General features: G+C 29.8%; 2 protein-coding genes and 2 long non-coding RNA genes across 10 annotated transcripts; 3 read left to right on the top strand and 1 right to left on the bottom strand.

Moving 5' to 3' along the window:
• Positions 1–11,370: 11,370 nt before the first annotated feature.
• On the top strand, positions 11,371–17,813 carry AGL6 (AGAMOUS-like 6). Its single transcript, XM_020359246.3, has 8 exons — positions 11,371–11,803; positions 14,957–15,032; positions 15,454–15,515; positions 15,714–15,813; positions 16,520–16,561; positions 16,790–16,831; positions 16,975–17,114; positions 17,536–17,813. The coding sequence occupies exons 1-8, from the start codon at positions 11,622–11,624 to the stop codon at positions 17,621–17,623; spliced, it is 732 nt and encodes a 243-aa protein (XP_020214835.1). The 5' UTR covers positions 11,371–11,621; the 3' UTR covers positions 17,624–17,813.
• A 5,505-nt stretch (positions 17,814–23,318) lies between these two features.
• Positions 23,319–26,052, top strand: LOC114916031 (uncharacterized). Its single transcript, XR_003804337.2, has 2 exons — positions 23,319–23,714; positions 25,506–26,052. It is a non-coding gene; the product is annotated as an uncharacterized LOC114916031 (long non-coding RNA).
• A 1,183-nt stretch (positions 26,053–27,235) lies between these two features.
• LOC109803553 (MADS-box protein SOC1) lies at positions 27,236–62,831 on the bottom strand. Of its 7 annotated transcripts, none has more exons than XM_029271810.2 (10): positions 62,739–62,831; positions 62,123–62,266; positions 61,755–61,841; positions 61,492–61,685; positions 38,030–38,114; positions 29,160–29,221; positions 28,951–29,050; positions 28,831–28,872; positions 28,509–28,550; positions 27,236–27,781 (listed from the first exon to the last, which is right to left on the bottom strand). In XM_029271810.2, the coding sequence occupies exons 4-10, from the start codon at positions 61,671–61,673 to the stop codon at positions 27,632–27,634; spliced, it is 663 nt and encodes a 220-aa protein (XP_029127643.1). In that variant the 5' UTR covers positions 61,674–61,685; positions 61,755–61,841; positions 62,123–62,266; positions 62,739–62,831; the 3' UTR covers positions 27,236–27,631. The 7 variants fall into 7 exon arrangements, with proteins under 7 accessions (XP_029127643.1, XP_029127634.1, XP_020220768.1 ...); XM_029271801.2 differs by lacking the exon at positions 62,739–62,831 and adding an exon at positions 62,563–62,710; XM_020365179.3 differs by lacking the exon at positions 62,739–62,831 and adding an exon at positions 62,450–62,604.
• Positions 30,260–42,811, top strand: LOC109803562 (uncharacterized). The gene is made up of 3 exons (XR_002240187.3): positions 30,260–30,370; positions 30,665–30,698; positions 42,312–42,811. It is a non-coding gene; the product is annotated as an uncharacterized LOC109803562 (long non-coding RNA).
• Positions 62,832–72,089: the final 9,258 nt, after the last annotated feature.

The raw sequence follows: 72,089 nt of genomic DNA, 5'->3' as shown, positions 1-72,089 counted from the left end.
ATTCTCTTTGATCTTTCCCTCCATTCCTTTTTTTACTTTCTCGCGCTCTCATCTAAAGTCTCCAGCTTCTCATTCTCAAGGTAACATTCTCATGCTCTCCTTGTGTCTCTAGTTTCTTTGTTGGTTTATTCTGCAAGGAGAACAAGCCGTTCTGCAAGGAGAACGGGCCATTCTGCAAGGAGAACGGGCCGTTCTGAAAGGAGAACGGGTCGTAAGAACGGCCCGTTCTCCTTGCAGAACGACCTTTCTAGATTAGTTTGAACTCATGACAAACTATTCTGGAACGACCTGTTCCAAACGACATTTTTAGGCCATTTTAACAACCTGGAACGGCCCATTCCAGTTTTAATTTTTACAAAACCAAGACTTTTAAGATCGATTGTAAAACAACCGATCTTAAAAGTTAACTTTTAAAACCGGTTAAATAACCGATTTTAAAAGTCTAACTTTTAAAGTCAGCTCTTTTAAAATCAGTTAGAGAACCGATTTTTAAAATTAGAATAACCGATTTTAAAAGCTTTTTTTCCACTAGTGAGAGAATGATTTGATCTCAACCATACGATTATTTAATAATACTTCTTATAATAAAAAAAGTTAATCACCTATATACTGTCAGTATAAAATTTTTTTACACTAGTAACCAATTATATTTTTTAATTGTGTCATGTCACTGTTAAAAGTAAATGTGTTTTCAATGACATGACACAATTAAAAGATATAATTAGTTATCAGTGTAAAAAAACTTTACACTGACAGTGTATAAATAATTAACTCTAAAAAAAATAACTCCACATGAGGTGGATTTTTTGACCCCCACCTTAGAATACACCCCCAAAGTATACACACTACAACATTTCCCATTTTGAAGGTTTCATTTATACAAGTTAACTCCCACTAAAACTAAGAAAAGAAAAGACATAAATTCGACGGTACGCACTTAAAAAGGCAAAAATTAATTAAACTTCCAAGGTTATTTCATTCACAAATACATGAGTAGGGTAGAATGAAGTTAATCGCAATATTGCACGTACAATCGGAAATATGTGCAAGCAAGGGATCACAGAACATTATTAGGTATACAAAAATTGCTGAGAGTAAATTTGAATTTATTTTCATCAAAACACATTTTTTTTATTGAATGTAATTTTAAATTAATATCCAAACATACAATAAAGTATTTATAATTTTAATCTATTAAAAATAATCATAAAAATTATGATTTAAGATAATGTAATAATTTGTAAACAGGAACAGGAAGGGGTAGTAGCTAGGTAGGTAGCCCGACGGTGCACATGAGATGCAGTGGTATGAAAGTGGCCTCTTTTAAAGTTCAACGCTGGATGCTGGCAAAGCTGTAGTGTCAATGTCATGTCTCTCAACTATTATATAGCATCATGCATTATTCCCACAACCACTCAGGTTGCAAAGTTAGGGAAAATCAAATGAAATGAATTTAATTTGGGAGTAAGAGACAAAGCACAATTCCAAAAAACTGCGTACCCTTTGTTCCCTATTCACTGCAATGCAAGGAGTGACTTATTGAAAGCTCAACTGGATAGATAGAGAGAGAGAGAGAGAGAGGGGCCACATACCCTAAAATGGAAACTGGCATTAATGTCCTTTTTACACCCATGAAACCTTTCTCCATCTAGAAACCCCAAACTGCCCCACTTGCCATCGTCTTGCGTTTTAGACCCCTAACCCTATGGTGATAAAGTTAGTGTCATTTGGGGGGGGTGTTGGACCCACTCTCTTATCACTCACTTTAATGTCATGTGACTTCTCACTTTGTTTCATTTCACCCCCTTTTATCTTTTTCATCTCTCTTCCTATTCTCACACCCTTTGTGGTAATTCCTCCTTCTTGGAGCTTGTTGCTTTATGGCCTTCTCGTCGGATTGGAAAAGATTGTGCTTATGTTATGCTCATACCAATTTTGCAACTCACAGCAATTGTGTCCAACCATGTGACACCCTATAAAGTAGTGCTATAATAATTCATCCAACTAGGATTAACCTTGGAATTCAAATGACCACAAGAGAGAAAGAGTTTTTCTTTGACAGCTCTTCTGTATTGTTATTTACAACAGGATCGATGTAGTACTTCTGTGAATTTTGGCTCGAGAATTTGCATATATGGTAAAAAAAAATAAGGAAAAGGAAAAAGGATATACATAGTGATAGTGATCCCTAGGATATAAACTATATAAAACGCCAAACCTATGATGCAATAATCTACTAAATGAGACCATCGCTGCGTCTGAATGTTTTTAGATAGATCTTATGCCAAATTTATGTTGGGTTTCTAATTTAATTTATTGATTTTTTTTCCTTCTATCTTAATTTTTGAGTCATGATCATTTAAGATCAAATAATTGCAATATTTATTTTTTAATAAATTTTTTTATAATCATAATATTGATATGAAAATATTTATCGTTAAAAATAATAATATTTAATTCTTAATAAATAATGTAATTCATTTAATCAATCTAATAATAATATAGTTGATGAGTGAAAACTCAACTTTTTTAAGTATGTTATGAGTCTATATTATATAAAAAAAAAAGTGATTTGAAAGATAAATCTTATTAAAGTTAATTAATTATTTTTTTTAATAAAAATTAATCATTGATAATAAAATTAAATAGATAAAAGATATTTCGTACTAATAATATAATTATCTAACAACTTTTGTTAATTATTAATAATATTTAGAAACAACTTACATTTTACAAATATTAACATGGCATATGTTACTTTTTTATAGTCTTGTTAACATTTTATAGACATGTATCTTTATATCTTATAAGAATTGGCCAAAGTTACAACTCTGTAATTGTATATCAAACTTGTTTAATCTTATCGTCATTAATAAATATATTTTTTATTTATTGAATAATATGTTTAATAATGACTTCATGTCCAAAATAAAAACAAATCCTGAATTTTTATTTAAATCATAAATATTAAACCACTTGAATTAAAGACTTATAGTAATAAATTGATATTTCAATTATTTCAAAAGAAGAATACTTGAATTAAAGACTTATAGTAATAAATTGATATTTCAATTATTTCAAAAGAAGAATTAGTTTTAACATATAAATTTTGTCTACTTATAAGTAATCGGTGTGAGTGAAAAATTGAAGAACTCTAAATTAAAAATTGACAAGTAGTTAAGGAATGTTTGGAAATTCTTTCATGAAACTTATTTGAACTGATTATTTATAATTTTCATATATTTTTCAAACTTTTTCCAATAATTTTATAATTGGAATTTATTAAAATAAAATTTTAATTCTTTTGAATTTACTTTAATATAAAATTTATAATATAATATATCATTTAGTAAGCATTTATAGAGTAAGCATTTATTTAAGTTTACTCAAATGCATTTTTATTAAATATAACTTCTGATATACTTTACCGTTAATTTCCAAAAAAAAAGACTTTAAAGTTGAGATAAATTTAAAATTATTGATATAATTTACATGTCACCTAATGATTACAAAAAAATAGAAAAGAAGTCACCGACTAACAGTATAATCATACGTAACTCAAATCAAATAATGAAAAATATCCTTCATCATGGGTCAAATTATTTTACCAATATCATGGGAAATTGGTGGCCAATATTCTTACAAAAGGCTGCAAGATGGATACTAATTAATCGATATGATATGAAGTACGTCGTGGTCGTCCTAAGCAAAGCTAAAACTATTGATTCTTGGATTATGATTTGATTTTAATGTAGCCCCTTTTTAAAGTTTTTAAGGTTGCTACGGAATGGGACACTTGTTAATTAAGTTCCTAATAACATGTTGAAAATTTGAGGGTCCTTAACCTTTTTATGGAAAACTCCAATAGGAACAAAATCTTTAGCAACCTAGAAATTACTGGTCCTCTTTATATGATAAGATTGCCCTATTATTCGTCAATAGTCATGCGACCTTTTTAAGAATATGGAAGATGTCCTACAAAAACTTAATTAGAGTAATTAACGGGGAGAAAAAATTTCAACTTATTTGCTTCTAATTAATTGAAGTTGAATATCATGCTCCCAAAATCAACATTTTCACTTCTCACTTTTTACCAATTACCCAAACACAAAATTAAAATAAACCATATAACTAATAAACAAAAAAAAAACATTTTGAACTAAAATGTACACCCATTTTTTCTCCAATGCTTATTTAAATTACAACATATATTTTTAAAATAAAATTATTAAAATAGTAATGCGAGAAAATAATTCTAAAAAATTATAGAGACTAAAAACAAAAAATAATATTTTATGAGTCAAAAGTTAAACAAAAAAATTTAAGAATAAAAAAAAATAAGTATATTTCAAAAATTATCAAAAATTAAAAATATATCTAAACCTACATATAATGACTAAAGTCAGAGCCAATGCTATGTACTTATTTTTTTGTAAATTTTTTTAAAACGACAACTTTTTTTTTGAAAAATATAATTTAAAATATGTAAAATTATGCATCATTATCAATACAAAGTCAACTAGAAAACAAAACGCTGAAAAAGAAAAAAAAAAAAAAACTTGGGCATAAGTGAACATTTCAAACCCATGAGGGATTGATATATTAAATGTAGAATCCTATTCGCAGTAGCGTTCATTGTATAACCGTAAATGTGTTTAACTTCAACATAGTTTCAGACATCTAGACATTTCAAAGTTACACGATAGCTTCTTTTTAATTATATATTTATTTTTTTATTTATTATATGTTGTTTGCAGAATAATAAACAGTACACATAATAATGTGAAATTTTTTGTCAGTAGATTTTTTTTAATATTAATTATCTTAAATAAAACAAAAAAACAATAATAATGATTATAGTAACAACAATAAGGGTGCTAAGTAGTTATAGAAAGAAAGTTTAGGACAAATTTAACTTTATAAAAATGACTTATAAATTGAGAGTTATTTTTTAATTTATATACACTATTAAAGTTATATTATTAGTCAATGTAAGATCTCCAACATATTCCTCGTATCGAGAATTGAACATTTCGAATGTAAAGCTTACAAGATTAGACATCTTTGAGTAGTTCAATAATGACTCAATAGCAAGTAGTTTGATAAATCTAACAACAATGAATAATTGTTACAATATATAAGCTCTAATGCTATTTTAGAAAGTGTGTTTAAGATTAACTCAACTCTATAAAACTAGTTTGTAAACTGAACTTATTAATTTGGAATCTTCGTTTAAGCACATGTTGATTTGTGTTGTTGGAGTCTCTAGACCTAATTAATTAGGATCCAAAGTATTGCAATTGATACTCCAACATGAGATGAAACTATGCTTAAGTGAAGATTCCAAACTAAGTTCACCTCCAAGATCTAAATACTCTAATCACTAAGGGGTTTCCTTAGCATAGGATTCATAACATGTACACCATACAAAAGCACAGTTCAAATGCATATGATGCATTAAATATCATAATGCTCAACAACAATACTCAACTTCAATCTTATTAATTATTCTCAAGTTCTCAAAACTCACATGATATTGCTGGTGTCCTCAAATTCTCTTTTTGGATCCTATTACACTAGAATAAGTCCTCTCAAAGTTGAGTTTCACATGGTGAATCACATTCCTCTAGAATGGTTCATCTTAGGTTGCACCTCAAGTGTCTCAAGGTTTTTAATGAATTACTCAATCAAAGCCTGTTCTCAATACATTGTATTAAAAGTATCATTCACTTATCAAAGGTATTATGCTTAGTGTGAAAATTCTCATGTTCAACGCCTTAATTAAGCACAAAGAGCAACATTAGATGTATGCGACTCATTTGCTTAACACAATCTAAAACCCACTTAGTGACAAATTCACTAGATCTTGTCGTTGTCCTCATGATTAGTGTGGTAACTTCCATGCTTAGCACCTAAGTTACGTAAAAATCACCATCAAGTGGTGCTTAGAACGTGCTAGCTACTTAGCATCCAGATAGAAGACACATAATCTCTGATTCCAACAGTTAACGTGGATATTGCCATTCTTAGCACCTGAGGCTTGTTACTTTAATTGGTTGTACACATAGTGAGACCCTTTTCTCACATAAATTAGAAGAATAAAGTTAGATTTTGTTACTCTAGGAGTCTAGCGTTTAGTGTGGAGACATCCACACTTAGCATGGACCCTCGTAGAAACATGAGTTGGAGTTCTATATGAACCCTTCTCAAACTTGCCATTTTAGCCCAATTCTCTTTAGCTTTTACACAAATGTATGTGTTACATTTCAATAGATTATTCAGCGGCATAAAAGAACCAACAACAAGATCAAAACAACAACACCAATTCCCAAAAACTTATCCTCCACATTTCATAACCAATCCAATATCAATAACTCTAAAACCAAACATCTAATGACAACATTTCTCAACAAGACTAGCATACTAAAGGCATCAAGACACAACATAGAAAAGCTTTAAGATGTTTTTAAAACTTCTTCCAAAATTCATGTCACAAAGGAAAATCATAAAAACCTATAGAATTAGGGGCAACCCTGCTACCCACACCCTAAACTATATAACTCACTCCCCCTTGCTTGGAAAGATGTTCTCCTCCAAGGCAAAGGTGCGACAATAAAGATCCTCAAACTTCCTTCTTCTCAAACGATAGTTTTACACTAGAAACATTTTTGAGAGCTTATTTACTTAAAAATGCACTTTATTTTTAGTAGAGATGTTTCCAAAAGCACTGCTAACTTGTATTTAAACAAACTTTAGTCAAACATTAGTAGTCACACTTAACACAATATGTTAATAGGACATCACAAAGGATTCACCTAAAAAACTATTAGGATGAAAATAAGGTCTCACATAATTAAAAAAGAAGAAAAAAAATAATTTATAAATCACACATATTCTATTGGTTAGAGACATTTAAGATAATAATCAAAAATAAAATTATGAAAGCTTAAATTCAAAGTAAATAATATTTATTATTATGAAATTATGTATATAAATAACCAATAAAATAATAATAAAAAAAGAGTTAATCATCTATACACTGCTAGTGTAAAATTTTTTACACTGACAACCAATCATATCTTTTAAAATTATTTATTTTATTATTATTTCATTAAATAAGCAACTGACATGACACTATTAAAAGATATGATTGGTTGCCAATATAAAAAAACTTTACACTGACAATGTATAGGTGATTAACTCATAAAAAAATAATCATTCCCTCTTAATAAAATATATCCCTATTAACAAATACTATAACATAACCCTAAAAATCTCATGCCTCATCACGCACAATAAATACTGCTCTAATTTTAACAAGAGTCCTACAAGTAAGCTTAAAAAGTATAAGGTAAACAACTTTCATCTTCTTTTGCAAGACATAGTCATTGCAAATTGGAACTTGGCTCATAGAAGATCATCTCCCATTCCAGAATCTGCGTCGAATATCTTTTATCTTGAACTAGTACCGATCATTATATATAAATAAAAGAATCATAGTATTTACTACACAAATTACCATAAGATCCCTTGATGTGTAATGTCTCCCTTTCTCTTGAAATATGCACACATGGAAAAAAATATATAAAAAACCTTCCTATAAAAGCCGTAGTTCTCTATACAGTTTATGGTCCTAAATCGGGTACGATTGTGACATGGAACCATAAGCTTGATTTTATGCTTAAAAAACGAAAACAGTCAATTTAGACTCGTGATATGCCTTTGACACGCTAAAGCAGCATCACTTGTTAGCCGCCTTTGGTTCTCTTTCCATTTTGTTTGCTGCAAATAGTAATTAAGCATATTAATCCACCTTTATGTACGCGTGTTAAAAAAAGTTAGTAACATGATTTTAAATATATCACTTGGTTTAGATTAGTTGTTTGAATAAAATGCACAAATTGTTATACATTTGTTATACCGATCGAGTTTGATTTTGATAAAATTAAAAAATTTATATTTCTAAATACATTATTTTTATATTTTATTATTGAAAAAAAAGTTAATTTTGTCTTAGTGAAAAGAAAGGTGTCAATGTTTTCCGGCGAAGTCCGCGTAAAATGCACCCAATAATAATATGTTAAAAAATGTGCACTAGATGGGTACAATTAAATTCATTCTTGGGTATCAACATTATTTTGATACGACTTATGATGATTTTTAGATGTAAAATAAATTTTGTGAAAAAAGTTTTTTTTTTTTTGTGTGTACTAACATTTTTTATTTATTTATAGAAATTAGTTATTTTTTTTGACAGTCGATATTCGTACTAATTCTAAGGTTATAAAAGAAAAAAGGTCATTCTTGAGTCCTAATATTGAAATAATCCCTTATTTTTGTTTTTATTTTATGGAACAAAAAAAACCACACAATTTTATTATTATTTAATATATATATATATATATATATATATATATAAATTTTTATACATTCAAAATAATTACTTTTTACTAACAAGTAGTCGGTTCGAGTGATACTAGACTCGATTTTTTTAAATAAGATCTCGAATTCGAGAATTACGTATGAAAACACGTGATTGAAAAGAAAAGCCTTATTAGAGATGATCGGTATGATTTCTCGACAGAGATTAATCATCAACAAAATCAATTTATACTTCATATCAATAATATGGTTAAAAATAAAAATAATCACATTTTGTATACACTATAAAGAAACACACATACAAACACATGACACGTCATTTTAATTTAACTTAAAAATGACTTAAACATTATAAATTTCTATTTTTTTTCCTGCAATTGATGTGTATCAATTACTTTTTTTTTACACACAGACATGACATGCCATTTTAATTCACTATAAAACGATAGTTATTCTCCGTTAAAGATCGTAAATGCAGATAAAATAAATATTTTTTAATATAATTTATTTTATATTCAATATCACGAAAACATGCTACTATATATTTTATACAAACTTTTCAAATAGTGTTTTGACACCGCTGATCTTAACATGGTAATGATGACATATTATCGGTACACCATTATCACACTTGGAGATGATTGTTTTTTCTGTGTGTGTGTGTGTGAATTTGCTCAGTGATTCTCCCAAGCAGATTGTGGGTACCACTTTTCCCCACCGATGATGTATGCATACTACTTTTCCATCTTCAAATTTGTTGACACTTTTCACCATCTTATACATGTATTGTTCAAATTGAATGCCCCTTCCTACCCAAATGCATTTCTTTTATCCATGGTGAAATGTAACACTAACAACAATAATACCAACGTATAGATGGTAATTCACATTTACCAAATCCGTTACATCTTGAGGGTGCGTGATAGCTTGTATAGTGTACCCATCAGGTTAATGTTATTAAGACAAAGTGATTCTAAAGGATAGGGGCAAAAGGAAGTGGCCTTAAATGGGATTCATTGCACACGCGATTCCTTAGAAGTCTCACACACTCGCACATATTATGAATGCAAAGATATGTTGTCAGTGTGAATATAGGGCTATGTTGTGTATGAGTAGCTAGCATGTCTAGTGTGATGCTTTTGAAGCCAGATCAACATCTTTCAATGCCTTGATGTAAGGGTTTGGTGGGGTTGAAGTGATTATCAATTTATCATCAACGATGCCAACAAATTCCCTTGTCTATGCCTGAAAGAGACCTCATTTCTACTCGTATAACGCGTTTTGTTTCATCTGTACGTTGACGTTGTGTAACATTATTTTACTTGCAACTTTTAGCCAAAGTACAAATATTACTTGATGTAATTACCGGGTGAGTCATATAAGCTTATATATCACTAGAGATTAATATTTAATAACCTAAGTATCCCACTTTGATTTTTCTATTATGCTAGAAAGAGTTTCTTTTCTAGGCACACATATATACTATACACACGCGTTTTACTATTTTTGTTGTTGAAGGTTAGAATATGTTTTAGCTTTTTTGTTTATCATTATGCTTTTTCGTCTAAGGGCAAAGTTAAGAAATCTAAGACAAAAACATTAAATACTATTGCTTAGGTTTTTTTTTGTTTTCCTTTCTTAATAAATATAATTTTAGTGTATCATATGCAATTATATGTTTGATATGGGGTGGCCTCATTTCAAAAGTTGTAATATATTGAATGTTGATTCTTTAGTGACCACTATATATTGGTCTATGGTAGATGGTCATGTCCGTGTATCCTAAAGTGGAGAAGACAGACTTGAGGAACATGAAATTCGGATTCGATTTTAGCTTGGTTAATTTACTCTGAGGAAAACGTGCACAAAATTATTGGTAATAGAATTTGTATTCTAGCTAATACATATATAATGGCATCGATCAACATCTTGGCTCTTTATCTATGGATAAAGCATAAAGTTTGTGTCTCCCATAACTTTTCCAAAAGCTTTTAAAATCTGCTTTCAGAACAATTTTTATCTGATTAAGTACACCAACAACATCACACTTAAAACAACATCATTACAAGAAAAAAAGGTTGATGTATTTCATTAAGAACAACTTGAATCGAATAACTTGATTAAATACGTACATTAACATGTAAATCATTTTTTTTATTGATGTATGGATCCTTAGCCTGTATTTTTTATTTATTTATTTTTTTTTTATCTCTTTGAGCCTCCTAAAATTTTTGTATTCAGATTTGATGAGTATTCATTAATTATACTCTCCAATGTTAATAAAATTTTACTTAAAAAATAAAAATATAAAATATGCTTACAAGTAATATAATTTTTCCTTATCATCTGATTACAGTCCACTATTTAAGTTAAATTTAATAATTTTTATAATCATATCTTAAAAATCGTAATAATAATTAAACTAAAATAATAATATTATCAAGAATAAATAATTACCATTTTAATGATAATTGACTTATGTGGGACTCTTTTTCATTTTTGTGTTCAAAATACAAAACCAATTTACACAATCATGTTTAGGGAGGAAGGGACATGGACATATAATAATTATAAACTAAACAAATTTATGATTTTGGTGAATTTGAATTTATTTAAGTGTAGAAACCATGAGTATGAAATCCCACTGATTTTTGTACAAGTAATTGGTCAACCTGCAAAGGTTTGATGATGATAACCAGTTTTGGGGTAAACAGAGTTAGCAGGTAGTGGTTAGTGCATTTCCACAAATGCTGGTATCAGTTGTAAAGTGTGAGGAGGGTTCACATGGGAGCGTGGCAGGCACTGGCGCGTGAAATTGGAACCCTTGCCCTAAACTGCAGCAAATTATTATTTAAAAGTATGCAGCAAGAGAGAAAGCTAGGGAAGGGACCATATTTACTAAAATTAAATTGGGAAAAAGAGAATGAGATAAAAATAAGAATAACTGGGGTTTCCATTTTTTTGTAAAAGAAGATCAAGTGTGCCCCTTTCTGTGTTCATTGTCTATTTCTATATAGCACACTAACTTCCACTTCTCTGAAACACAGCATTATCTATCTCACAAGTCACAACTACTACTACTCTCTCTCTTTTATTATCACCCCTTTTGCACTAAATCTCACTCTCTCTTCTATATCAAGGGCTGATCACAGAACCTCAATATATTTCTAATAATAATTTGTAAAGTTTGAGTTATTGTTTCGAGACACACAGAAAAAGAGAGAGAGAGAGAGAAAGAAATGGGAAGAGGGAGGGTTGAGCTGAAGAGGATAGAGAACAAAATCAACCGCCAAGTTACTTTCTCAAAAAGAAGGAACGGTTTGCTCAAGAAAGCCTATGAGCTCTCAGTTCTCTGCGATGCTGAGGTTGCCCTCATCATTTTCTCAAGCCGTGGAAAGCTCTATGAATTTGGAAATGTTGGGTATTGTTTTTCTCTCTCTCTCAACTGCTAAAAATCTCACCTTTGCAATTGGTTTCCACTTGTTTAATTTAATTGGCTTTAATTACTCAAAGTTTTTATTTCATGTCCATTTTTGTGAGGTGCAAATCCCAATAGGTATTAAAATTTTAGATTTTGATCATATTGTGTGTGTGTGGTGGTGCTGAGGTAGATAGATAGATACCTTCTTCTTCTTCTCTCTGAGCAAACACACTTTCTTCCTTGCATCAGCTTCTTTCACCAAAATGGTCACTGGTTTCTGCTTCTTGCTTCCTTTATTTTGCCACGACTGAATTTGATGTTTTTAAGATTCAACAAACACACCCTTTGATCACTCACTTTCCACCCATTATTTTTTATTTTCTTTTGTCCCTTGTGTTCTTGTTCTTTCTATCAGTCACCGTTCTTGGTTATAACTTCTTTCTCAAACACATGCACCTGACACCTTCCTCCTGGCCTCTTCTCTCTCTCTCTCTCCCATAGGTTATCCTTTTCTGGATCTTGTGCCCTCTTTGATATCTTCCTCTCTTTTCCTTCTTTTCATTAATTTTTTTGCAATTGTGGGGTTCCAAATACATTAGGAGATTCATGGCATGGGTTTGAGAGGAAAAATATCATGAGTTTTGCTTTCCAATCACAGATCGACACGTTTCACCGTCCTTCCACCTGATATCTCTCTATTGTGAGGTAAAGGTTTCAGCTTTGCGCACTGATCTACTGATGAAACAGTACAATCTATCTCCTTCTTTCTCAGAAGGAAAAGAAGTAACAATAAAAACAGAAAAGGAAGAAAGCAATCATATGTACCCAGTTTTGTAACACAGTGCAATTAAATGGACGTGGTGTGTGGTGAGGTCAAATCCAAGGGTGTCGATAAGTCTCTTGTACCGTTGTGCAAGATCTAGGGCTTTCACATCATCTTCCAATTAAGAAAAATAGTATTGCTTGAAGGCCCTACTTTTCAACACCTCAAGAATCTGGTTCTTAACCTTTGTCTATATATATTCTTTTTAACCCTTCGATCTTTCGGTGCTATCATTGTATCTTCTCAGACACAATTGCTGTCTCTATTTCTTGAGGGGATCGATCATCAAGGGGTGTTTTTTTGAGTTTGGACTTTGCAATCAAAGATAGTTGCTGCTTTTTTTGTTGTCTTTTACTCTTAGGTCTTTTAGATGATCAAGTTATTCTCTCTCTCACACAGACAACCACACTCTCTCTCTTCCAAGGAATCTCCTTAATTAACCTGCACTGTTGTGTGCATATTTTTCATGTTTATGAAGGAATGATGGCTTATCCAGTACTGCAGAGTAGTTAGTTTAATTAGGTTTTATGTTTTCATCTTGCATGATGATAAATGATAATGTTTTACCAATAATTGGTCAACTACGAAGACGTGAAACAGTTTTTTCATTTTTTCATTTTTTTTTTGCTTGAGCCCTAATACGTATATCTGAGTCCGGTCAAGGCATGGGTTGTTGAAAACATGAAAAGGGAAAATAAAGGAAAATATAATAAAAATACTAAATACTCTATTTTGCTTTTAGATTAAACCTAACATTAGAATTTCTGAATTCTGATGTGCTATAATACTCTGAATCCTGGGACATCCGTGGCAAAATTTCGCATGTGGCTGAAAGTTTGAGTTTATAGAAAGAGAAATTGTCCTTTTATTTACTTCTTTTTTCCGGATTGTGTTTTATGTTCTCTCCTATTCCAGCATTTAATTTTCTCCGAAAACAATTATCTAGGTGTTCTTTGGATATGTCTCAGAAATGATGCTTACGTTCAGATTTTTCTTTTTCGGTCGGCTTTAGTTTTTTACCCCTACCTTTGTCTTCATTAGAAATTAGCGTAATGATATATGTATTGTTTTTTCAATCAACAATTTTTGTTTTCAGAGAAACTCTTTCTGAATCTATGAGCGCCATTTCAAAATTTGTAGATTATTTTGTAATGTTAACTTTGTTTGTCATGGAATAAGATTTATTCAAAGTATATAAAATTATTCATGAATTTGTGGAAACTGGAAAAGGTGTATTCGTACTTGATTTGAAACACTTGCCGTAATTTCTCCATTTATTTTTTTTTTGTCAAAATATATATAAGCATTGGATCTTCTTCACTCGTTGCTTCAAACAAATCTATAAGCATTGTAAGTTCAATTGTTCATAATAAACCAAAAGGATGAAAGGTAATCTGTTTTTATTTATTTATTTATTTTTTGAGAACGAAAGGTAATCTGTTAAAAAGCAACTTAGCTAAATTTCATTAAAAATTTTAGAAAACTTAATTTATTTGTTGACATTGGTTTTGTACGGGATATTTGGTTAATTTGATATGGAACATTTCTGCAGGCTATGAGCATATCTGGTTTGTCTGCAATCAGTTTTGTGTACAATGTATAATTACATACTGTAAAATAGTAACTTTTAAAGATTTTTTTTTTTTTTTTTGTATATGTCACATAAAAGTGAATGTATAAGAATAAGATTATACGCAGTTGTTTAAATAGTTTTTTTTGGTGTGAACCAAAATAAAAATAAAAATTAGTGTTTTGTGTACATTTATTAAATTTCTAGTGAAGAATATTAATTAATTGGTAAATTATGCACAAAATTAATTTACGTAATGAGTTTAAAAAAAACTTAAAAAATGCTTTCCACACATTAATTTAGCCCCAAATTATTTTGTGATTCATAATATATTCTGCAAAATGATGCATTATCGATCTTGTGCAAACCCTATATATGCCCTATATTTTAGAACTTGAACTTTATAATTCACGTATGTCCTCCGTTTGAAACTTTAATTACTAATCACTTCAGCCAACGGAGTCTTTCAAAGCTAAACCTAAACGTAAAAAAAAATGAAGTCTTTAACTTCCAACGAATAATAATTGAATTTCAAAACACATGTAGTTTTGTTTACATACAAATTTCAATGAATCAAAAAACTTTAAAATGTTCACCATCGCCCACAATTCCTAGTTTTATTATTTTTTGTTGTGTCTCCTTAATTTAATTATTTTAATATCCTATATAAAACATCAAGTGTCAATGTTTACACAACTACGTACACTGCATTTTATTACATATTACAAATACTGACCAATCAGTTTCCTTAAATTCGCAGCATTACCAAAACTATTGAGCGATACCAACGTTGCTCTTTTACTCCTCAAGATGAACACGTTGAATGTGAAACTCAGGTATGTGTTCACCAACTCTTTCTGTCCAAATTTTCTACCTACTTGCAACTTCCAAGGTATATCATTTCACTTAAATTTTTTGCCTTGTGTCTTCTAAAAATATTTTTCTGCTACTGCTACTTAAGCTTTTCTAAATTTCTTTCATGAGATTTTTTTACAGCTACCGGTTAATAATTAGGTCTTTGGCCCTTTAAAGCAAAAGGGTGACAAAGGACAATAATCAATATTAAGCACACTTTCCTTCTTTCCATTCATTAATAATATATTTTTTAAAAAAATGCAAAAATATAGTCCTATATATCTGCAATGACATAGTATATATTCTAAGTTCTTATTAATGATACGATACATCTCTATATATAATAGCAGATATTAGATCTTGTCAGTGAAAATATTTAGGAATTTTTGTTTTGGTAATCAGAGCTGGTACCAAGAGGTGTCAAAGCTAAAGGCAAAGTATGAGTCTCTTCAAAGGACTCAGAGGTAATCACTTATGCCTCTTCTAAAGTACAATAGAATTTTATTATACCTTCTGATGAATATATTATAATGTTTTCAACAGTCACATGCAAATGTATGTATGTTAATCACCAACAAAAAGGAGTTAATATTGGTAGCAGAGGTTAGAAAATCCTAACCACCACATGTGAAAAACTAAATTAATTTTCCAATATGTACTAGGCATTTACTCGGGGAAGACCTTGGACCATTGAACATAAAGGAGCTGCAGAATCTTGAGAAACAACTTGAAGGGGCTTTAGCACAAACTAGGCAAAGGAAGGTGCGGACACATATATAGAATTTCTCTTTATTGCTCTCTGGATTTCATGTTGGTACTTTACCTTAATTAGGTTGTAAAGCATGTGCTTGTTTGCAAGAACTGACAACAATTATTCCAGTAGTTGAAGTAGACTATACATCATACTCTCTGTGATATGTATGTATATGCGTACGTATAACCACATGTTAAACCAGCTATTTTTTATTTTCTTGTCAAAACCCTAATTTGTACTTCTACAGTAAGTTAATATAACGATTTATGAAGATAAAACAAACCATATACTTCCTTCAAAGTATTTTCCCCCTTCTTTTTTTACTAAGGATTCTATAGATTCTTTACATATATATTTCAGTATTTTTTTTTACTGAAATCCAAACTTCAAAATAGAGGAAATTTTGAGATTAATGGCTAGTATTCAAGAAATATTCCTTGATTTAGATGTGCCATATTAAACTTCTAATTGTGAGACTCGAGAGAAAATAATATTAACTAAATGGGATCGAAAGCAATCTTGGTAATGACAAAGTTTCTAAACAAATTTATTGTTCGAAGCTTTAAATGGAAATCTTGATAAAGGTTTTGCGTATTTCATAAAGAGTTGGTTTCAATCTGATTTGCACACTATAAGTTTGTACCACCAGCTGACCTTAATTAGAAAGAAATATTGATTTTGTATGACATTATTTAAATTTTATTTTAATTGCAGACACAAATTATGATTGAACAAATGGAAGAGCTTCGCATAAGGGTAAGAAATGTTACACATGCACACTTATTTTGGTCTTAAAATTTTATTTTTCTTATCTATTGTCAAAAAAATTTCTTTTAACAAAAGTCAATTATTGTCCAAAGTGTGCATTTGAAAGCAATTCGAAAACTTAATTTACACTTTAAATCAGTATACTCGTTCATACTATTTTTATTAAGCTCGAAAATTTTCTCAATTTTATAATATATATTTTCATCCATCTTGCAGGAACGCCAACTTGGAGACATGAACAAGCAACTTAGACTTAAGGTTTTGCACTTTAACAACCTAACAATTTCAGTGTAGATGTGCAACATTCTAGGGCAGGATACATGTCTTGCAAAATTTTTCTCAATTAATTATCACATTATATATATATATATATATTTTTTATCAATTAAATCTGTTTTCAGCTTGAAGCTCAGGGGTTTAATCTTAAAGCTATGGAAAGCTTGTGGAGCTCCACTTCAGCTGCTGGAAATAGTGGCTTTCCCTTTCAGCCTCCTCAAAACAGCCCTATGGATTACCAGGCAGAACCCTTTTTGCAAATAGGGTAATGAAAATCTGCTTTATGCATAAGATATTACACCAACAGTTAAATACACAAACATGTATAATATGGTCTCTTGTGTTCATAAATTTTTAGCAAAGGTAATTAATGTGAAATAAAATTAACATTACAAGAACAGACGTGCTTCTTAGGCTGGTTATTGTCCAACAATTACTAACTCGATCACACTTCAAACCCTTAAACAAACTTTTGTAAATAAGTAAATTTAAAATATGAACATTTATACACGTTTATGCTAACATATTACAAATGTATGAGGTACATTGATTGACAGAATTTTTTGATCAACTTTATCCATGTTAAGTTTCAAATTGGTGTAGGTGGTTTTTGAAAATAGAAATTTATGTTATATACACTTTCAATGGTCAAAATTTTAATTTAACCTCTTAATTACTTTGAACAGGTATCATCAATATGTTCAAGCTGAGGCATCTAATGTTTCAAAGAGCATGGCTTGTGAAACTAACTTCATGCAAGGATGGATCCTTTGATCAATCATACTTAATAATTAAGTATATGATTTACCCTATTGTTTATATGCTTTTTAGATTTGTGTTTTGGATGTACCTTTGTGGCCAGCAAGTTGCAGACTTCTTTAGTGCTTTCTGAAATTGGATACAAGTACAGACAATGGTTTTACTATATGTTAAAGCAATGCTATTGTTTTGAACTTTAAATCTATATACGTGTATGTGTGTCTCTCTCCTTATCTCATCAGGAAAACCTTTCTCTATATACAGTAAGACAATGAAAAATCAAAGGAGAAAAAGACAAACAAAGTGAGAGAGGCAAAGCAAGGAACGAGTTGCTTTTGTTAAGAGAGTTTTTCATCAATTATCTTTCTTATTTGAATATTTGAAATCTTTTAACATTATCAAAATTTGAAAGAAAAAAACACATATTAACAAAAATAACAATGTAGGATTTTGAGGATTATATGTGATGATTCCTTTTCCACTGTCGCTAAATTAACTTTATCGATTAGAACAAGCAAATTTTATTCAAAACCTTTTTTTCCCTTTTTATTTTTAGCTACTCAAATATTTTGTGACTATTAGAACAACTCCATGCTTCTTAATTTTAATAATTGGTTCTTATAAGAATTTTTCATTAGAGCATGCTTAGTTGGTAATCTTAAAAATAAGAACTAGCTCTTATATATATAAGCAATTAGTCTTATTCTTAAAATACTACTTTTCTTCCTAACTCTTCCTTTGATCAAGAAATCACTATCATTGGAGTAAATAAAAAAATTATAAAAGTAGTTGTTTATAAAAAAATCACCATTGGAGTAAATCTTATAAAAAATTTAAAGTGGTATTAAGAAACTTAAGTGAGTTACTTATAGAAATCTTCCAGTAGGATGCTCTAACATGTCTGAGAGAGACGAATATTATCATTTAGAGCAAAGAAGCTAAAATTAATATACATTGTTATATTATTCTAAAATTCATAAAATGTTAAATAAATTATTGAAAGTGTAATTATAACTTGTGACTTGAATGTTAGCTAATATTATACATATATACCAGTAGAGTCAAGACATTTTATATTTCTATGTAATAAAAAATAAAAATAATAGAAGTTACAATATGTAGATCAATTGAGATAACGTATAATTAAAAAAATAAAATAATTTTTTTAAAAAAATTATTACAAAATAAGAAGTAGTTATTATTGATAAATTTTTTTTATCTATTTTACCTTTAAAAAAATGATGGTAAGAGAAAATTAATATATAATAAAAAGGTATAAATATCTAAAATATATGTGAAAACTAAAGGAAAGTATCCCATTATATATAATATAGATAGATTAAAAATTAAAATGATTTAAATGCTAAGAATTTAAGTTTAAAACCTTATTTTAAAATTTAAAGACTAATGTGATCATCTCTTTCACTTTTAGGGATTAAAATCACTTTTACTATATAATTTAACTAATGTCCGGTTTAAGTGATAGTATAATTTCAGTTTTTTTTTTAACTTTAATTTGAAAATTGAAAAAGTTAGATAAAAAGATTAAAATGAGTTTTAGAATTATATTTACTTACTTTTATAAGAAGAAAAAAAATAACTTTCTTACTTGTAGAGTTAAATTTTATTTTCTTTTAATATTTTTCGTAAGAGAAATATTAGCAACACATTTTATAATACTTTTTTTTCTAATACAAGTTTGTCTCTTATTAATAAGGGATATTGGTAGTCTATATTAGAAAAAAAAAACTAGAAGAGATAAACATTTAAAAAAATAAGGTATATAAATAAGTTGGAACAAAAGAAGAGTAGTATGAAATAATCAGGTGATTTTATTTTTGACTAATTGTGAAATTAAATTATATTTAAAAAGAAGATTAAAAAAATATATTTGAAATGGATAAAAAAAATTAAATGCTTAATATATAATAATAGAATAAGATGTGTGACTCAAAGAAAGTGATAAAAATTCTAGAAATACTTTTGTTAAATTCATCCCGACAGTGGTTTTAGGAGTTTTTTTTTTCAATGAGAAAATTTATATATATTTTTAATTTCTTATCTAATTTAATTTTTATTTATTTATTAATTAAATATTAATATTTAAATAAATTATCAATAAATTTCTTTGATAATATAAATTATTTATTATAAATTTAAAATATATAATTTATATGTTTAAAATATATATTTGTACAAATATAATGCACAAGATTAAATACTAGTAATATAGCTTCTACTAATCAAAATGAGACAATTGACATAATAAACAATTACGAAATTAAAGTATACTATGACAAATAAAAATAAGAAGAGATAGTGTCAACATTGATTAATATAAGTGATAGTGATTTATATCTCTTATTCAAATTATCCAAAATTTGAATATTAACTTTACATATGGAAAAAACTATGATAAACACTTTATACTTATATCATGATTAAAAAAAAGAGTAATTTTTTTTAGGATTAATTGTGAAATTAAATTAAATTTAAAATTAAGATTAAGAAATATATTATTAAAAATAAGATCAAATAGTTAATATATGATATTAGGATTAAACATGCAATTCAATGAAAGTGATAATAATTCTTTAAAAAATATTCAATAATAATTATAAAAAAAAACCTTCCACAATCACTATCGGTCAAAATGAAAATTCTAATTTATAATATAAGAGCATGTTAAAGTATACAACTTATAGAGTGAAACTCTCACTTAATTTTCTCACTCTCAAATAGGTGTTTTTATTAACAATATATTCTTCTCCTTCTAAATTACATTACACAAACTATTATGTAACAAATATTCATGGATTAGATTGATTTTGAGATAAAAAAAATCATCCAATATAATTTTTTGATTTTAATCTTTGATCATCCAATAAAAAATAAATTCATTTTGATCTAATCTAAGTATATTTCAATTTACATTAGATTGATTTTCGATTTATCAAACATAATTATAATATTTCGGTTGAAAAAAGTGACAATCAATGATTTTAATTTTCAAGCACCTCAATAATTAATATTTTTAATTTACTATACTATATAAATTAAAAAAAAATTACATTGAATAATCAAATAATTTTTATCCCCTAAAAGAAAGATGAAGATTAAGTTTAATGTTTGTGGTAGAATAGTGGACACCGAAGAATAATTTAAGTTGGTAAGTGACAAATTTGTATATTGGACAATTATTTTAACCGGTTAAAAGAAAGTAAAGACAAAAGCAATAAATATTATTTTACGTATAGCTGATAATTTAATTTTACATGTAAAATTTGATAGATTCAAATTGTTCGAAAAATTATATAATTATAATTTTAAGAATTAAAACTGGTCAATTAAAATTTTAGAAATTAAAATTATATAATTATTATATTTTAGAGAACAAAAATTCATTTAGGTCTTAATCATAAGAAAGTATTTGGTTTAACTTTGAATATTTATTAGAACTGAAAATCAATCTAATACAATTAAAAAAATCACTTTTTAAAGTTTTCAATTATTTTTTTTGAGTTATTACTATTTATTTTGAACTACATTAATTATAAACACCTCTACTATCATGCCACTAACATAAATATTTTTGCCAAATATCTCAAATAACTTTTCTTTTATCCTTATTGGTGCAACTTCTCAAGCAACACTATTTTATTTCTGTCTCTAACAAGTGTCAAAATGAATAATACTTCATATATATGATAATTCTAACAATGTCAACAAATATAAAATTGAAACATTAGTGTTAAAAGGTGAATGTATCATAGCTCTTAATAACCTTGATTTGATGACTCATGTTGGTATAGTGGTATATCAAAAAGTTTCACATCACTTAAGTGTCAAGAGTAACGGAAATGTATAAACACATTTCTTCCTCAATTCACTAAAATGTCTTTTTAAGAATAAAAGTGTAATGACTTAACGAACACCAGAACATATACTAGTAACCCTAACAATATTAAAGGAATTGAAGTAAAAAAGGAAAGAAAAAAAAACAACACATGATTGGACCCAATAGAAAGCTTAGACCCCTTAAGCTTAGACCCCTTAAGCTATATATAGATCCTAGGTTTGATTTTGTGAAAGAAAAAAACTGTGGTTGAAAATAGAAATTTTATTAAAAGTAATTAGTTAAGTTCTTTGATGTTGATTAATATTAACAATATCAATGAATATTACACACTAATAACATTATGACCTTAAAAAAAATCAGGTTATAAAAGTAATGTTTTAAAAAATGAAAGAGATATGACCAAGCATGTGAATCTCTTAACATATAGTGATTATACTTTAATTAATAGTCTCAAGTTTAAGCTTTAAATATGTAATTATATTAAGCACACGAAAAGGAGAATTTATTTTTTCATAATAATCTTATTTAACTCAAAACAATATTATTTTATGTAGAGGATATATGTGGCTAAAAAAAAGTTAAATGGTTAAATGTATTTTTAATCTTATTGAAATGAAAAAAATTTGATTTTAATTTTTGAAAAGTTTTTGTTTTGTTTTTATCATCATAAAATTTGAAATTATTGTTTTAATTTTGTATAAAATATATAAATTTTAATTTTGACCCTTATAAAAAAAGTCTTCATTCCTCCAATATATAATCTTTTAAAACTTATGATAACCTATACTAATATATAAAGAGAATACTCCTTTTAACAATCATCTTAATTTCCACATTTTGTTGACCGTTAATCCTTTCATTTAAAAAAATTAAAAAAATAATATCTTTTTTTTTTTTTTTATCAAAATCAAGACCTTAAACTTAATAGAATAATCATATTACTATATTAACATATATTTATTACTTAATTTTTATTTTTATTTTATTTTTAATAAAGGTACAAAGTATTTCGACCTCACTAATATAAATAATCGGAATAAGAGTGAATTTTTTATTCAGAATTATTTTGGCTTAATCACAGTGGTCTTATCCAACTTAAAAATATTGTGGGTGGCATTTATAAATTTTATCATGCCTAATTATATTAATAAACTATAATATTATAGTCTTATAAAAAATTAAAACAAATGTAAAAAAAAATATATATCGAAGGAGGATCAGAGTATCCTTGTTCCGTGAATTAAAAAAAAATACAAATAAAAAAATAGTATGCTTGTTCTTTCCATCCTTAGAATAATGATAAATTTTCTTATATTTTTTTTCTAGTAATATCTTTAATCAAATGAAGAAAATTTTAAATACATTTTATATATTCGAGATGTTAATGTATTTTATACAAAGTGGTAAGTAAATTGATAAGGGTTTAATACTCTTTCTGTCTTTGTACTTTTTAAATTTTATTTTTTAGTTTTTATAATAAAAATATTTTATCTTAATCTTTATATATACATTTTTTGCTTTTTTTAATCTTTATAGTGTTATAAAAATATTTTTTAATTTTTATAATAATATACTATAGAACTAAAAAATAAATTAACATATTTTTTACTATAAAGATTAAAATAAAATAAATTAATGAATCTATAAAGAGGAAATGATTATTGAACCATTGTTTTAAAAAAAAAGTCACAAAAAAACAAATAAATTGATAGAGTATAAAATAAATATAGCAGTCCGAATATCCATGCAGTTCTGACACATGAGACTTTAGCGTACTTCTTAGCTTCTCAACTTCCTTGTCCCAAAGCTGAACTCTGCTATGAGTGCTACATATGCTTACCATTTAATACTCCGTTTGTACTTTGTTTTTTCTTTCATTTTTCTTCCCTTTCAAATTTATCTCAACACCAACTTATTCACTTCAATAATGCATCATGCATACCAACCTTCATTGTTCCATCTAACAAACTCACCTAACATTTCTCCCTCTTGTGCCACATTAATTTCCCATGTTTCCTGCATAATATGGCGAGGCAAACAAGGAACTTCAAAAAGGTGTGTGTTTCGTGAAGTTTCTCATATTTGTCACGATGGTAGCAATGTGTAGCTCTCACAGATCCAGAAATTAAGCCAAAGATTCAAGAATTTTGAGTTTCTTCCCACATTGTGATCTTCAGAAAAAAGCAACTTGGTGATAAAAAAATATAAAATTGCAGGGTGCTGCTCCTGTTACAAGTTCCTCTTTTGGTATGGCTTTTAGCTATTTTCTTCGATTCATTCATGCCCATTTTGGTTATTTGGCTCATTGGTGCTGTGTCAGTGTCAACCATGAATATCTTGAGTTTTGATTGGATTTTGTCTTTTTGTTTTGGTTTATGTTTCAATGCTAGTTTTGATTACGAAGAAAGTCGTATGGAACGAAATGAGGTGACTTACGAAGTTAGATGAGTTCTTAGGGTTTATTTTTTGTCATTTATTTAGAAAATAACTTTGTTAGAAGAACTTTACTAGGTCTTTATCTACTTGATCTTATTTTAAAAGAAATTAGTCTAAGTAACCACAAATAGAAGAAAGAAAAAAAATGAGGTTTTGTTCTGAATTTGGTATATAGATCTTTAGTTCTGATTGGTTCTAAGGCACTATTCTCCATTTTAAGTTTTTATTTTTTATTTATTAAAAACTGTACTTTTTCTTTAGTTTCTCCACATGCCTGTTTTGATGGTTGTGTTCAAGTATTTGCTTGTTGAATTCCAGAGTTTGGATTCTCAGTAGAGCCAACAATCTCGACTGGGGTTATTTCTCCCTTCAAAAATCAAAATTCCATGTTATCACTTTTTTGATATCATAATGTGTAGTTTATTTATTGCTAAAGCTTGTTTTTTCCTTATTAATTATTCTTTTTTGTTTTTCTTAAGTCCCAAATAATTAATAATAATTAAGTAAATTAGTTAATTTGATTATTAACATTAAATTTATTTTAAGTTATATATTTTCTTAAAATTATGTTTAATATTAATGCAACATACTCTTATTTAAAAAAAAATTGTATTAATTTTAATATCCTGCTTTTGTTGTCTCGTGATTTTGGGGAATTTTTTACCTATATATTATTTTTTTTTAAAAAAATTACCCAATTAACAACTGTGCAGGTTTATTTACCAAGTTAGAACCATTCACTGTTCAAGCTCAGAATTCAGTTCCGGGAAACCGAATTCTGAGCATCAAAGTATTATTTTTTTTTGTTTTTTCAACTCAGAATTCGGTTCCCGGGGAACCGAATTTTGAGTTGGTTTTATATATATTTTTTTCTTCGTGCATGTAGGGAAACGTGGGCAGCTGTTGGAAGCGGAACGGCCCGTTCCGAAAGCAGAACGTGCCGTTCTGCTTAAAGACTCATAGTGACATTTCTGAAAGTGAAACGACCCGTTTTGCTTTCGGAACAGTCCGTTCTAGGCTCGTTTCACTTTCAGAAATGTCACTCTGAGTCTTTAAGCAGAACGGCCCGTTCTGCTTTCGGAACGGGCCGTTTCGCTTCCAACAGCTGCCCACGTTTCCCCACATGCACGAAAAAAAAAAAAATATAAAACCAACTCAGAATTCGGTTCCCCGGGAACCGAATTCTGAGCTTGAACAGTGAATGGTTCTAACTTCGTAAATAAACCTGCGGGAACCGAATTCTGAGTTTGAACAGTGAATGGTTCTAACTTGGTAAATAAACCTGCACAGTTGTTAATTGGGTAATTTTTAAAAAAAAAATAATATATAGGTAAAAAATTCGATTTTGGGACACTCTTCGAAATTGGAAGGTATAAGTTCATTTTGACTGAAAAGAATCATCGGATTTCTGACAACTAGTTAAATATATGCGTGCAATGGCTATTAATTGGATCCTGCAGAGTTTAAAATTGAACTGTAGCTTGTGCAGTTAATGTTATAAATTATAAAAAGCAAAATCATGATTTATTTTAATTGAAAAGGAATAATTTGAAGGTTCCTTAAAGATTAATTAACACCACCTAATAGTTTCTCCTATATCAGATGGCGACAGGGTGGAGGGCTGTTTTAAAGTCTAACCACTCTTTCTTGAGTCTGCTGTTGAAACTGGTCTGAATTTGGAAAGAACTGGAAAGAAATTGTATTCTTGACTGAAGACAATGATTCTTGCAAGGAAAAATCTGGTCATAATAAAGAAGTTTCACTACTCAAATCCCAATCCAATGAAGTTGGAACATATGGAGCAGAGGGCTAGTGGAAGTTTCATCTATAAACAAATTAAAACCTACAACATTATTTTTCTCTGCTAACTTGATGGTGTTATATTGATAAAAAAATATTATTTGATAAAATGGTTTAACTCCTTTTGACTACATCGATCTTAATAGCCACAGTAATACTTCTGGTCACAACTTTGTGTTCAAGGTAAGATGGAATCCCAGTTCTTTATAAAGAAAGAAGTGCTCAATCACTTGAGGTAGCAAATTTTGGTGTGTCATATATTGATAATACTATTGTAGTTAAGTGACTAGGGCAGTCTAGAGATTGTCTTTCATACACAGAATGAATGGACTCTATGGAGGATTAACCAGCTGTTCTCTTCAATTTCGCTCCTTGCCTATCCAAAATGAGTTGTTGCCATAAATCCTTACATGGTAACTGTCTCAGAAGTTTAAAATTAAACAAGGGTTTCTGATTTTAATGCGGAAGCAGATGGTACAGTTGGAGAGTAGGGGATTTTTGAGATTGGAATCATGAGACTGCACAACTGATAATTATAATCTAACAAAAAAAATATTATTTTCACTGGTTAGGGTTGGATATAGGTACTCTCTATTTGTGATCAGTCATTAGTCAACACATCTTGGAGAATTGCATAGATTATGATGGGAGAAAGCATATAAATGATTGTGAATCTTTCATTTTTTGATGAAGCGGTGAAAGACAAGATAAATGACAAGCCATGAGAGAAGATAACAAAGCCACTTAGAAGAAAAGTACTGAGAAAATTTGTAGTTCTTTTTTAGCATTATGAAAACTGTAGGTCAAATGAATATTCAAAAACAAAGAAAAATATTAAAGTGGCTTGAAAATTGAGATACAATTAAGTTAGGCTGGGCTAGATTTTGAGTTAGAAATACATCCAAACCAATTAAAAAAATTTGGTTGAGACAATTCCAAAAATAAAAAAGAAACAAAGTAACTCAAACCAAACCAATCAAGGTTTAGGGCAACTAGGATGTAGTTTATAATTTATTAAATAAACTCTATTTGAAAATGTTAAAAAAAAAAGTTGTATATGGAGTCTAATTGATTTTTTTTTTCTTTTTGAGAAAAAAAAAACAAGGAAGTTGAATTATTTTTTGAACACCCAAAGATAAGCTGTTGCACATTTGACCTAAATTTGAAGACTTCTTAATATGACTAAATCATCCTTGACTTTGACCTAAATAAGAAATTTAAAATTAATGTGTAAGAAATAATAAGAGTATAAAGTTTAGGATTTTCCAGAATCCCAGGTATATGAAAGTTTAATGCGAGAGAATTGAAATTATATTTGGTATTCATGAGTGTAGCATTAATATTCATGTAAATTGTGGAAGAGGTCATACATTATTGTATTTGGAATTTCGGGTTGAAAAAGAAGCCTAATTAAACTATAATCAGCTTAATATTCAATGTTCTTATCCTGATACAACTTACTCTTTTGTTAACTTTACTAGTCACATACCACACCAATTAAAACTTCTACCATAACTAAGAAAGCTCAAGAGTCAAAGAAAGTCGTGCATTTATTAAACCCCAGAATGGCAACCATACAACTACTGAGTCTAAAATACAAGTATTTTGAGGATATTATCAAACAAAACAAATCACTCCCACAATTACCATACAGTAATACTATATCCTCCTACAACATCCTCCCAATAATCTTCTTAACACTTTATAAAGAAAGTATTAAATGAAAACATAAAAGCATTTAACACTTAGGAAATATTGAAAATATTTAATACTTTCTTCATTTAATTAATATTAGAAGGATTATGAGAAAGATATTGTAAGAGGATTTAGAATTATTCTATTATTATCATGCATCAGCATACATGTAATTGATGATACAGTTAGGCTTACTGTTATTTTAATTTGCATAGCCAGGGACTAAATAATTTTCAACTGGACCTGATGACGCCCCTTGTTCTTGAATGAGGAAGTCCAATAAACAATTCGGTCTCCACATCTGAACTTAGAGAACTTTCTGCATAGTTTTGGGGTTGATTTTCAGTCTGATCCTTTGTTGTTGGCTGTGGATCGGTGCCATGCTGCATAGAATTTCCATTTTAAGTTTTCATTCTAAATGAATTAATAAGATTAGTAAAACAATTGTCCAAACAAGATATGCAAACTATGAGAGATTGCTTCAAGTTTGATGCCAAAAGTTGAAGTTCACGGTTTCAATCAAGGGTTTGTCTAGATAATTTTTTTTTCCAAAAATACTTGTAAGAGAACGAAATGAGAAGTAAAAATGGAATTAACTAGCTTTTATATAAGTTAATTTATAAAAATTCTCATATATTAGTTTCACTAAAAAAATTATTTTTATTTATGTATATATTAATTTTAATTTGTGAAAAAATTATGTAATTTTTTTCCTTCTTACTTCTCCTCTAAAAGTACTTTTAAAGAAATTTATTCAAAAGAAATTTCAAGAACATATTTAATTTGATAAAATAATTCATATTTTCATTAATAACTACAAAAATGTGATCTTATTCTTTTTTTTTTTCAAAGATTTATTTGTTTTTATTTTTTCTTGTATAACTTTGAAAGTAAAAAGTAAAGTGACATTTTTATAATTATTGGTCAAAAAAGGCATTTTCACAAAATTTTAGTACGAGACTATATGTATGTATTCTCTGTAAGAAACAATCCTGCTTGAAATAACTAAGGATCACTATGGATAACAATTTTGTAAAATCAATCAAGCTTTAAAATTTCTACAAATCAATAATAGGGCACAAAATAAATTCCGAATAGCAGTAACTTCACCTTCTCAGAGAGCCTGGCCTTTTCCTCCAGTAGAGCTTTTTCCTGAATTGAATTACAAATACAGTCAAAATCTTTTTGATATAAATGCTTGCAGAGAATTTTTTTCAACGTTCGGAACTTTTGGAAAAGGAAATAAACCATGAAGCAGTTTTTTATTGGCATGTATCATAAACTAAGAATCACACATAAGTAGAAAATCACAAACTCTTAGAAAAAGGATGAAAGGATAGTAGAAATGTTTCTTAGAAAAACCTTTGACAATTGGTCACAACTACATAGGGAATAAAATCAAATCCAAATCACTTTGTTGAAGACACCTTACCTTTTCTTTTAGTTCTTCAATTTGTTCCATGAAAACCTGAGTCTGGAGAATAGAAAGTTGAGATTAAAATAACTTTGGAAATTTAATAGAAAATGATATATGTTTGTTAATGATTCTAACCTTTCTTGCTCGAACATTACTTATACTCCTCTGCAACTGTTGTTCTATTCGGTGCAGTTCCTCAATGGAGCAAGACCCCAAACCTTCTCCCAAGAATTTCCTGATGGAATCAAATTACAAATGCAACATGTTCTTTCATCGTGAGTGAGAGAAATAAAACATTGAGTGTAAACATTTATCAACATGAATAGAAATTCAAAATTTTTAACCGTTTTGAAGCTTCAAGAAAGTCAATTTTCTTCATCATGTTTGCTGCTTCTTGTTTCAAATGCTGCAACATATTAGGCAATTTATCAGGACTCAAGTTGAATTTGTGACTATGATAAGCAAATACAATAAGCAAGTAGAAATTAACGGAACTCCAATTGAGCAATTCCATTTTTCTCTCATTAACTTCTGAAATGTATTTATTTACATGGATAGATAAAGATGAAATTGTTATAAGTAATTGATGCCAAAAAGTGTAAACTATTTATTTGGCCACAATATGGCATTTAAAGATCAGCTTTAAGTCTGTTACCACTTGCATGAATCTTTGCAAAATTCATCTTAAAATGCAGGCATGAACGGCTAGAATTTATGTAATTAAATTGATTTTTGTGATGTGACTTTATCATTGTAAGTTGTAACTCATAACATCCAATTCCACTAAGACAGTCCAGAATATAATTAGGTCAAAAAGTTTTCTTAAAATTCGCTGCCTACCATATTCTCACAAAGAAGCAGTGGCAATGTTTCAAGCGTGAGAGAAAAGGGTTTCAGGTGTTGTGATTTCTGTAAGGGCAAGTATATACATTCGCAGAAACCCTTTTACCAACTAATCTACACGAGCCACTATATCCTTCTAACCATGTTTGAAAGGAAAAATGATCCATCAAATACAAACAATAAACACAACGCACTATTCTGTATCATTTGTGAGGACAAAAAAAATAAGAAACACCCTTAAAAATGGGCTCACTCAGCTTTAACTGGCACGATTCTTTTGCACTTAAAAATATATACTAGCTAAAACATTTGAAATATGTCATCAGAAATTGCATTCAGTGAAAGGAAAAAAAAAACACTATTCTGCTGCATAATCTAAGCAAAACAACTTATATCATCAATACGTTGCTGCCTAACAATTTTCCCTCGCACCAGAATTAGAAAGTTATTAGAAACTAAATCTGCATATTACACACACAGATAGAGAGATACACGTATATGCAGAGGGAGTCAAGGAAAGATTTGGGGGCAGTTTTGTAATTTTCTTCTAAAACAAAATGTTAAAAAAAAAAGAGAGAAAAAAAGACTCAAGACGATTCCTCTCATTTTCTCCTCCTTTGTGTTGCAACCTTTCCCCTCACTTTTTCTTTCTTCCTTATTTTTCTTCAACTTACACATCACCTTGTCGCACCTGTTGGTAATCAAGTGTAAGGTAAGGTGATATTCTTTGATTCATGCTTCCTTTATCCTAAATCCCATGAATTCTAAATCTTTTCTACCTCCAAAATAATTGGTGGGTAGGTATATTTTGGAAATTTGAGTACAAAAATAGAGATTTTTAGTAGTATGTGATAGCAAATGATAATGAGAAGAGAGGTCTTCAAGATTTTTCTGATGGGTTCATTAAAATTTCTAACCCTTATAATTTGGGGATTTTCATCCAACTCCATTTCGTATTTTTAATGTTTAGTGTTACTTATAGATACCATGATTGCTTCTCCTGCAGTTACTGGAAGCTGTTAAATTGATTCTCCATTTTTGTGAGTAGTACTTGGTGACCTTTTTGTTTAATAATTTCTTATACAGGAGAAAAAACTTTTAGAAATACGAATTTCTTTTACTCTGGAAGATCTTATTTTAGAGAGAATTATTTATTTACTAGTTCGTGAGCTATTTGATAATGATGTTAATTTCATCACTTGATTATATTTTTCATTGAACTTGGAGCTTCATAGACTTTTATCTATTTTCAATGAGCTGAATAATTTTACCTTGAAGGATTACGTTTAAGATAAACTATTGTTAGAAGTTATATGATTTCTTGGCTGAACTCTGTTAGAACTTACGATAGCTGGAGATTGTCTTTTGAACAACTTGGTTAAGACATTTTGTGGTTCCTAGATTCAACTTGATGGTTGTTTTTCCCATCTGAAGGTTATGTTTTAAAGAAAACCATGATGGTTCTATGTTAGAGTAATGTTTGCCATTAGCGAGTGACTTAACAGCGTATGTGCATAGAGTTTATTTATTAGCACTATTGGATGAAGGGAGACCCTTTGGCTTTCTTGTGAATTATTAATGTAGACCCTAATTATATGAATAGACCCTGGTGGAAGCACTGCCCCTGGTTTAAGAATTCCCACGGGGTGAATGGACCTTGTGATCCAACATAATATAATATAGGTTTACTTAGATAAATTTTTTCAAAAGCATTTCTTTGCAAAAAATATTAAGGAAAAGATACATAAATTTATTCATAAGCTAAAATTAGTTTATGCGTAAACTAATTTATAAAAGTTTTATCTTATTAGCTTCTGCAAAATTTTATTTTTAATTTATACATAAGTCAGTTTTAGTTTATAAAAAAACTTATTTTAATTTTTTCTCTTATTATTTTTTCTTAAGTGTTTATGGGAAAATTTATCCAAACCGATCCCATATCTTTAATGTTTATTCATGTCTTTAATTTTGAGATTACAACCAGCTTGGACTTACATAGCTTTTCACTTACAATCCAATATGATTTATTTTATGTTTGATAAATAAATCATAGTTTCAGATTATTTTTACTAATTATGAGCAAGATTTGATAAATAGAAGATTTTCATTTTATGATATGAATTGCTGTTAGTTTTTTCACAAGAGAAATAAAAACAGTAAGAGTACAAGAATGATACTAAGAAATTTTAAATGAAAAATGTTGGAGTTGAAGTGTGAAGTGAGTCCTATATTAATTAAAGTTGGACATGTTGAAATTTGTTAAATTATGATGCAAATTCTAGAAAAGAAAAAGAAAATTCTAGAAGAATAAGATAAGGTTTATAAAGAAAAAGAAAATTCTAGAAACATAAGATAAGATGTACAGGTCTCTAGAAAAAACTAAAAAAGTGTAGAGACTTGAAAAGTTTAGAAAATTCTAGATAATTCCACTATCATCTAGAGATGGAGCACCATGCCTATAAATAGGCAAATTGGGACTCATTGTAACAACAACAACAATTATCACTACTACTACTCTCTAAATACAAATAAGTTTTTATTATTCCACCAACTATTCTCTTGACAACTATCATATTCTAACAGTGGTACCAGAGCTATGTTCGGTCATCTACTAGACGTAGAAAAATCATCTAACTACTTCTAAAATTCCCTTCTATACTTATAAACATTTTTCTTTAATCTATGGCCTCCAATTTCGTTAATTTTTCATCTGTCCCTCTACCAGTTTTTACTGGTGAAAATTTTGATCTTTGGAAGCTCAAACTAAAGACATATTTTATCTCACAAAAATTGTGGGATATCGTTCTATCTGGTTATACAAAACCAGATAATACTAGCACTGTGTCTAAGGAGGAGTAGAAGAAGTTAGAAGATTGTGAACAAAAGGATGCTCAAGCACTGTTTGTTCTTCAACAAGCTGTGGGAGAAAGTATCGCTAGAAGGATCATGGATGTCGATACTGCAAAAAAGGCATGGGATATTTTGGAAGAAGAATTTGAAGGCAATGAATAGGTACGCTCCATCAAGCTACACTATCTAAGAAGAGAATTTGAGACCATTAAAATGAAGGAATCCGAGACCATAGAAGAATACTATGGAAGAAAAAAAGAAATAGTTAATAAAATGAAATTATATGGAAAAGAAATTAAAGAGAAGAGAGTGGTAGAAAAAATTCTTATCATTCTCACAGAAAAATATGATTCCATTGTAGCTTCCATAGAAACTTCCTCAGATCCATCTTCTCGATCGGTGAATAAATTAATTGGTCTCCTAGGAGCGCACGAAGCAAGATTAAATAGTCGTGTCGATAAAAATTCAGTTGAAAATGCATTTCAATCAAAACTTAAATTACAGTCTAAAAATAAAGAAGATGGAGGAAAGAAAAATGTTGGAGAATATTCTAGAAACAAAGATTCTAGAAATTTCTCTGGAAACAAAAAAGATAAATACCCTTTATGTGGTATTTGCAATAAGCCGGGACATGCAGAAAAAGATTATTGGCATCGTGATAAGCCAATATGTCATTATTGCAATAAACTCGGTCATGTGGAGAAGTACTGTCGTAACAAAAATAAACATCAAGCAAATTTTGTCGAAGAGCATAATCAAGAGCAACGTCTGATCTATGCTAACAAAGAATCTTGTGACAACGGAGATGGAAGCTAGTACTTGGATAGTGGATGTAGCAATCACATGGCCAAGGACCAAAGCATCTTCAAAGACATTGATAACTCCGTCAAAGTCAAAGTTTGACTGGGAAACGACACCATGGTGGAGTCTCAAGGCAAAGGCACTCTCGTGGTGGAGACAAAGAAAGGTACAAGACTCATCAAGGACGTGTTACTAGTTCCCAATCTTAAAGAAAATCTTTTAAGCATTGGCCAAATGATGGAAAATGGGTATTCTCTTCACTTTAAAAGAAATATATGCAAAATTTATGATAGTAAAAGGTTAGAGATTGGCCAAGTAAAAATGGAGAAGAGAAATAGAAGTTTTCCTTTAAGCTTCAACCGTGGCACTAATATTGCCATGAAGGTAGAAGTTGATGACTCATGGCTTTGGCATCGGAGATTTGGCCATTTCAATATTCATGCCTTAAAGTTTCTACATCAGAAAGGTATGATGAGAGATTTACCCAGCCTAAAGGAAAATAATGAAGCTTGTGAAGGATGCCTTCTCGGAAAGCAACATAGATTACCATTCTCAAGCAGTAATGCATGGAGAGCCAATGACTTGTTGGAGCTAATTCATACAGATGTTTGTGGACCGATGAGGACACCATCACACACCAACAACAGGTATTTCATCCTCTTCATTGATGACTTTTCTAGAATGACGTGGGTCTATTTTCTAAAGACAAAGTCAGAAGTCTTTGGAATATTTAAGAAATTCAAGGCCCTTGTCGAAAAGCAAAGTAGAAAACAAATAAAAGTACTTAGAAGTGATCGTGGCAAAGAGTATACATCTCGCGAGTTTGACAAATTTTGCGAAGATGAAGGCATAGAGCGACAACTTACAATCGCATATACTCCACAACAAAATGGTGTGTCAGAGAGAAAGAATCGCACAGTCATGGAGATGGCGAGATCGATGTTGAAGGAGAAAGGACTACCAAATACATTCTAGGCTGAAGCAGTCTACACTGCAGTCTACCTACTCAACAGATGTCCTACTAAGGCAGTTCAGGACAAGACTCCAATAGAAGCTTGGAGTGGGAAGAAGTCATCAGCTAAGCACCTAAGGGTCTTTGGATCTATCTGCTACATTCATGTGCTAGATGAAAAAAGGCATAAGTTAGAAGACAAGACCGTACGAGGCATATTCTTGGGATACAGTTCACAGTCAAGAGGCTACCGAGTCTACAATCTTCAAACAAAGAAGCTAACAATTAGTAGAGATATTGAAGTAGCTGAAAATGCTACTTGGAACTAGGAAGAAAAACAAATTGAGAAGAAGACTGTATACATGCCCATCAATCAACCAACTACATCAAACCTGGAAGACAACAATCAAGACATTGTTATCTCTCCAGAATCTCCAAGAATAGTTTCACAACAAGAAGAATCATCACTTGAGTCTACTCTGAGACGAGTTAGATCACTAGTAGATATATATGAAACCTGCAACTTGGCCATACTTGAACCAGGAAGCTTTGAAGAGGCAGCAGACCAAGAAGTATAGGTCAAGGCTATGGAAGAAGTGATTAAAATGATTGAGAAGAATATTACATGGGAGCTCGTAGATTGCCCTCATGGAAAAGATATCATTGGAGTAAAATGGGTATATAAAACAAAGCTTAATCCTGATGGAACTATACAAAAACACAAAGCAAGATTGATCGCTAAAGGCTACTCACAACAGCCAGGAGTGGACTACAATGAGACATTTGCTCCAGTCGCACGCCTAGACATAATAAGAGCTTTAATAGCTCTTGCAGCACATAAAGGATGGAACATCTATCAACTGGATGTCAAGTCTGCATTCCTCAATGGCGTACTTGAAGAAGAGATCCATGTGGAGCAACCACCAGGATTCGTGATTAAAGGCCATGAAGGCAAAGTGTTGAGATTGAAGAAAGCTTTATATGACCTGAAGCAAGCTCCTTGAGCATGGCATAGCAAGATCGACCAGTACTTCACTGATCATGGATTCAGGAGGAGTAAGAGTGAGCCTACACTATACATCAAGACTCAAGGTCAGCATACTCTCTTACTCTCTCTATATGTAGATGATCTTATTTACACTGGAACCAATACAAAAATGATGATGGAGTTTAAAGAAGACACGATAAAGACCTTTGAGATGACAGATCTTGGCTTGATGAGTTACTTCCTCGGTATAGAGGTAAGTCAGAGAAGTGATGAAATATTCATCTCACAAAAGAAATATACAGAAGTTTTCTGAAGAAATTTAATATGTACGGGTGCAAACATGTAAGTACACCGCTAGTGACGAATGAGAAACTACAAAAGGTGGATGGAGCACTAGAAGCTGATGCATCCCGATATAGGAGTCTAGTTGGAAGTTTACTTTATTTGACAGCTACACGACCAGACATCATGTTCGCTACAAGTCTTCTATCAAGATTCATGCAAAAGCCAAGTCAAATTCACTATGGAACAGGAAAAAGAATATTGAGATATCTACAAGGCACAAGGGAGTTTGGTATATGGTATAAAACCATGACCAAATCAAGGATGATTGGCTATACCGACAGTGATTGGGCAGGATCAATAGATGACATGAAGAGTACATCAGGATATGCCTTCTCACTAGGATCTGGATTTTTCTATTGGGCGTCAAAGAAGCAAGCAACAGTTGCACAATCAACAGTAGAAGCAACGCATATAGCAGCTGCTGAAACTACAAGTCAAGCAATATGGCTACGGAGAATACTTGAAGAAATGAGTGAACAACAAGATGGACCGACTGTTATATACTGTGACAACAGATCAGCAATAGCAACGACAAATAATCCAATTCATCACAAAGAACGAAACACATAGTCATCAAATATCACTTCATCAGAGAAGCAGAGACAACTAAGCAAATTAAACTTGAATACTGCTCAACAGAAGATCAAGTTGCAGACATATTTACAAAGGCACTACCAAGAGCGAAGTTTGAACAACTACGAACTATGCTTGGAGTTACCGAAATTTGTATCAAGGAGGAGTGTTAAATTATGATGAAAATTCTAGAAAAGAAAGAAAATTCTAGAAGCATAAGATAAGGTGTATAAAGAAAAAGAAAATTCTAGAAATATAAGATAAGATGTACAAGTCTCTAGAAAAAACTAAAAGAGTGTAGAGACTTGAAAAGTTTAGAAAATTCTAGATAATTCTACTGTCATCTAGAGATGGAGCACCATGCCTATAAATAGGCAAATTGGGACTTCATTATAACAACAACAACAATTATACTACTACTACTACTCTCTAAATACAAATAAGTTTCTATTATTCCACCAACTATTCTCTTGACAACTATCATATACTAACAAAATTATATAAGTGAGAAGAATTCACCTACCTAATATCTTAAGGTTTTATGTTAAGATGTAATGTCAAACTTAATTGTATAATTTGTTCACTATCTATGAATAGAGTGCTCCCTGGTATTTAAACTCCCTAACTCAACAAAAAATTCTCCTAACATAAAAAGAAGACTCAATAGAAAAGTCTCTTGATACAAAAAGAATAATCAAGCAACATAATCCTTGCATCACTCTTGGACACATGCTTGTTTTGAATGAATGCTTAGTGTTCCTATTTACAGCAGAGGTGTGTGGCTTCTTCAAATAATGATTAATGGATGGTAATTAATATTTGCATTTCGAAGAATCATTAATTAGGGATGTTTTTCTTCCTTTATCTTCCCCCATGTATCAAAATTATGGTGCTCCATCAATTAAGAAGGAATTCCCACATAAACCCTATTATACTTTATTGATAAAGTATTCCGTCTTAGAACCTTGATATACTCTTTTTCCTTTTTTTTTATAGCTATTATCCTTTTGGTGTTTATCATTGATCTTAGTTAGGAAATGAATTTTGAATAAATGAGATTCATTTTAAAATGTTTGGTATAGATATATAAATATTTGTGATTTTTAATAAATTTGAATCAACAATAAATAGTGTGTTTACTAATATTTCTCATACATTTTGAGGAATGTCAAGAACTGAACCTAACACTTAATTTTATGTGAGATGAACACAATTTTATGACTTTTATTAAAATTCAGGTAAATAAAAAGTATATTAGAGAATTTGTTGGTAGTATTTCTCTCATTAGGATGTTAAGGGTAGGCTTGTTAGGTTAAGTTATTGCTGAAGCATATGCACCGGTCATCTCTAATTCATCACATAAGAGCTATTTTGTGGGAAGGTTGTTCAAAAAAAAAATTTTAAAAAAAAAGTTATTCTACATTTATATATATATATATATATATATATATATATATATATATATAAAAGAAGTAAGAGTTGTTTCTTATAATAAAACAATTTAAAAAAAAAAAACAGTTTAGATAAACACATAAAAATAAACTGTTTATTTATTGAAAAAAAAAACTTGAACAAACATGCTCAATAGGTGAGGAAAATGGAAGAAAGAGGTATTTAATATTTATTTTGGACCGGACAATAATTATTTAATTAGTTTGGTCTTGAACACTAAAGGCTTATACGTTTTAGTCTTACAGCAAGACAGGCAACACAAAATGAAAAAACATTGAGGAAAGCTTAAAGCATACACGTTTTCATCAGCATGAGGTTAATCATATCACAAATTAAAGTATGAAAACACTACTAGATAAAGAATAGGGGACTTTGAAGAAAGACATGCAACCACAATAGGTATAATTAACCTGCATATTTTGTTCAACTGTTCTGAATGAAGTTGGAGTGTCATTCTTGGTATGCCTGCGGTATCGTTCAATTGTCTCCTGCATGCTGTATCATTAAAGCCAATATTAAGTAAATGAACACTTGCTTAGAAAATGAGAAAATATATAGAGGAGGACATGATCAATGTCTTGCAAGGGTTATGGTTGACAACAAACTAAGAAAATGAAAAATGGGAAGGGAAACTTAAATTGTATCTTAGTTTTAATTTTAGTGCAATATAAATGGGAGAAACAAAATGAAGAGCAAACAGAAAAGTCACAAATTCATTGGTTTTCATTGGTATAATACTTATTTTGTTCATTTCTATTATGAAAATGATGCGGGAACTTTTGAATTCATTAAATACAAATTCTTTCTTATATTGAAAAATCTTTGCTCCTTTCTTTTTTATTGATTTTCTTTCATCTATGTTGGATACCATTATTTGGTTGAATCAAAAATGATTCTATTATCTCTGTATTCACAATTCAATATACACAGATATATACCATATATCTATCTATATTATATGCCCCTACTTCTAGTATTTTTTTATGCAATTAGGGATACTCGAACGGTCGATTCTCTTTTTTTTCGTCTTAGTTTTTTATTTTTTCGAACGAAAACATGGGAATCTTTAATTATTATCTGGGTTGGGCTTTTCTTTTTCTTTCCTTTTTTTGTTTAAATAAATAATCTATTTATTCATATAGAATTAATATAACTAAAATGAATTTAATGGCCATAAAAAACCATTATTTTCTTTTAATGTCGAATTCATTTCGAAATATTGAATTCCTAGTTACTTACTCAAATTTACTTTCATTTTAATATATATATTTTTTAATAATCCAATATATAATAATAAAATATCTTATAATTCTAATGTAATGAAATTTTCTGTTATTTGGAAATAATTCAAATGAATGCCCTAATTTTATTTCTGGGGGGGGATTATAATGGTGAGTTCAAGTTAAGCTCTCATTTACATTCCTCTAATGTCATTGGATTCCCTAAGCAATAGTTCTAAGATCTTCATATCTCCTTCAACAACTTTTTTCCAAAAAACCTTTCCAGACAACCTCTATGACAATGAGGAAGCACCCCCTGTTAGCATATGAACTGATACTCCTTTCGATTTCGAATATGAGCCAAAAAAATCACATTAATATTGACTTCCAATATAAGTAAGTTTTAATTAATTTGACCTGATTTAATGTTAAAATATTCTTCATTTAATTGAGGTTTTGTTTTTAATGATAATTTTTTTAATATTAATTTCCAATAAAAGATACATTCTTTATTAATTAGTTAATTCTTTTACCAAGCAATCATTTGATTTTCTTCTTACATGGAGGCTTTAGTCTTTTTCATCGCTCCACTTGCACTATAGACAATTTTTTTTTTGTTGCTAGAATTCAACTTTTTCTTTTTTCCCAAATGCTTAAAACAACATAAAATTCCATGTCTTTACACGAATTTTTTAGCAAACATATGAAGCCTTTTAATCAACATATGATACATTTTACTTTAAAAAATAATAACAAGTAATATTTTTGATAGACCTAAATTAAGCTTAAGTTTTAGTAGGCGTACAATTACGTTAGCCAGATCACTACTTTTGAAGAAGTTGGATAAAAACATTACCTCTTTATTTTCTTTTTGTATGATTATTTTTTAAAGTGTTAGAAAAATTAACAACTAATATTTTCAAATAAATGAAAAAAGTGGAAAGTCAAGGGATACATTCCAAGAGGTGATGAATGTATCTTGACTCTTAGAAAAATCCACTACCATAATCAAAGAGTATGTAAAGAAGTGAAACATTTATGAATGTAGACTTTGACATCTCCTATAAAAGAATTTATAATGAGAATATACACCATCTAACAAGAAAGAAAGGGGTCATCACCCTATGAGAGAAGTTTTGTAATGAGGAGGATTTTTCAAGTGTTCAAAAACTTATAATGTGATTTGAAATAATGAATATATTTATTGAAATGTTTCCGTGGACATAATTTAAGAAGTGTAGAATCACATTAAATCCATGTCTTCCTATGTCTTATTTATATTTGTGTTGTTATTTGTGTGTTTATACTTTTTGATTTTTCTTGTGTGAAGGGTATTTTTCTCCAGCAAAAAAATTTACAAAATTGACACTGATTAATTTTATTTTTCTTTAGTTGCCTAAATATCTAGCTAGTATAGGACTAATTGCTCAAAGTACAAATTTATTTAAAGAGCTCACTTCTTTCATCAAATGTATTTTCATGAATTTAGACTTGGAAATCAAACACCTAATTACATGTTTAAGGTGCACTTTTGGCCAAGCAACTTAAACATTAAATAGCATTGATCTACCTAGCTAGTTTGCATTTCCTTCTCCCTTCCAGGTACACTTATGAACCGGTCTCAAATATCCTCGTACAGTTGCTTATTTACAACTGTCCTCGAAACATTTAATAATCTATTCTGATTTTTTTTTCAGTGTTCTTTTGCTACTACTTGCAAACCAAACTTGCTTGCATCAGCACTTGATGTATTAAACGTTCCTATAATATAACTCCTTTGTCTACCATACTACCTATCAAGCTTTTAGTTTTCTTTTTTGATAAGTTATTCTAATTTTATTCTAACACACTAAAGTGCAGAGTGCACATTAAAGTACTATTAATTGATAAATCGACAGTTGCAACTCTGATAAAATACATACACTGGTATAACTTACTGTGATACAAATTTAAACCGTTGATAGAGAAATCAGTAGTTATCACAAGACTTTACCTACCTCACACTGGAGAGGAATTAAATCTTATATATAGATAGTAGTCTTTAAATGTGTGGGGATCCTCTCCCTTACTACTTTACTTTAGAGAGTAAAGCGAAGAGTACTAATAACTATTGATTCAAATATCAAATGTAGATATCGTGATTAAATGTTCATAAAATTTGGTGAAATTTACGCCTTATTTAATAAACTTTGTTATGATTTTATAATTTTTAATTAATGAGAGAAGTGTTAAAACAAATGTGTCATAAAGTACATTATTATTATTACTTATTCTTAAATATATTTATGACTCTTGAATTGAGGTATGATTTTGTTTGTATATTATTATTATGGCTGGTGTAAGCAACCTGTTTTGGTCTTATTTGTATAAATTTTTTATAGAAAAAAAACTTTAAAAAAATTAAGTTTATTTCTTAAACTAAACTTAACTTAAGCTAAAAAGAAATATCCAACTATTTGATGTCTGTCAAATCTATGAAAGAAATTGTCTTGATATTCAACAAGATATACTTCTTGATAATAAACAAAATAAAAAATTAAAATTAACATATAAATAAATTAATTTATAGAAGTTATCTCATTTAAAAGTTAATTTTTAACTTATACACAAGGTAATTTTAATTTAGAAAAATTTAGTTCATATTTCTTTTTCTTACACGTGCTTCTTAAAAATTTATCCAAACAGTACATTTGTATATTTTGATTTGCAGAAAACAAATAGCTTTGTTGCACAAATAAGTTGGGATACTCCTCCTACTCCCATGTATGATATATCTATGAACATAAAGTTCTATGTTGACTGAAAAACAATGCAGTTTGGTTACTGTTGGTAATAGCCTGAAAAACAGCCTAGGGCAGATGGCGCTAGTCTGCTACATGTAAGGGTGGAATGGGATTATCAATATGGAGGGTCTTGATTCAATGAAGTTCAATTCAACTAAATTTGAGAGTTATCCCCTTAAACCTGAATTAGTGTTAGAATCAAGCACAATTACATCGATTTAAATACTTGATTATATAATAGTTAATTTCAAACCAATAATTATTAGGCTAATAAAATAAGTTTATAATGCCTTAAAATATGAAGAAAAAAAAATTATTCCTAATTTTATTCATTTTTATCTCTAAAACTACAAAAGTCATATGTTTTTAGCCTCTAGTGAAAGAGTAAATAAAACCGAGTTGTTTTTGCTAAATCTAAAAATTAAAAACAAATTAAATTTGTAAAGGGACTAAAATATTATAATATTTTTATGGATCAAAATCACATTTAAATCTAATTACTATTAACTTGAATGCACATTAAATTGTGTCAGGATTCAAGTTTACTTGTATATTCAAATTTTTTTCTTTTATTGAATTGTGATTTTGTTGTTAGTGTTGTGATTTGGTGTTTGTGTAAATTCTTTTATTGAATTTGATTTTGTGATAACTTCTCTTTTCTTGTGTTTGTCATTTATTCCTCTATCAAGGATTATTACAGTGGTAATGAGAAGGCTATTAGTGTGAATTTGGAGGAGTTTATGGCAGCATCTTTAACACACCAATTCAAGTGTGAGCCTAGTGGAGGAAGGACACTTAGTTGCTTATTGTCATTAGCACATTGACCCACCAAAATCAGTGCAATTTACACACTTCAAAAGCACAAGGAATAAGCTCCATATTTTGTGCACGTTAACAATGCCAAATCTACCGTGAAACACTTGGAGAAATCAAAATGCACGTATTTAGAACAACCAATGCATATTAGTAAAAGCCAGAATCATGCGTGATCTTTCTCTCCTCTAACATTAGAGCTAAAGGAACTTTTTTTAAAAGAATCATGTTGCAAAGGTCATAAAATTCCAATGGAGCACTTGATCTCTTTTCAATTCTATGTTCATTTCTCATTCTGAGTAACTGAATTTCTGTATTTAATTAGGGAATGAGAAATCTCAACCCTAACTTGTGTAATATGAAGTTTTGTTCCTAATTCATGTTAACTTAAGAAAGTTCTGGATAAATCTATCCATAAGTAATTATAAGAGAAAAATAGGAAAAAATAAAATATTTTTTTCATAACCTAAAATTAATTTATTTTTAAGTTAATTTTTATTATTTTTTCAATATTAACTTATCCAAAAACTTATTTTTAATTTTTGTATATGTCAATTTTTCTTCTTGTTTTTTCTTAAATAAATGTTTATGGAGAAATTTATATAAATAGACTCTAACTATTGTTGCTTACTTATTTCTATGTCTAATGTTTTTAATAATTTACTTTTCATGGCACATATTAAATCTATATTGACAACTGAAAATAGGGATCGAAAATAAAACCAAAAAAAACATATAATTGATTATATTTAAGGGATAGAGATTAACAATTCTGAGATCTTTTGGATTTTCAAACTTAATATTTCTTCTAATTTGGGATATTTTAGGAATTAAGATTTCTATTAGAGAGAAAAAGTTGATGTATCAAGCAATTGAACTTCAACCACATTTGTGAACCTAATCTTCTATTTAATTATTTTAATTTGAATTGGAATGAATGTTGAGGGTCCTTAATTGGCTGAAGGTTGGGAAAAATCATTCTCTCTAATCTCTCATATATACATTTTTTTTAAGTTGGAGGGGTCAAGCCCCAAAAGAAAACCCCAAACTAAGGTAAAGAGACCCCTGAAGAATCTCATTCTTGCGGGTGACTGTGATTGCTTTGTGCTATTACTTAGTTTGTTGTTCATAATTGTAATTAAATTCACCCTTTCAAGGTTTAGCCCAAAAAGTTTGTTGGTTGGTAATTAATCGATTCATTGCCCCTTGAGACAAAACTCTATCACTTTACACTAGTTGATAACCACACGTATATGTTCAGCCTGAGTTGAATCCAACTTGGAAGTAGAACATTTCAAAATCACATTGGATAATGGATTCATATGTAGAAATTACAAGATAAAAGCCTAAAGGCAAGAGTTGTAACTGCTAAGACCACAAGCATGAATAACAACGCAAATAATGACAAATTTAATTCCATGTCTCTTTTTCCCGTGTGATTACATTTTGAAATGGTTTGTTTATTTCTTACTAGATTATCCTAGGATATTCCATCTCTCAAAGTTGTCTATTCTGGTGTTTCTAATGAAGTGAATCTGTCGTGGGGCTCAAGACTAAGCCTAGAAATCTTGTCATTATCTACTTATATAACAAGATCAGGACTAAGGAGGATCACACAATAAATGCTTAGTTGCCTAGCTCAAACTCAAAACTTGATTAATCTAAATTTATATATGCATGCCATGCTTTGACTTTACTCGATTATATCTACGTAACTGACTCTGCATTAATACAAAAGGATATAGAAGATGCTTGAAAACACAATCTCTAATTCTCTATGCATTAGAATAAAGTTAAAAGGGATTCTTTCTTGGGTATCTTCTGGCAGTTATGTTACGGTTCCTCATGACAGGCAAAAACCCTAGACTGGTCAAGGATAGTTGAAGTACCTTCACAGTAGTTATTCTGGCGTCATATCACAAACCAAAACCTAGGCAAGGCTTAGTATTTGAAACTAAATCCCCTTAAATCATGGTTCATAATATCACTACAACAAAATGTGTTTTTTTAACAATATTAGAAAAATGTGTTGTTGAACAATAAATAAATATTTCTAATACATTTTTGTAACATTTTATTAAATGTAAGATAAAATGATCTATGTTATTAAAGATTTTTAATAATATTTTATATATTAGTGACGATATTTTTAAAAATATTACTAAGTTTTTGTAAACGGTATAAAATGATAATTAGATTGTACTATTACTTATATATGATGACTTTTGTGTACAAGTCTTTTAAAGATATCATTTTTTTTTCATTTTTTTTTAAAAAAGAGAAAATATCTTAAGTTAGACACCACTAAATCTAAATCACATATCAAAGTTCATTTATTTTTAGTGTTTCACTTTATGATTATACATACTCTTCATGAGTCATTCTATTACTCTATGTGAGATTTCAATTTTGGTAAACAATTAAAGAAAGGAACAATATAATTTTAATAATCATTCTTTTACTCGATGTGGAACTAAATTTTAAAAGATAATTATTAAAAAATAGAGATAAAAAAATGTTACTCTATAGTAAAAGAAAAATTAAAAAATATTACAATAACCTATTAACTTAATTTATAATAACATTTTAGTAGACAAATATCGTTAAAAATATTAAATGTAGTAGTATATATATGCCTTCATATCAAGCCGAAATGTGTCATAACTTGGATGAAATAAACTCAATTCTAACCATAGTTTCGAACTTTATATAGTATTCAAAAATGTTTGGATAACGTAGGTTTCTTGCAACTGCTGCTCCATGTGGATTACAGCACAAGACAATTGTTGCAAGCTGTAGGATTTTGAGAGATGATGTGATTAGAGGGTAAGAATTTTAAATAAAAAATAAAATAATGTTATAATTTTTTATTCGTTATTAAACATAGGTTGGTGGGTTCGAGCTATACTTTAAGTTACAAGCATATCTATTTATAAACATTGTCCAGTGAAATAAATTAATTTTACTGAAAAAGTGAATTACTAGACATGGAATAGACATGTCCCGTAAAATAAATTAATTTTGCTGATGAAATCTAATTACAAGACATGTCCATTTACATCATAAAAAAAAAAAAAAGTTTTTCTGAGTAAAATTAGTTTATGATCCTTAACTCTTCGGTAATTTTATATGATAGTTTTGTATTAAAATTAACTTAGACCTTACTATAACTTCTTATGGAACCAAGTGAGGGCAATGATACTGGATATTGTTATACCATGAGTAATTTCCTTCGCTCCCTTTCCCGTCGTCTAACTATCAAAGCTTCTTCCTCCTCCTCTTCTTCTTCCAAAAATCTGCTCACAGAGCAACACCAATCTGTGGAGGAAATACCTCCTAAAAACAATATCTTCGAAGAGGAAGTCTGCTTTGAAGATATCAATCAAGCAATCGATAACTGGGAAATCCCTAAAATCCCTCAGGATGAGCTTTACATCCCTGATGAAAACAAACATGTCCGCAGTTCTGATTATATCATCAAGACTGCCGAAAACAACATCCCTTTGGACCCCCAAACTGGTGAAGAATTCCACCTTCTCACAAAGCAATCAATTACTGAGCATTCTAGGAAGTATAAATACCTCCATATAGGATGTGTTCAAGTAGCTGTTAAACCTCTCATCAGAGAAGGGCTTAATGCCTCAATCCTTATGTGTCTTAGAGATATTAGGCACAATGACTTCCACGATTCTCTTATAGGAACCGTAGAAACAAGTTTAGGACATGGTCCTGTCTATTTCAATTGTTTCCCAAACAAAACTGTGAGTCTTTTAGACAGAAATGTTCTAGATTCGCTGTTTTTAAACATCAGACTGCATGGGTTGGACATGAAAGAAGGATCTATCCCTGCAGCCCTTCTTTACAGAATCCAATACAAAGTCATGAACATTTGTAATTCAAGGGTTCTGCTTAAAACAACTGATGGGGAAACCACTTTGTTTGTCACAGACATGACAAAAGCCAACGTGGCTGTTCCCAAACTCATAAAATGGGATGAGGTTGAATTACCTACATCCTGGCAAATCGATAGAGCAACCCCAACTTTACCTAGACAAGCCCCAGAATTCCAAGAAATTAAGCAGTCTGAGGCCGGTAAGGTAGAAATCATCTTTGACCGGAGAAATTCTTTCTCTTCAAGATCAGAAGCTACTAGATCGGAGTACAATAGTGCTAGAAGATCTTTTTCTGTAGCCTCCCAATCTTTTAGGAACTCTGCTCCTAGAATCATTATTCCTGAAACCAACCTTCAAGGATTAGACAATTCTTCGTCTATTTCTAGAACAATCTACAGTAGGGCTGAGGAAGAAACCTCATCTGAAATCCATTCCCCTACTCAATCTGAAATGCAATATGGTCACTTATGAATAAGTACACCATAGACAAATCTTCCCTTCAAAAGGAATTCTACTCTGAGGTTTGGACAACTCAGAGAAAATGGTTTCTTAATAGTTTTAAGGGTAACCGTAGGTCAGAGATCATAGATTTGTTCTATACTTTTCTTAACAATGTCCAAACCCATGTGTGTTTCTTCGATTGGTTAAATGTCTACCTTCGTAGAAACAATATCTATCCTCCTTGGACTATTACCATCACAGAAGACCTTTATGTTAATACACTTACTGTATGGCAGCGAAAGGATGGTAAGTTGATTAAATCTGACCTTCCGCCTAACAGTAGTTATCACATCCCGAACTTAGAGGATAAGTATTTAGCTTCACCTTTTAAGTATAAATCGGATGAAACCGTAGGAGCTCAGGATATTAAAGCCCTTATGGAACAAAACAACTACACCAACAAGTATCTCCAGGTTTTAGGAGAAAATCTTGAAAAAAAATCCTCGTCCTCTGGTACTAAGGATGATGATTCAGTTACCAAACCCTTGTTTAAACCTTTTAGTCTTTCTAGTCAGACTAAAAATAAATTTAGGGCCATCCATCTTAATTGGACTAAAACTTTAGAAGAATCTAAAGGAGTCAAGGATAGCTCTATTGTTATTCTAGATACCCCTGGTTCATCACAAGTCGGATCTGTCAAGATAGGACCTGTTACTAGGAGTACCTCTCAAAAAGAACAATCTCTTAGGATTAACAAATTAGGGACCTCCTCTATAGGTTCTAACTCTGAAGACACTGAACCCAGTAATAAGTCTGCTCTTCAGGTTAATCCTGTTATCACTAAGGCTGTCAACTGGAAGCAGCCTTCTAAGCTTTATTATAATCGGGCCACGGCCCCAGATCTCCTTCTTGAGGAAAAGAATGATCAAAGTTTTCGGTCATTCAGTGCTACCAACATCTATGAGTGGAACATAGATGGTTTAACCGAGTATAATATCCTCAATACTCTTCAACATATGACAATGGTTTCTACAGCATATCAAACTGCTCTAGATAGTGTTGATGAAGCTATTGTTGAGATTTTAACGTCCGGATTTTCTGGGCAACTCAAAGGTTGGTGGGATAATTATGTTTCTGAAGAAGAGAAACATGAGATCCTTACAGCCGTCAAAACTGATGCTGAAGGTAATATCATCACCACAGCTAAGAGTGAGTCTATCCCTGATGCTGTCAATACTCTTATCATGGCCATCATCAAACATTTCATCGGAGATCCTAGTATCTGGAAAGACCGATCTGGTGAACTCCTATCTAATCTTAAGTGTAGAACTTTAGGAGATTTTAGGTGGTATAAGGACACCTTCCTTACTAGAGTTTATACACGGGATGATAGTAATCAACCATTCTGGAAAGAAAAATTTTATTGTTGGTCTTCCAAAGTCTTTAGGAGATAAGGTTAGAGAAAAAATCCGATCCCAGTTTAATGGTGACATCCCTTACAACCAGTTAAGTTATGGTAATCTCATAGCTTATGTCCAAAGAGTAGCCCTCAAAATCTGTCAAGATGACAAAATCCAAAATCAGCTGGCCAAAGAAAAAGCCCAGAACCGCAAGGATTTAGGAAATTTTTGCCAGCAATTTGGTCTTCCCTGCTCTAAGGATTCTACTAAGACCCACAAGCGTAGAAAACCTTCTCAGCCTCTGCCAAGCAAAATCCAAAAACCTAGACCAAAGATCTCTAGGTCTAAGGCTTGGCATTCTAATCCCAGAACCAGTAGGCCTCCTGCTGTTAAAACCACCCCTCAGGACACCAATTTCCCAAAAAATTTTAGGGAAACCAGGACTTGTTTTAAATGTGGCCGCAAAGGTCACTTAGCAAAGTTCTGTAGAATCTCCTCTAAAGTTAGAGAACTCAATCTTGATCCTACTATCCAGGATCAGTTAAACAATCTCTTGATCAACTCATCTGATAACAGTGATGAAGATGTTCATAATCAAATGTCCTCTTCTGAAGAGGATCAAGCCGATGACGACCTTTCCTCCACTAGTGATGAAGGCTCCGACTCTCCTCTCATCAATGTCATTCACAATGATGAGCAAAATCTTCTCCTCGATGTTTTAAAATCTATTCAAGGTCCTCAAGAAAGGGATGAGTATCTTGAAAAACTCAAGCAGATCCTGCACAAGCCTAACAATTCACAACTTGATAATAGGCTTGTCAACAACAAGTTTGATCTCACTCAAACCCTCAAGCGCCTAGAAAAATCTGCAGCTAAGCCAGTTACTATTCAGGATCTGCAGATCGAAATCAGTTCCCTAAAATCTGAGGTCCGAGATCTCAAAAAGAAGCAACAGTTACATGAGACCTTTATATCTCAGATAACTGAAGCTTTTTCTGATGACATGGTTCAGCCGGACCATAAAAATCACGATGAGGACCATGATTCTGATCATGATTCCACTGATACTCTTTTCAATGCTTTAATTAATCAATGTAGCATCCAAAAATTTTATATCGATGTTACTATTCTTATCGAAGATTTTGTCTTAAAAACTATTGCTCTGTTTGATACTGGAGCCGATTCCAATTGTATTTTGGAAGGACTTATCCCAACCAAATACTTTTATAAAACCTCCGAAAAGCTTAGGACGGCTAGTGGTTCACGGCTTGAAATCCAGTATAAGCTTCCTTCGGCAATTATCAAAAACGATAATCTCCAAGTTGAGACCCCTTTTCTCTTGGTAAAAAATCTTAAGAATGATGTGATTTTAGGAACATCATTTATTAAATCAATCTTTCCAATCAACATTTCTAGTGAAGGAATCTCTACCCAACACTTAGGAAAAACAATTATATTCAAATTCCTCAATCGACCTCTCCATCGAAGCCTCAATCAGATTGATCAAAAACTCAACCAGATCAATTTTCTTAAAGAAGAAATCTCTTTCAAACATATTGAAAGTCAACTTTCTCAACCCTTCATCAAACAAAAGATCATGAGCCTCCATGATCGTTTTCAAAACACTGTATGTTCTGATCTTCCTAATGCTTTTTGGGATAGAAAGAAACATATGGTAAGTCTTCCTTATGAAAAGGATTTTTCTGATAGACAAATCCCAACCAAAGCTCGGTCAATCCAAATGAGTCATGAGCTTGTCAAACACTGTCAACAGGAGATCAAAGATCTTCTCTCCAAAGGATTAATCAGAAAAAACAAGAGCCCTTGGTCTTGCGCAACCTTTTATGTTAACAAGGCTTCTGAAATCGAGCGTGGTGCTCCCATATTGGTTATCAATTATAAACCTCTCAATCAAGCTCTTCAATGGATTAGATATCCGATTCCCAATAAGAAAGATCTTCTTGCCCGATTACATTCAGCAAAGATCTTTTCTAAATTTGACATGAAATCTGGATTTTGGCAAATCCAAATCAATCCCAGTGATCGCTATAAGACAGCTTTCACTGTTCCGTTTGGGCAATACGAATGGAACGTAATGCCTTTTGGTCTTAAGAATGCTCCTTCGGAGTTTCAGAATATCATGAATGATATTTTCAATCCTTATTCAAATTTTTGCATTGTCTATATTGATGATGTTCTTATTTTTTCTACATCCATTGATCAACATTTCAAGCATCTTGAGATATTCTTCAATGTTATCAAACGAAACGGCCTTGCTGTTTCCAAAACTAAAATCTGTCTCTTCCAGACAAAAATCAAGTTTCTTGGTCATGAAATCTTTCAGGGAACTATCCGACCAATTTGTCGAGTCATAGAGTTTGCTGATAAATTTCCAAATCAGATTCTTGAGAAAACCCAACTCCAGAGGTTTTTAAGGTGTTTAAGTTATGTTTCTGATTTTTTCCCACAACTCAGTAACATCACCAAACCCCTTCATGAAAGACTCAAGAAATCTCCTCCACCATGGACCGATGTCCATACCAATATTGTAAAACAAATCAGACAGCAGGTTAAAGTTTTACCCTGCCTATACCTACCCAATCCCGATCTTCCGAAGATTGTTGAAACAGATGCCTCTAACATTGGTTATGGAGGTGTTCTCAAACAACGCATGCATCACACTGAAAATTGCATTGCTTTTACATCTAAACATTGGAACAAGGCCCAACAGAATTACTCTACTATTAAAAAGGAAGTGTTGGCCATTGTTCTATGCATTTCAAAATTTCAATCTGATTTGCTAAATCAAAGATTTTTAGTCCAGGTTGATTGTAAATCAGCCAAAGATATTTTACAGAAAGATGTTAAAAATTTAGCATCAAAACAAATTTTTGCTCGATGGCAAGCTATTTTAAGTGTTTTTGATTTTGATATTGAATTTATCAAAGGCACCTCAAACACTTTACCTGACTATCTTACCCGTGAATTCCTACAGGGCAAGACAGAATGAAATGACGCCAAAATTAAGGCTTCGATCATCCTCTTCCAGGGGAAGGGGAAAAGGATTAATTTTGGGCAAGCCAAACCGCCCAGTAAATTCATCATCCTCCGCAGAGAATATCCAATCAATCAAGGTCTCCTCCGAGACTTCTATGAAGGGGTCATCTACCCAAGCTGGGTCATCTACTCAGCAAACTAAATCAAAAGCTGAGTCATCTACTCAGCAGGCCATTGTAAAATCTGGGTCATCTACCCAGCAAACCAAGCCATCTGACTATGCCATGGCTTTACCAACCCTTCAAGCCCTTCAAGATTGTGGGCTTACCAATCTCCCTTCCAAATCATGGAAACAAATATTTTCAGAAGAACCTAATGAACTCTTCTGGGACCAAAACCTGAAATCAATTATTTCAGAAATAGCTAAATCCAAAATCACCTTGCAACCAAAAGAATTGGTTGAGCAGCCTCGGCCAATTACCCAAAAACAACCGTCTTCCTATCAACTGAAAGAAGGAAGATTTTATCCAACAATCCAAATGGAGCCCGAATTCTGGGATCCAAATCCAAATAAAATTTGTGAAAACATCTTTCCGCCAAGTTTTCTATTTAAACCCCTTAGTCTTAATAAGACAAGGACATTTTATGAATTTATTTTGGTGGATACTAAATTTGTTTCTGTAAAACACAATTTTCAAAAAGGGGGATAACCAGTTTATCACCCATTCAACATTTCAAATTCTTAAAGTTCTAACTTTCAAAGATTTTGAAAACAAACCAAATCAAGTCAGGAAGTTTTCCCAGCCTTTTGATCCAATAGGATATAACTACTGGGATTACATTAATGCTTGGACTTATGTTTTCTGGTTACAAAACAAAAATCATAAGCATTCTTGGCTTATCTATTTTAAACAAAAAATCCGATATTTCTTCCCTCAGTGGTTCTCTGAATGGTGGGAATATTTTGGACCAATCCAAAGTATCCTTCCCCAGGACATCAAAGAAGGATATAATCAATTTAAATCAAGGTTTGAAGAGGGAGCTAGTGCAATTCATCCTTCTCTTCACTTCTTTTCCAAATTTTCCCTGTCCTGGATTTTTGCCTGGCAACATCAATATAAGAAGAATTCCAAGCTTCTTCCAATCCTGGGGAAACAAGCCTCAGTCAAATGGTGGGATCAATTTGACGCATCCCGGGCAAATACTCAAGGAGTGGCTCTATGGTTTCAAAAGAACCCAAAGAGTCTTAAAGCTGCCGATCCAGAAACCTGCCAGTTTCTCAATCGGAAAGCTAAAATCGCTGCCGCACTTGCAGTCGCAACCAGTGATGAAGCTTTAGCCACAAATCTTCATCAAATACTTGATCTCCTACAGACAAACTCAGAATCCAGTTCGTCAAAAGGAAAAGCTAAAAAGGAAGTCTCTTCACCATCTTCCTCATCCGGATCATATTTCCAGAATGAAGATGACTGCTTCGGTATCAATCTTAATGAAGCATCTGAAGAAGACTAAGTTACTTCAATCTTCAAGATTATCCAGAATTATTATGATAATTTTGTTAAGTGGAGGACATGTCCATGTTACAACTTGGGAGTACCCTGCTTCACATATTATCATCATCACTTATCGATATTACTCCTCCCAGACTATGACCATGGTCATCCACCCAATCTGAAGAAGTCAATCAAAGTCAACAATCACTGCTCCTTTTGCGGAAAGGAACTGTTCACTGTAGCGGAAGCGGAAGTGCACTGTTCACTGTAGCGGAAGACTTCATTTTACTGTTGTAATAGTAACTTTAGTTTTCCTATAAATTTGTATCCTGCCCACATTGTAAGGCAGAACTTGTAATCGAGAGATATCTCCGTGTAAGAGAGCCTAGAGTGAGAAACTCCTCCTTCTCTCTTGCCTTTGTAATTTCTCTTCAATCAATACAACAATTTTGTATTAAACTTATTTTGCATTTCATCTTCATAAAATTTGTTGTGAAAACCTGGGATTTGTAAGTCTGATTCGTCAGGTGTGCCCTTGATATCCAGTATTGTGCGGACTACCGCCGAGTAAATCTGGTTCATCTGATAACAGTGATGAAGATGTTCATAATCAAATGTCCTCTTCTGAAGAGGATCAAGCCAATGACGACCTTTCCTCCACTAGTGATGAAGGCTCTGACTCTCCTCTCATCAATGTCATTCACAATGATGAGCAAAATCTTCTCCTCGATGTTTTAAAATCTATTCAAGGTCCTCAAGAAAGGGATGAGTATCTTGAAAAACTCAAGCAGATCCTGCGCAAGCCTAACAATTCACAACTTGATAATAGGCTTGTCAACAACAAGTTTGATCTCACTCAAACCCTCAAGCGCCTAGAAAAATCTGCAGCTAAGCCAGTTACTATTCAGGATCTGCAGATCGAAATCAGTTCCCTATATATATATATATATAGTTAATCACCTATACACTGTTAGTGTAAAGTTTTTTTACACTGGTGACTAATCATATTTTTTAATAGTGTCACTGTCATGTCATTTGTTTATTTAATGAAATAAAAATAAAATAAAATAATTTAAAAGATATGATTGGTTGTCAGTATAAATTTTTTTACACTAACAGTGTATGGATGATTAACTCATATATATATATATATATATATATATATATATATATATATATATATATAAAGTATTTTACTTTAGATGTGAGATAAGGCTATTATAATATAGTAGTTTATTTAGTTGAAGTTTGATAATTGTTGTATTTACGTAAAATATTTAGAGAAATATTAATTAATTAATAAAAAATCTTATATTTTAAAGTTGTGTTTATCCTAATTAATTGATAAATTAGAAGTAAATATATTTATATTTAGTTAATCTCAATTGTTATGTTTTTTTTTATTTATGTTTTTATGTTTAATAGTTAGCAAGAGCACATAAAGAATTGATAAAATTTTTTGAGAGAAATTAAGTTACATGAAGAGGATTCTCAAAAAGAAAGTCTCACTTAACTTGATCGCATAAGTGAAGACTGATAGAGAACACACTCTATTGGGTATTAAAGGCTTGCTTAAGCAAACTATATTGGTCACTTAAGTAAATAATGATCGAGAGCTCCTTACGTTTAAAGTTGAAAACTCACTAAAGCGAATTATCCTGGCACTTAAATGAGACAAGTTAGAGAGCAACTCTTGGAGTTTTTTGAATGCTCATTTAAGCAAATTATCTGGCTTTGTCTCTTAAGCAAGTGATGCTTATAGACTCGATAGCAAAGAAATATAAAAGGCCCCAAAAACGAGGAATTATATTTTATTATTCACTTGGAGAAAGAAATTAGCTTTATTTGGAAGAGAAAGAGAGATGTGAAGACCTTCACTAGGGACTTGCTTAAGAACCATCTTCACCCCTCTTGTGTATTAGATTAGCATGAACAACTAATTCATCCATGTTTGGGACTTTGACATATCTGACTATATTCCATGTATTCTTTCTAATTGCATATTAAGGTTCTTAGTTCAGTTAATTGTTTCTTCTTCCTTCTCTTAGTACTCATTTTGGTTTGACAACCCACAATATAAACCCATGAAATTATTTGTTGTTGAAAATTAATTTTAAAATCATGATTTGAAAAAGAAACCTTATAAAGTTTATTATTAGGGATAGTGTAAGATTTATTAGCTAACATTTGAACCACTAATCTTTGTGTAAATCACTTAATTAACTTAATCAAGAAATTGAGACTTTAATTAAGAGATTTAGAATTTCTCACCTGAGAAATTAGGGATAAAATGTAATTAATGGTTGTTGAACTAAGAGAAATTAAAAACTTAATTTGCAATTGATTGGTACATGCGAGAAAGGTTTGGAAAATCAAACCACTAAACTTTTATTTAAATTAATAAGCTTTTATTCAAATTAATCTACATCCAAAAAGAATTTTGGAATTTTATTCAATTGGAAAACCCTAAAAATACTTCTATTGTTTTTCTTTAAATTCTTGCAATCAAATTCTAAATACTCTTTTAACTTATATTGGATATAATTAAATTTGACTAGCATTACATTTAAGTCTCCTCTGATACTTGGACTCTATCAATTTTATTACATGTATTATTATAAGAAATGTAGTAACATACAAAAAGTATCATTATAGATACAATATGTGTAAGTATAAATCTATTTTTTATATATTCACAAATGAGATTTAACATACATTGTCATCCCTAACAAAGTTTCTCACATTCTTGTCTTTGTTCTTGGAATTTGATAGAATTTCTCACATAAGTAGCCTAGAAATATGTTGTTACAAGATATTTTAATTAGTATTAGAACTCAATTTAGTTGCTTATTTTGTATTCCTATATACTTCAATAGCATATGGTTATATTAATGTATATGGGGTGTGTGTCTATATATATATATATATATAAAGAAGGATTTATTTACTTTAAAAGTAAGTCTATATAAACTTATTTCATTCAATAATTCATGTTCTACATTAAATTTTAATGATCCAATAATTCAATTAAAAATTCATCAAGATTGCAAATTTTAAAAAAATTTAAAAATTATTTGATACTCTATTTCATTAATTCAAATTGATGGATAATTATAAAAACATTTTAAGTGTTGATTTGAATTTATATAACGAAATATTAAATAATTTTCAAAATTTTTAAAGATTTGTAGAATTGATCTATGTATTAACAGCTTTTAATTGAACGGTTAAATTGTTTAAATTTGATGTAAAACATGAGTTGTTGAGTGAAATAAGTTTAGGTAGATTTACTGTTGAAATAAGTAGATCCCTCCTCTCTCTCTCTCCCTCTCTCTCTCTCTCTCTCAATTTCTCTCTTTCTATATATATTAAATTGGTTATGTTTTTTTATTTGTAAATTATAGTTAATGTTTGTTGTGTATGTGTACAAATCCAGACTTCAGTTACCCATGACATAATACAAGTTAAACTAGCCCCTTCTTAAATACGCCAAGCCTAAACATAAGTGATTGATATAACTAAGCTTAATAATACAACTACTAGTGTGAGTGGCAATGTAAGGGAAATTGTTTGTCATATAAAACATACAATTAATATGAATAATCATCGGTACACCACATGACACGTGACAACAACAAATATACACAGTAATGCTACATAGATAATTTTGATAGAATTCAACCATAATTTGGTAAAGATTCTAGGGTGGTAGATGAAATTTATGTAGCGAGACCATTCATCAAACCAAAAGTGACTAAGAGTGAACAATAGGTATCCTAGCCTCCCATCCCTCCCCACCTCTCTTTAATTAGAAAATTATTTTCTGCCTTTTTTATCAGCAAAGTAGAAATGTATTCACTAAATTAAGTATAAAGGGCACTCAAATCCAACATATATAGACATAACAAACCTAATTGAGCTTCCCCCAAAAAATTATATGTATATACACACACTAAAACTAACCTTCACTAGATACCTAAAAGTTAATTTTAGGTTCAGAACTCCTATAGCCTCTTCTTACCTTTGTCAAATGAGCCCCCAAACATGCTACAAGACTATAAAACATTAAAACCTATTGCCGAAAGGGCCGGGTATCTGAACCAGGGTTTTTTGCTTCCAACCATAACCATCAATAGTAAACCTTTTTTTCTACCTTCTATACCAGGACAAGGTGTTTTTAGTTTGCTACTATCTTTGCTCTAAACTAGGAAATTAAAGGAGGTTCAGACTTAAGATGTTCACTTTTGTGAGGATTAAGGACAATTCCAACTGACAAATTATGTTGGCTGGAATGGAGCCACAGGCGGAAATTTAGTAGTGCAGTTAAGGATAGTGTTGTGTTTGGAAGGATTAGGCATGTTAAAGATGAACTATTGCATTTTGTTAAACACTTTACGGAAAGGAAAGAAAAAATTAAGGTTTTCATTTGAGAGCACATTTTTGTTTTCATTTAGTGTTGTCACTTTATTTTTACTTTATCTTCTGTTTTCAAACATTTATACAATAAATTGTGAACAAAAATTTATTTTATTACTTTCTTTACAATTCTCTGATAAAAAGAAATAAAAAAAATAAAGTAATAAAAATATACATTTCTTGAATTCGAATATAGTGCTAGACTCTCGGTACATTAAAAACCGTTTTATCATTGTTTTAAGAGAAAATTATTTATATTATTAGTTAAATACTACTATTTCTTAAATCCAGCAAAGTAAAGCAAGAAATGAATATCTATTTAACCCCGCTATTATCTTATATAAGTTAAAAGAAACCCTAGTCTTCATTTGATATTGGGGAGAAGGCCTTTTATTTTAGTTGATTTTGTTTATATTAATATTATTCTCTCGTTTCAACTTGTTGAGTAGAAAAGGACGTTGATTTACCAGTACTAAGTAAACAAGAGCAAACTGCAGGAAAAAAAAATCATGTATGCTTTTAATTTTAGTACCTGAAATTTGAAACCTATTAACTTGTTAATTTTGTCAATTCTGCAAAAAGAAGACAGAAGCAGAAAATAAAATTCAAAACTTCAACATTTTAAAACAAAAAAAAAATGTGTTCGAAGTCATAATATTAATGTATACAACATTTTTCTTTTGTCAAAATTTTAAAGGAACTTAGCAAAATAAGAGAGTGTAAGCTTTAATTAAGCCATTGGTTTACTGAAAACATTGCAAATAAAAGCAAAATAACATCATTATCTGTTGAATCAAACTGGTGAGATCTCCCAACAAAACACACGACCCTTGATTGTCTTAATAATTAGTATATGGGTAGCTCATGTCCAAAATTATTTGTATATAATAAAATATTCATTATTAGTCCCAAAGTGGTAAGGAGTTTTACCTCAGCAAAGAGTATAGTTATAAATAAATTCTATCAGCTAGAACCAAAAATGTTTACCACACTAGGACAACATGTCACCTAAAGAGTTTAAGGTATACTCGTTACTGATGGTATATTTGGTTGAAAATTTTTTATAAATTTAAGAAATTTAAATTTTTTAAAATTTGAATTTCTTTAGGGTTTAGGGTTTAAAATTTTTAAAATTTGAATTTCTTTAAATATTTTATTTAGATAAATTAATTCAAATATTTTAAATTTTAAATTCTTAGTTTAGATACGGTAATTTGATTTCTACCATAGATAAAATTGATATCAGTTTTAAATATATGTGTATATATTAGAATTTTAAGATTAAATTTTATAAAAATAAATATTAGTCAGTTTTTAAATATTTAATAGTTCAAAAGTTAACATTAAATTATTAGATAATATTTAATAATTTAAAAAATATTTTTAAATATTCAATAATTAAAAAAATTATTAATATTTTTTAAGTCAACTTTGAAAGAGAGGCGAGAGGTAAGAGAAAAACAAAGAGAAAAGAGAAAAAAAAAAAGATGAATAGAAAAGAGAAATAGGAGAGAAAGAGAGAGAGAAGGGAGGGACAGAGAAAATAAAGTATGAGGAATGAAAAAAAGAGACAAAAAAATATAAGTTATAGGAGAGAGATAAAATATATGAGATAAGAAAAAAATATGAAGAATTTAAAATTTTTATTTTTTGAAAGAATTTAAAATTTTATTATTTTAAGAAATTTTACAAATATTTAGATTTTAAATTTTATATAAATTTTTCATCCAAATAAAACATTTCACTCTAATCAAACAAAATATTTCACTCTAAAACATTTGAAATTTTTAAAAAATAAAATAAAATATTCCATTTAAATTTCATATTCAAACACACTCTAATAGAAATAGTGATAATTATAAGTATAATAAGATTACAATTTAAGATTATGAAAGAGGGGGCCGATGCAGGCTAGGATTAACAATTTTCTAGCAAAAAGTAAAATTATCCAGAATTGTGTAGATAAATCATCAAGCTGTTATATATGATCATGAAACTCATCATATAAATTCATAAAAGATACATTAGCAGATAAAATAAAAACATTACATCAAGGTGTTATTAGTAGCTTTTGTTTCAAGTAGATACTAACACCATGATGATTTAAAAGTTTGTGATTGAAGACTTGTAACTACAAGAAAAAGAAATAGCGGTCAAATAACATTATAAAAGGTATGAACATGTCCCTTTTTCTCACAGTAATGAAAGATGTCAAAATTTCTAAGGCATGAGAAGTGTCATTTTCTATTGATATTTCTCATTTTCCCTGTATGAAGGAACAGAAGTAATATATTGATAAATTCACTTAAATATATGCATGTCTTCTTATCATTTTGTATTTCGGTCAGTTCTTTTATTTTGTTTAACCATAGCATTTGAAAACGGGTTAAGGGAGACAAAAGTATGTAAATTTCACAAAACCACATGATATATATATATATATTAAGTACGGTCAACCATAACAAATATACATTCATATTTAAGTTATTTCCCTTTGTTTGTTAACTCTTTCTCCAAAGTGAGTTTGCTGACAATTCAATTCTTTTATGCAGCATTTCATTGTACTTTTTAAACATACACACTTAGGTTTATTAAGAAATGTTTGAACCATACAGACTATATTACTCCAAAACAGACAGCACAAATTTCAAGTGCTCTTGCGGGAGAAGCTCAAGTGCGAATTCCACATAGAAAATCTACCTCTGTCTATATCAATTCAAATTATATGCTCAAAACACTGTCACTTCAAAGCTTTTATAATGAAAGCTGCACCAACGTCACATGTGACTCTCAGTTACTGTTGAATTTGATTGTTTAGTAGTACGTCAAAATCTTATGTTGAACATATATTTAGCAGTCTCAACTATATTTATATATATAAAGAGATACTATATTAATTCTTCTACTAATCTTCTTAATATTTTTAAAGAAAAATTAAATGAAAAAAGAATGCATATAATGTTTGGAAAACATAAAATACATTTTATACTTCCTTCATCTAATAATAAGTAGGATTAGTCGGAAGATGTTATCAGAGGATTTGGAATTATATTCATACATATATAAGTAGGAGTTATGGTATAACTAGCTATTGCTAGGCTTAAGGAATAAAAATGAAAAAAGTTTTTGTAGTATTTAATTTTAAAAATGCATCTCAATCCATCCTGATTTTCAAAAAAAAAAAAAATCCTTATAGTGATTCTTTAATCAATACACTTAATATACTAATTAACATAAGCCCGATAATAATAATAATAATAATAATAATAAACCTTGGAATAAGGTTAGTGTGTGACCTCTTGTTATACTAAAAACTGTGGTGATCACACTGCACATTATTTCATGGAGCATCACAAGCTCCTCGCAGATAGATTTACATTGTCCTTTTTTTTTATTTTGGAACACCATATTACTCTTTTAAGGTAATTTTACTCACTTTATTCGATGATTGAAAAATTGAGTCCGACCCTACTTAATCCTGAATAAAATATTTGGTGATCAGGAGATAGGACAGGAGGAATCAGATCATCGTTATGTGCTGCTATATGAATACTTGCTCATTGTATCTCTCACTCCATCTCATGAACATTTGTACATGTCAGAGTTTAGTACATATGATACATCACTAACCTACATGTACAAGCTCTTTCTTTGCCCATTACTGAGGGAGCAAGATTCCTTTATTCATTGCACCCTTTCATCATAATGTTTAGTTGGGGAGGTGGGGTACTGCTTAATTATGTTAAGATTACTCCCTAAGATATATCTAACCTACACTTTGGTATGATTCTATAACATAGAAAAAACACCAGTGCCTTATAGAAGAAGCCATGAAGTTACACAGGCACTTAATTAGTCCACCCATCAATGTAAAAATTTGTTAACTCTAAACAAGGATAGGATTGATTAGGTTCATTGCAGATGTAACACATTGCTGAATATATATATAATCAATAATGCCCTTTAATGTCATAAACTATCCAATTTCAACTAATTAAAGCCCTTTCACTTCAAAAGAATATTGTGATGACGCCAAAGTTTGATCATAAAACCTTGTAAACATTATCCTAACTTTCTATTGTATCACTGTACCGACACTAGTGGTTTAAAACACTGAATTACTAGCTCCTATATTGTACTAAAAGAGGTACCAATAATAACAAATAAAACTAGATCCTTTATCCAGTATCCACCACTGAGTTTTCGTGTTTATGACAACTACTTGATATATGGTGTATAAGTACATACTACTTATGCATAGGTGTACATGAAATTGAAACCTATAGTGCACACTTAAAAGAACTCATGGTATATGAAAATGGAATGTTAAAATTACTGGATGCAGAAGCAATTACACAAATAATTTATGAACAAGAAAAGGGAAAGTTGCTGAAGGAAGAGAATGGTGAGCAGTACCTAGAGTTAGCAAATTCATAAAGCTTCCCTCTTGGAGAGAAGATAATAAGAGCAACTTCAGCATCACACAGAACTGATAGCTCAAAGGCCTTCTTCAGCAACCCATTTCTCCGTTTAGAGAAAGTTACTTGCCTGCTTGTGGCGTTCTCTATACGCTTCATCTGAGTCTTTCCTCTCACCATCTCTTCTTCTTTCTGCAGACTCAATCATCAGAAACTAGAAAATTACTTTACATGTAAAGGGGTTAAGAAGAGAGTCCTCACCAAGAAATTAAAGCTTCTGATGGTGGGGAAAGGGAGAGATTTGCAGCAAATCTGAGCCTTCCAAGTAAGACTTGAAGACACAGAAAGCTATAGCAGATAGAAAAATGCAACAGATTAGAATCACCATCATTAAAACCCCCAAAAATGTGAAATATATATAGTAAGATGGAGGTTACTAAAGCAGAAAGATAACACAAAAACTGAGACAAAAGCCTGAATCCTTACACAGGTACAGATTTCAATGAAAAGAAAGATAACTAATTTTTCAAAGCATGAATAATTAAATTCAAGTTTCATCCAAAAAGGATCTAAACACCCAAAAAGGAAAAGGATATTTTTTGTTTTTCCTAATTGGTGTAGATACTTACCAGCAAGAAAAGCAGCTTCAAATACAAGCAATTCTCTCGGTAATCAAAGGAAAAATGTTCAGTCACCAAAAGGAAGCAGATTTGCACCAAAGTGGCAAAATCGAAGGTAGAGCTTTTGAAGCAAGGAATAACATAGGCTAGAGCCTAGAAAAGGAAAAGGAAAAGGAAAAGGAAAACAGAGAAAATTAGAGCACAAGAAGAATCAAAAGAAAGAAAGTAGCACAGAAGAGAGAGCGCACACACTCACTCACTCACTCAAATAGAAAGAGAAAAGGGGAATGGTATGCTACATAATTGATAAATGTTGAAGAAAGAGTTGGATTTGACCTATCCTTTTATCAAAGAGAGAAAGCACAGACTAGCTTTCCTTATTCATCCACACACACCATATTAAGAAACAAAAGATTTATATAGATATAATGGTTATGGAAAATTGAAACCTCATCCCTTGCTTGTTTTGGTAAAACAAGATGCCAACTGCCCCAAAAAAGCAATTTCCACAATAAAGCAAAATATATGAAAATGATGCTGCAAGTTTTCTATATAAGGACATGGCAAAAAAATGTCCATATATAATAATATAAAGGACGATTGAGAAGAGTAGTCGAAATGGAACCTTTTGATAAAAGAAAAAATATATTATCCTTGCCAAATCATCTCAAGCTTCCAATTGCTTCGCTGCTCGCTCATCTTTTTTCTACTTTCTATGCATAAACTTCTCATGACAAGAAAAAGGAATATACATAATTAAGTGAATAATTAAGCTCGATAATAAATTCTCATTCGATAAATCCATTAAACAAATGTTTTAACAATAGGATTTCCATAAACATATGTATGGGGTAATATTTATTGGAAGAGAACCATCTCTAGATAAATTTCAATACTTTGATGAATTAATCCTTAAACAAAACCCTATAAAAACCAATGAAAACCAAGTTTTTGCCTCAAAATGAGGAATCCCTAAAAAAAATGTTAAGCCCATTGTAGAATTTACACAAAATGAATTAAGAATTTAAGTTAAAATTTTTAAATCTCATCAAATATTAAGAGACTCACAAAAGTTATATTAAAAATAAAAATGAGTTTCATTATCAGAAATCTTTCAATAATATTACAATAGTAAAACCAAAAATCAATCCTAAAAATATGTCGATACTAACCTTCTTCTTACTACTTTTACGTGGTGGTAATTCTGGGAGATAATACTCCAACTATGTCAAATAATAATGATAATTCTGGTTGTAGTAGCATGAGCCACTAGGAATTAGGAAATGAGAAAGGAGAAAAGACATATAGTGGGGTGGTGGTGCAGGAAATGTGGGGACACAGCACTGAGCATGAGCATAGAAGCATAGTTAAAAATCGAGGAAAGGGTACAATGTTAGAAACACGTCAACTTCCTCCGTACAACAACGTACACAAACTAACCAATAAGCTCACGCAAACTAAGCCACTCCTCATAAAATGTCATAATACCCATTATGTTGCATTCAAACACCTCTTGTAATTATTTTTTCCTCTTCTGTTTTCGTAACATCTAACAAAAATACTAACACTTTCCTTCTGTTTAACACGGTCAAAATAAACAAGAACAAAAAAAGTAGAACAGTAGAAATGGGTGAGAAAATCAGAATATTTAGTTTAAGAAAAATAAAAAATCAATAAAAATAAATAAATTGGTCAACGCAATCTAAAATCAATACTAATAAATAAATAAAAAGGTCAATTCATGTTAGAAATGGTAACAATTGGTCAACGCAATATAAAATCAATAAAAAAAATATATAGATTTTTTTTATAAAAAAATCAATTTTACTTTCTTACTATTTTAATTTAATCTAAAATAATTTTTAGAAAAAAACTAAAAACACTTATTTAAATATTAAACAGACGTATAAATTATTACAAAACTATATTTATATCACCTTAATTAAAAGTTAAAACTAAGAAAATTTGAAAACGGATTACAAGCTTTATAGAATATTATTTAGAGCATTACCTAATTAGTTATTTGATTAATCAAATTTTTAAATCAATCTTGAGTCTGACTAGGATCGTTGAACCTGAAAAAATGTTTAATCCAAATTCAAATCTCTACCTACAAACTAAATTACTAAGTACGTGAATTATATCAGAGTTTTGTTGGTTTTTTCAAAAAAAAATGTAAATATCGAATTTTTTAAAGCCTTGTTGAATTTAATTTATAAAGTTTAATTAATATATGTCTGTGTATATATCTATGTGTTTGTAAGACTTAAACTATATAAATATTTTATTGATAAAATATAATAATTAAAAAGAATAATAATCGCTGGATCACACAATTATATTTCATTCGATTTATTTGAAAAGCAACAAAATATTACATGGAAGGAATAATTCCCAACATGGTGCATGTTCTGTTGAAATCATGGAACCAACCACATTTATTGTGGCCACATACTGCAAGAATAAGTTCTTAAGTGAGATCAAATGCCATGGATGAAAATCACTGCAACAAATCTCCCTTATCGTGAAAAGCACTTGCAACCATTATGTTGCTAACTCTGCTGACACTAATCCCAACCCATGTCATCTTCCTCTTCTGATGAACCGAGGAGTCATTACCTCAAATTACTTGAGATTAAGGATGGAAAAAAAAAAAACAAAAAAAAAATCGTATTATGGGTAAAATTTGTGACAAATAGTAAATGAATACTTAAATAAATATATGTAGATAAGTTAAATAAATATGTCACTATCCGTTAATAATAGAGATAAGGATAAATATCTCCATATTAGACTTGGGGTACCTATTAAATATTTATTATAGTTAAATTATTTTGAAAAAATGTTTAAAAATATAAATGTGCTAAAGTGGAATTTTATTGACTTACAGTTTAGTTTATTGACTTTTTTTTGGACGTTTGTGATTTAAATATTATATTTTTAACTTTTATTTTTAATTTGTGAAATTGATTTATATTAGTTTATTGGCTTAACTTGTTTAAACTTATGGTATTAAAGTATTTTAACATTTAAATTTAGTTTTTAAGTCAAAGTAACTTGATTAATAAAATTGTATATGATATTTGAATAATTTAAATTTGATTTTAAATTATTATTTTTAAATAACTTGTTAGAATAAAAAAAACATTGTCAAAATAATGGTAAAAGTTATTGTTAAAATAAATAAAATTGTGTATAATATTTTTATTTTTTTCTTTTAGTAAATATTCACAAATATTTACTAATATTGAAAAAATTGTGAGTATCAATTTAAAAGATATCCACGCGAATACGAAACATATATTTATTGACTAAATTATACTTTTGGTCATTTATCTTATTTTTTATATTCATTTTAATCCATTATTTTTTTAAAAATGCTCATTATGATCCTTTATTTTTTAAATTTGGTCAATTTGAAATAATATTTTTTTTAATTTTGAGACATGATTTTAAATTATATTTTTAACTGATTCAAAACTTAAAATTCATCCTATTAGATTTACTTATATGAAAATAGTTGAATACAACTCAAATTCCAATAAAACGTATTGATATGGTAAAAAAAAATGCATAAAAATAACTCCAAAATGTAATTAAAAATAAAAAACTATAATTTCATACTATTTTTTAGTTATTTATGAGATATATTTTTCACACAATTTTCATTAAGTTATAACTCTTATGGATTCAAACATTAATTGAATTTTATAGTTTTATATAAAACAGATTCAAGTTGTGTCATAAAATTGAAAATTATTGTTTAAAAGGAATAAATTGATCTAAATATAAAAGTTAAAGAACCAAAATGAACATTAGATAAATGGCTAAAATGAATATAAAAAATAAGATAAACGAATAAAAATATAATTTAGTCTAATTTTATTCGATGGAACGAGTAGTAAGAAATGTTAGAAGTAATATTTTTTTCTTTCATGCATAACGATGAGAAAACACAAATAAATCAATGCCATAAAGAAATTAAAAATCATATAAATTTTATTTAATGCGGTTCAATCTTTGATACCTATGTCCACAAAAATATTAGGGTCAAATTGGTTTCACCATTTTCTAAAAATGAAAATAGAAAATAAGCACGAAAATGTGTTGTTTACTTTTAATTTTATAAAATGGTTTCTTTGAAAATATTTTCGATAAAAGCCCAAAATTGAAAATGAAAAAAATTGTTATTGTCATTATTTTCTACACTTTTGAAAACACGATATGTGATGGTAATTATTAAAAAATTTACAAACTTGCTTCTAAGTTTGTAGTCTGGTACACATAATTTAATAGACTTATTTTTTTTTATACATGCAATTCAACTAACTTATTTTATATTTTATTTTGTGTACAGATAAGTTTTGTTTGGTGCTTCCATATGTATTATATATTAATTAATATTCTAAGATTTATCTGATTTAATTATTCTATAGAATTTTAATTACATATGATGTTTAATTATTTAATTATTTTAATTAAATATTATTTATTAAATATGATTAGTGTTTAGTGTGATTAATGTTTAGTGTGATTAAATTTTGATTATATTTTAAGATAAGTAGTGTCAATTATATATATATATATATATATATATATATATATATATATTTCATTTTGATAAATAATTACTATTTGTTAGATAATAAATTATTCATTTGATTAAAAAAAACATAAATGACATTTACATGTTTTCATATAGTAAAATCCACCTATTATGAGAGAGAAGTATTAAAATGAGAAAAAATATAAGATAGAGGAGAAAGAGTGAAGTATTTACAAAATAAAATATTATTTTAATTTATATATATATATAGAGAGAGAGTAATTTTGATAAATTTTATACTAAAAAATATTTTATGAACTTTTATTGAAAATAGTGAAACCAAACATGTTTTCTAAATATTTAAAATTAGAAAATAAAAATTATTTTCTAAAAATGAAAATTAAAAATAAAAATAAAAAAATAAAAAAATATTTTATGAAACCAAATACACCCTTAATTATCTCAAAATATATTACATAAATGTCTTAAAAAATCTACTTCACAAGATTTATGGATGAAACTTAAAAAAAATTTCTCAAAAATTTTACGAAGAAAAAACTTAAAATCCTCCTCACAAATTTTATGACGAATAAAATTTGAAAATCTTCGACACAAATTTTATGATAAAACTTGGTAATCTCTCTTTCATATGACTTCTTTTATAAGTTTCTCATTTCAAAAAATACTTTTATTTATTGACTTAATATTTTAATTTTAAAAGAAAAATAAATCATTAAAATAAATATAAATATTATAGTACTAAATAATATCTTTCTATATAAAAATATCTTAATTTAAATTTAAAAATTAGAATTGATGTTACAACGAGAGAGACCTATATATATATATATATGCGTGCGTGCCCGCTGCCGTTGACATCCTTACTTAAGACAACCAGACAACCTTAAAATAAAATAAAATAAAATATAAAATAAAAAATAATAATAAAAAAAAAAAAACAAACCCTACTCAAACTCATATATGAGTAAGCCATAGTCGTGCGAGCATAGAGCCAAATGATCCAAATATCCAATAGGTATAAATATCTATACTAATATATAAAAATGATACTCTTTTTAGTAATTACTTTGGTCTCCATAATTTTTGGACCATTATATCCTTATATTTTAAAAAAATTAAAAAAAATATTTTTTTTATTAAATTTAAGAACTTAAAACTAATAGATTACTCATAACACTAATTAAATTAATATATTCTTATTATTTAATTTTTATTTTTATTTTATTTTATATGACACATTTTATTCTTTATTTATTTTTTAATAATTACTTTTTTTATGAGTAACTTCTCACTTTTTTTTAATATAATACAGGCACGAAATGCCTTTTTTCTGCTAGAGATGGCAACGAGGCGGGCGGGTACATGTTTCATGATACCCGTCTCTGTTCGCAAGTTAAACTCATCCCCATCTCCGTCCCCATACCGTCAGGTATAGATTTTCATCTCCATTCCCGTCCCTGTCGGGTATCGGTATACCCGATACCCGTACTCGTACCCGTCAATTTTTTTATTTTTTATTTTTGTAAAAAAAATGATATTTTTAAATTTTTTTATATTATATTATAATTATAATTAGGTTATTTCTTTATCTCATATTATAATAAATAATCACATATAAAAAATATTAAAATTTTTTAATATAATTAAATAGAAAGTGAATATTAAATTAAAAATGAGAACAGGAACGGATACGGGTACGGGTACGAGGCAGTAAGTACATACCCGCACCCGTACTCGATTTAATATATCAGGTTTTACCCGTACCCAAACCCGTATCCGGTCAAACCAGGTATTCCCCGTCAAAGTCGAGACGGGTTCAAATATTATCTGCGGGTACGGATATATTTACCATCTCTATTATGCTAGTATATATAATATGCATAACTCTCTGAAGCAACAACTACAAAAAGTCGTGTATGTTAATGTAACGTTTTGGTTATGACCGTTCTATGATTATAACTAATTATTTTCACAACCTCCTATAATCATCAAAACATAACCAGAAAAATCATGATCATACATCCTAGACAACAAAGTTTTTAAAAGACCTACGGCTGGAGTTATGGCCCTCCAATTTTTTTATTGGTATATAATTCTTTTTATGTGTCATACTAAAAACATTATTACAGGTTTCTTTATTTTATATGTAACATTCTTTATTTATAAGCTTTTATATATATATATATATGAATGGTTTCAGGGGCGGAGCTTCTTGGTGACTTCCTTAAATTTTATTTTTTAAAATTATATATATATATATATATATATATATATATATAGTATTATATTTGTATGATTATTTTATGAAATGACTAGTGAATGATAATATTTTTTTATATTTCATTATCACGCATGTTTATTTTGAATAAAAAATGAGAAATTCTATTATTTTTTTTAATTAGTAAAACATTTAATTTATATATAAAAAGATTAATTGGTACCCTAAATTTTTTATCCAAGTTTCGTTACTGTATGGTTTGTTAACATTTTAAATTGTGTTGATATGAGTCCAATTAAAATTACTCTTTTTAAGTTGAGCAAAAATGCTTCATATGTGAGTACAAAATTTTGAAATTTGATGTACTTTTATTTTTAAAAAACCTATCCTACATATAAAATTTTTCTACACTATCCTTTATATGTTAAATGATTATTATAATTCTAAGTTTATAAAAAAAACTTGTCCAATATATAAATTTTTAAAATAGTAAAAGAGAAAAATTGATATATATTTTTCAAAATATTTTATGTCGATATTGCCATGAGCCACCTTTATTGGTACTCTATGTTGCATGACTTTTATTTATCTTTAGATTAATCTTGTTCATACAATTGTATAGTACAACCTTCAATTTTTTCTACCTCTCCCTTGGTCAATGTTGACATTTCTCCATTCTCCACCTCTCGTTGTAGGACCTCCTTTTGTTGCCTCACCGTGAAGCAAGTTCCCACCACAATAGCACTCATCACTAGAACCCTCGTCGTTGATGGTGCTTCATTGTTGACCATCTTTCTCGTGGCAACATTCATTTATATGAGTTTATACAATAAACACACCTTTGTCAACCACGAGTAATCTTTCTAACAAATCTCTGTGGGAGACCCAGCCAAGAAGAAGTTCAAGAAAACAAGAATTCATCATTTTGGAATCACAAAGCAACTTACAAAACTATTTGTGTCTCTAAAACTCAAAAAGAGGTGCTCTTTGTCTTGTCTCATTTAAGTGAGAAAGATGTTCGATTACTAGAATTCAGTAATTGATTACTATGAAAAATCGCTCTCGAGTAATTGATTATTGATCATAGGTAAACGATTACACTAGTTATCTATCAGTCATAAATTCATAATGAGTAATTTATTACTCAAATTTATGGAGATAGCACATATTGACATTAGAAAATGATATTATATAAAACTCGATTGACATCTATTCAAGGTTATCAAGTTTTAAAATTATTTTTCAAATAAGTAAAGATATGAAAACTCTTTCCAATCACACTTGTGCCAATACCATCATTTGATTAAGAAAAAATGGTTAAAAAATCCCAAACTAAATAAAATTACAATTTGCTTCGATAAATTTCTTCAAAATCCCTATAACACGTAGCCTCGGTGGATTCAACGTTTAAGCATGGAAAATTACAAAATGAAAATCAAATCAATTTTATATCCCAAAGAAGTTGAATGATCAAAACACCAGAATTGCAAATGTGAAAACTTTATAGAGACTCATCATCTATGCAAGAAAGTGGCCTGCATGATATTATAGAACTTCTTAATCTTCCAATTTTATTATTGTTGTTCGTATCACATCGACTAATAAGCAAGATGAATGCACTAATATATATAAGTGAAGAACAATATTATATTATAAATTAATTTTGTAAGGTTAAGTTTATAATCCATTTTCTTAACAAGCTATTATAGTTTATGTTAGCAAGTGTTGGTTGGACTTATTGAACCATACACTATCGAACCATTTGTTGTTGGACTGTTATATCAAACCATCCACAAATATTTAATCCTGCGAATAACTATATTAATTAATATAAGTGGGAATACTTTATCAATTTTGAAAGGTTGATTAAGGTAAGTTCATAAATTGCTTAGCATTTATATTTGTCAAAATATCAAAATTAAAACTTGGATCACTACTTGTCACTACTTTCTAGCACCCAAGTTGGCTAAAAAAATATTGATGAACCTATAGTTGTTGGAACTTTGATTGCATCCCAACAAATCTCTCCTCAAACACTCATCTTTACAATGGTCAACACCAAGTGATTGATTCAACAAGTATAATGGAGTTGTAGGTGGATTCATTTATGAGATCCCTTGTATCGAAAGTCTCCTTAACTAAAGGTGGGTCCATATATGGAAGAGAGTCTTCCTGGTAACATGGAAGTTAGGAGGCATATCCTACTATCATGAGTTAACGATGGAACGACAATGCAAATACTTAGAGCATGATTAGGTTCTACTAGCCACTATCAAATATACTCGTGAACAGGTATCTTTTGTCACAAAGAATTTTTAAACCATGGTCCTTTGTTTGAAGGGAGGACTTTTGGGATACAATCAAAGTCACACATCATTCAAACAAAACGATGGACATGAATTTATATACATGAATTTTGAAAAATGACCAAAAGAAAAACTATGAGAGTTCTAGCTCAAAATGAAAAATACCTTAATAATGTAGGAACATGTGTGTGTGGAAATCTCCTAAATAAGTCGTATTAGAGTTGTTGGTTTGGCTAAGCAAGTATGATGGTTGGCAAGTGGATCCAAGTATAAGATCTCTTGTGTCGAAAGTCTTCCAAGTATAAGATCTTTTGTGTCAAAAGTCTTACTAACGATAGGTGTGTATATGTATATATAAGAGTTTTCCTAGTAAAATGGAGGGTTAAAAGGTGTTTCCTATTATCATGAGTCAACGATGGATCGACGATGCAAGTACCTAGAGCATGACTAAGCTTTATGGGCCATCATCAGATATACTCACAGATCAACTTCTACTACAAAGGGGAGAAACCATGGTCATTTGTTTGAGGGGCTTTTGCTTTAAATGGGGATAAATCATGGTCATTTGTTTAAAGGGAGGAATGGTTGGATACAATCAAAGTCCCGTAGCATTCAAACATAAGAATGAACGTGAGTTTATATACACATAATTTCTTCATTGGTCAGTGGTCTTTTGAGTGATGTTCAAAAGAAAAATAATGAGAGTTTCAGCCTAAAGTGGACAATATCTTACCAATGTAGAGACATATGTGTGTGGTGACCCTTTGATGCATAACAAGTGGGATAAAGTCGATGGTTTCAACCAAATGATCGGCTTAATGAGTATAATGGAGTTAGTTGGTGGATTCGAGTATAGGATCTCTTGTATTGAAAGTTTTCCTAATA

This window comes from Cajanus cajan, chromosome 3 (assembly GCF_000230855.2).
Source record: "Cajanus cajan strain Asha chromosome 3, NIPB_CcT2T_4, whole genome shotgun sequence".
Lineage (NCBI taxonomy): Eukaryota > Viridiplantae > Streptophyta > Magnoliopsida > Fabales > Fabaceae > Cajanus > Cajanus cajan.
The sequence above is the reverse complement of the archived record's forward strand: the minus strand, read 5'-3'. Positions and strand labels throughout refer to the sequence as shown.

What these genes read in the sequence shown, in the direction of transcription:
- AGL6 (XM_020359246.3), top strand. Translation starts at nt 11,622, where the DNA reads ATGGGAAGAGGGAGGGTTGAGCTGAAGAGGATAGAGAACAAAATCAAC. An exon ending in TATGAATTTGGAAATGTTGG is followed by an intron (nt 11,804 to 14,956) that starts GTATTGTTTTTC and finishes TTAAATTCGCAG; the next exon opens with CATTACCAAAACTATTGAGC. An exon ending in CACAAACTAGGCAAAGGAAG is followed by an intron (nt 15,814 to 16,519) that starts GTGCGGACACAT and finishes TTTTAATTGCAG; the next exon opens with ACACAAATTATGATTGAACA.
- LOC109803553 (XM_029271810.2), bottom strand. Translation starts at nt 61,673, where the DNA reads ATGGTGAGAGGAAAGACTCAGATGAAGCGTATAGAGAACGCCACAAGC. An exon ending in TTTCTTGAAGCTTCAAAACG is followed by an intron (nt 29,051 to 29,159) that starts GTTAAAAATTTT and finishes TGATTCCATCAG; the next exon opens with GAAATTCTTGGGAGAAGGTT. An exon ending in AGGCCAGGCTCTCTGAGAAG is followed by an intron (nt 27,782 to 28,508) that starts GTGAAGTTACTG and finishes AATTCTATGCAG; the next exon opens with CATGGCACCGATCCACAGCC.